Genomic DNA, 68465 nt, shown 5'->3' on the forward strand with positions numbered 1-68465 from the left:
GACATTTTTGGTGTTGGGGAGAGATTTTCATATTCATTGAGCCACTTTTTGTTGCAGAGGGTTTCAATTTTGGAACATAGGCTTACAAGGACTGAGAATAAACTACGAGAATGCCTGAATAACCAACAGAAAATAACTCTACAGATCAGGCCCAACGAGTAGTGCAATACAGCATCAGTATCTAGAGACCTAATCATTAGTCATGTTCAGAATTCTTTTAAGACTAGTCTTTGTATGGTAATATTGTAAACTGTAAAAAAAATTTTTAATTAAGTGTCAAAAGTAGTCATGAATATAGTCGTAGGCATTGATTTAGCTTGACTGTAGTCTGTCATTGGTTTAGAGAGCCTATGCCTCCCTCTTGACCAATCAGGTACGAGCCTTATCATGATCGAGTGTTGGAGTTGGGCCATTCGTATATTTTCAGCGCTTCAGGCTCTTTTCAGTTTTTTTTCTTTGAGTTATCTCGGGCATTTTGTCATATTTCTTCTGTTAGAGCAGTTTTCAACTAAGTATCTAAAGTGATGCTGGATTGCTTTGGTTTTGCTTTACTTTGTTGTGTGATTGGTCCAGAAAACTCACGTCACAATCTCAACCAATTAAATGTAAATCTAAACCTTTTGTTCTGATTGGTAGTTGTTACTACTTAGGTTTTGGTTTTTGGATACTCAATTTAAAAAAGCTTGATGATTGGCAGTAGTGATCACTTTGGATTTGGTTGTAGGACACTCAGCTGAAATGTACTTTTCAAGAATACAGAGGTTTATATCGCTATGTACAAATCATAAGTTACTAAGGCAACATCAGAACTACAATTAGATTAATAAACTATTTATACCGACCTTTACTGTATGTTTTGAATGAGAACTTGTTTTACATTTAGTTAAAGGTTGAAATAGCGTTTCTGTGAGCTGACCAATGTGCTAGTGTTTTCTGCATTTGATGTTTTTGTGTGTTTTAAAATTGCTTTTGGTTTAAATACGTATTCAGTAACCATAGATCTGGACTAAACAGAACATTATTTGTCCGTTGTTGAACACAAGTTTATAATATCTCATACGAGTGACAGATATTGTCGACACTTGAGGATAAATTGGTATTAACCCACGGCCAATTAGTGCCCTCTCAGGCTTGTCAAAAAGGTTTTGAGTAACTGGACTATGATACAAAGAAGGCAGCACTAAAAAGTTTTATTACCATCATTTTCATGCTTCCATGCTTGTTTCCGGCTTAATGTAACAAACCTGCCTTCTGTGTAGAGAGGGCTTATCTAGAATTGCTACGCATTAGGTTTTACTTCAAACTGTCAAAATGCCGAACAACGACAGCATTAGGGGACAATGTCTCCTATTTGGTGCATACACTGTAGGAATAGACTGGGTTCTGAAACGCAGAAGGATTCTGAATGAGGTGGGTTCCCTTAGGGAAGGAGCAAGCGATGGGAGCCTGAATCACCAAGTGAAGTACTGAAGTATGGGTACATGAGAGAGAGAGAGAGAGAGAGAGAGAGAGAGAGAGAGAGAGAGAGAGAGAGAGAGAGAGAGAGAGAGAGAGAGAGAGAGAGAGAGAGAGAGAGAGAAAGTTGTAGGGCCATCTTGTTTCTTGATAGTACCGGTAACTCAAGGGACCCCAAACCCTATTTTATAGTTAATATTTGAAGAATAGAGAAGCTGGTTCGGATACCCTAACTGATTCATTTTTAATTTTTTGCTGATAGTTTAATTGTGTTATTTTCAAAATTGTTTAAAGCCTATCTTGATTGTAAACAGAACTGCTTTACAGACCTTTTAAGTTACCAGGCCTTTCAAGAAAAAGGCCCCAACTTTTTATACTTCTTAAACTTGTCATTTAGACTAGCAAACCCATTTTGTAGTACTTATTCCTACAATCAAGTACCGAGCTGCAACAAACGAGACCAAGATTTTATGAAACTTCCAACTGAATACTTATAAACCTGTCAATCTTGTAATATTTTTTTAACTTTTAGTTCACCCAGAAGTGGTGGAGGTCGCGCAGGTCATGTTTTATTCCCCTCCTCCCCCCCCCTCCTCCCCCTCCCCCCCATCGATTAATAAATATCGCTCCCTTAGCCTAGCTAGATTGATTTTCCCTTTCCTTAAGTTAATCTCCCTGATTGCGCTGCTTGAGTATTACTTCCCGTTTAAGGAGGTAAAAGTGTACCTTTCAAGTAGCCTTCCTAAGTTTGTTATTGGAGCCTAGTTAAGTGGGCAACTCCTTCATCTCTAGTCCCTCTTTTTTCGCCCATTATTCCCCACCCTTCCCCCCGCACCCCCTTCTCACGCGCCGTTTATATTTGTTGAACCGGAAGGCTGATGTTTGAAAGCTGCATGGTCACAAGAATTAACTGAAAATAGTGTGACAGAGAAGAATTGCAGCTGAGCGGTTTTTTATTTCTTTTTGGGCGAATGTGCAAATCGAAAAAAAAACCAGAGTTGAACAAGAGAAAGAGATGTTAGCGCACCGCTCTGTGCTTTTGGAGTGAGCACTTACGTTAATTTTTTTTTTCACTGATATTTTTAGTATAGCTTTACCGACAATGAGGAACTGCCCGTAGTCTAGTGTTGTTTATTGCTAAATAAAATGCTGTAGTTTGGTTTGAAATGTTCATACAGGTTTGAACTAGTTCAAGTTCCCTAAACACAAATAACACGTTGACTGAACGCAAATCAACTTGATATTCGTTACGTTTCGTTAACCTTTTTCGTCACGAGACAAAATCATTTACCAGATTTTAGCTGTTTAGAATATCAATTAACGTATTCTAATAGCTCTGTCTTACTATCTTTTCCTTTTAAAATGGTTCAAATCGAAGATTCATGAAGCTATCAATATAGAACGGTCGGAGTTTGCTCAACAGACTAAATTGTATAATCTATTGTCACGCCAGCAAAATCATAAAAAGTTTGAAGTCATTACGAAGAAGGAAATTAGGAAGGAAAGTGCGAGATGCTTTTATATTTCTATGCTTTGGAACATCTTATTAGAAGAAGTAAGCCGGAGTCTTTAATGGTCTGGTCAAGACTTGAGACGTCGGAAATGAGACTTAAGAGTCGGCTATGTTCTGAAACTTCACGTTTTATCTTATAAACTCAACTTGATCTCCCTCTCTGTCACACTGTCACTAGTCTCACGCTCTGGTCCATCTTATTTTAAATATATAATATGATCCTATTGTTATACCATCTGTCACTTAACGCAAAACATCAACCGGAAATCAATTAACGCTGAATAATTTCTAATAATTTCACCTAAGAAAGAAAGAGTACTTTTGACCAATTTCAGAAAGCAGAAGGGCCTTCTGCAGCATTACTTATTGAGAGCTCTAAATTGTTTTTCAACGTTTTTCCATAAACCAACAAGGTTTTATTTACTTACTACAAAAGATAATAAAATGGGAAAAGTTTGAGGCGAAACTTTTTTCCGATGCAAAATGCCTTGGACCGCTCTCACAGAGATTGCCACCTATTGAAAATAGTGCTGCAGAGAAGAATTGCAGCCGAGCGTTTTCTTTTCCTCTTTAACTTTCAACTAAATTTACTTGACACAACTATGCACCTACCCGTCCCCTAACACAACATTAACCCTAAGTTGTTATTAGTTGACTGTTTTTGGGTTAAGGGAAGGGTAGGGTCGCAATTCCTTTGACATTGATCCTAGCCCACGAGCCGCACCAAATGCGATACGCAAACGAATCAAAATAGGTTACAACCTTTAGAGAGCTAGTTTCCCTTAACATAGGTAAACAGACTTTACCTTTTCGTTAGTCTGCTCTCGTGACAGCTCTTGAAAACCAGACATCCGTTAATTATTTCTCTCACGCTTCATTAGAAACAATGAAATCCAGAACTGATGCTATCAAATGCCGCTCTAGAGAACACACGATCTCTTCTGAAGAGATCCGATTCGCTGCTTTTAATAGAATACTGATTATTTCTCGTGTGGTGTCAAACAAGTTTCTCGGAATCCCAAACTCATTAAACGGCTGTAAATGTAGCGATGATAAAATCAGGTAGATGGTTTATTTCCAAACTTTCGTAGCATGTTGTTTTTCATGATACAGCAGGTAGAGCGACACATTCGGTCACGCTATGGAATCGATTTTAGTACGCTGTGATAGAGAAAGTAGACAGTATGTGAATAAAACTGAAATGTTAAACTGTCAATCTCTGCGCGAAGATCACGCGATCCTACAGAGATCTGATTCGCTGCTTTAAATAGTATGCTAATCCAAGTTCAGTTTCTCGGAATCTCAAACAAAACAAAGCTGTGTTTTTATCTGCAATTCGTGATGGAGTCGCTTCTAAAAAACCTCAAAGAGCATGTAACATGTTCGATTTGTTTCGATACTTACACTAAACCAAAGACCATCGCTTGTCTTCATACGTTCTGTTGTGAATGCCTGGAGAGAAATGCACTAACGAGCCAAAAACAAGGGTTTTATCCATGTCCCGAGTGTCAGGCACAAATTGGCATTCCCGAAGGAAATCGCTTTGATGATCTACCGAGCAGTTTTCTGCACAACAGTTTGTTGAGTCTTCTTGCTGTTCGACGCAGTGGCAAAGGAAAGGAGATCAGCTGTAGTACATGCCAGAAGAAGAGCGCTGAGATCAACTACTGCTTTGATTGCGAGAAGTTTATGTGCCCAGACTGTGTGAATGCACACGAAGTGTTTCGAGAAACTATGTTTGAGGGACACAAAGTCACACCAGTGCAACAGTTTCAAGCCGCAGACTACGAGGCCTTGTTGAAAAGGCAGTCATTTTGCTCAGAGAATTACCACAAAAAAGATGTGATTCGTTTTTTTTGCGTTGACTGTCAAAGGTGTGTATGTCAAGTTTGCATCGCCACAGATCACAAAAGCCACGATGTTGTTCCGCTTGAAAAGGCAGCTGACGATGAAAAAGTAAACATCATTGCCAGAGCGCAGCTGGTCAAAGGGAAGAAAGAGGCTTGCCGAGGTGTTATTCGTGAATTTGAGAAGATGGAACTTGAGTTAGAAACGAACATTACCACAGCTAAACGCCAAGTCTCTCAAGCAACCGAACAGATGATGGGAAAGCTTCGCCAACTGGAGCGCGAAGCCATTTCTGCCCTCGAGAAGACTCGCGTGTCAAGGATTGAGAAATTGACTTCTGTAAAAGCATCGGTTGTCTCTTTCGAAAAGCAAATTGACCAAGCATTTGAGTTCAGTACCAACCTGGTTCAAAGAAGCTCAAGTTCAGACATAATGCAAAACAGGAAAAATGTAGAAGAACGAATCGAAGACCTCATGAAGACCTCAATGCCAGCACTTCCCGTTAGCTCGTTTATAGAATTTGTGACGACATGTGAACTAGAGAGTTTGAGTCTGGGATTTACGAGATTCAGCGAAACTGATGTGCAAGGATCGGACGTGGAAGGTCTGGATCGGACGTGGAAGGTCTGGATCAGAATTTTCAAGCTGGTGTAGAGGCAGACCTACTAATTTGTCCCAAGACAAGCGAAGGAGAAATCAGAAACACTCAACACACAGATCGTGTTGAAATACACATGAACCCTGCGGATCAGGTGACGAGTTTGGCGACGAGTGAAAAAGAAGATGGAAATTTCCAAGCAAAATTTGTAGCAAAAGTACCAGGTACTTATAAAATGGAAGTAAAGATAAATGGACAGAAACTTGCCAAGAGTCCATTTTCTATTCCGGTAAAAGTACGAGAGTTCAATGTTGTAGGCAAGTTGGACGTTCAGGGAGAAATGCTGCAAGGTCCAGCCGGCATTGCAGTGAACAGTAAAGGCGATATTGCTGTGGCTGATTATGAAGGTCACTGTATACTGGTATTTGATGAGATAGGAAAGTTTGTGCGAAAACTTGGTTCTTATGGAGACAAGAATGGACAATTAAATAAACCAGACGACGTCACGTTCCTAAACGATGACGAGATTCTGGTGGCGGATCAATGTAATCATCGAATACAGCAGTTGAATGTACATACAGGAAACTTTGTGAAAAGCTTTGGAAAAAAGGGAAGTGGAGATGGAGAGTTTAAGAATCCTGGAAGTGTTTGTATCACAAGTGATAGACGTTTTATCGTTGTAACGGAGTATTCTAACAACAGAATTCAGGTGTTTACAATGGATGGTGAACCAGTGTTTAAGTTTGGAGACAGCGGCCCAGAAAGGCTGGATCATCCACTCAGTTGCGTTTGTTACGAGGAAAAGTTCATTGTAACTGACAAGGTTAATAACTGTGTGAAAGTGTTTGATGAGAGAGGACAGTTTTTGTACAGGTTTGGAGAAAAAGGAAACGGTGATGGACAGTTGAATGAGCCGTATGGCTTATGTGTTGACAAACATAACAATGTTTTCTTGTGTGAGAAGGGGAATAATCGCATTCAACAGTTTACACAGGAAGGAACTTTCACTGGAAAGACAAGTACTAATATCCAATTCCAAGGGTCCTGGAGTGTTACCAAAATGCTAGATGATCGGGTTTTGGTCACAGACTACAAAGGGAAAGAAGTTTACATTCTGAAATGAATGCCCAATTTTGAAAGTAACTATCAGTTCTTTGTAAGCAAACCTTTTGCGAATATCTATAAGTTTTATTGTTTTATTAATTTACGGAAAATTGTGACATGAAAGAGAAATCGAAAGAAAATGGGTGGAATCGGCAATTTGCTCTCTAATTTTTTTAGGAGAGTTCAAAGAATTGTCGATTCATCACTTCAATAATGTGATTGTTTGTGCTTTTAATTAATTATAGTAATAAGACTGAATGGAGTCCAATTTGGTCTGTAATCATATGAGTGATTGAGAAAATCAAATGACTGGGAAGTTGGAGTCCCATTTGTCAATCACCAGTTTAAGAAAGAAACTAGACATCGGTTATACGTTTTCATGAAAAGACAATGGTTCAGTTGCCGAAATGCGCGAGACAACAGCGCATGCATATAACACACACTATTCACTTACACAGGCATGACATGTCAACTGTTCTATTTAATTGTCCAGTTACAAGCACTGTCCAATTGGTCTAGTGATAACCAATCACATGCAAGAATTTTTTTAGAGTTTTGATTGACCACAAAATTAAGCTTTGTAACCACTTAAAGATGTAGGAGTGTTGTAAGGGCAAAAAATGCATTTCTGCAAAATAAATGTACAGTGGCATTGATTAATGTAAATTGTTGTTGCTAATGTTTACTTATCAGCTTTACATCTTTCAGCATGTTAAAGTAGACTTTTCTGTGAGCATATTTTGGCAGAGTTTTAGCTAAGTTAAATAATAGTAATTCTCTCATCAGATGGAGCACGCCTCTGTATCTAATTTTTTAATTATCACATTGACAGCAGCTTGCATGATTACATTGTAAACAATGTAAACAATTTTATAGTACTTTATTGCTTTTGGAGGTAAAGCCTTTATTTAAAGAGGGTGGCACTTAATAGCCAAAGGCTAATAAACTTGTGGCCCTCAAAGAGGAATGACATTTAAAATATTGTTATAGAAACTGTCTAAAGGCTGAGGAGTGTTTTGGATGCATCAAGTTTGCATATCTATTTAGGTATTTTGTACATGCAGGAGTTTTCATGAATTTTTGCGACGGGAAAAAGGTCATGAACGGTCTCATATGAGTTTTTTGTTGTACAGAGACGAGGCAAAGATTTCGTGCAACATGGAGAGGTATTAGCTTACGCTTAAACTTAATGATATTTGACTTTTTTACGACATTTTTTGGTGTTGGGGAGAGATTTTCATATTCATTGAGCCACTTTTTGTCGCAGACCGTATTAATTTTTGATCAAAGGCTGACGAGGACTGAGAATAAACTACGAGAATGCCTGGATAACCAACAGAAAATAACTCTACAGATCAGACCTAACGAGTAGTGCAATACAGCATCAGTATCTAGAGACTTAATCATTGGTCATGTTCAGAATTCTTTTAAGACTAGACTTTGTATGGTAATATTGTAAACTATATAAGAAATTTTCAACTAAGTGTCGAAAATAGTCATGGATATAGTCATGGGCATTGGTTTAGCTTGACTATAGTCTGTTATTGGTTTAGAAAGCCATTGTCGCCTTCTTGACCAATCAAGGGTCAAAAAGAAATCTTCGCCAAAGTTGTAGGGCCATCTTCATATATTAAACTCAGAGGCTTGTTTCTTAAAAGTACCGGTAACTTAGCGGGCCACAAACCCTATTTTATAGTTAATATTTAAAGAATAGAGAAGCTGGTTCGGATACCCTAACCAGTCCATTTTAAATATTTTATTGATAGTTTAACTGAATAATTTTCAAAATTTTTTAAAGCCTATTTTGATTGTAAACAGAACTGCTTTACAGGCCTCATAAGGTATCAGGCCTTTCAAGAGAAAGTCCCCCACTTATTACACTTCCTAAACTTGTTATTTAGACTAGCAAACCCATTTTGAAGTACTTGTTCCTACAATCAAGTACCGGACTACAACAAACGAGACCAAGACTTTATGAAACTTCCAACTGAATGCTAATAAACCTGTCAATCTTGTAATACTTTTTTTAACTTTTAGTTTATCCAGAAGTGGTGGAGGTCGCACAGGTCATGTTTTTATCCCCCCCCCCTTCTTTCCCCCATCGATTAATAAAGACCGCTCCCTAAGCTTAGTTAGATTGATTTTTCCTTTCCCAAAGTTAATCTCCCTGAATGCGCTGCTTGAATATTACTTCCCGTTTAAGGAGGTAAAAGTGTAGCGTTTACCAGTTCAATTAGCCTTCCTAAGTTTGGTATTGGAGCTTAGTTAAGTGGGCGACTCCTTCATCTCTAGTCCTTCTTTTTTTCACCCAGATTTTACCTTTTCGTGAGTCCGCTCTCGTGACAGCTCTTGAAAACCAGACATCCGTTAATTATTTCTCTCACGCTTCTTCAGAATCATTGAAATCCAGAACTGATGCTATCAAATGCCGCTCTAGAGAACACACGATCTCTTCTGAAGAGATCCGATTCGCTGCTTTTAATAGAATACTGATTATTTCTCGTGTGGTGTCAAACAAGTTTCTCGGAATCCCAAACTCATTTAACGGCTGTAAATGTAGCGATGATAAAATGAGGTAGATGGTTTATTTCCAAACTTTCGTAGCATGTTGTTTTTCATGATACAGCAGGTAGAGCGACACATTGGGTCACGCTATGGAATCGATTTTAGTACGCTGTGATAGAGAAAGTAGACAATATGTGAATAAAATTGCAATGTAAAACTATCAATCTCTACGCGAAGATCACGCGATCCTACAGAGATCTGATTCGCTGCTTTAAATAGTATGCTAATCCAAGTTCAGTTTCTCGGAATCTCAAACAAAACAAAGCTGTGTTTTTATCTGCAATTCGTGATGGAGTCGCTTCTAAAAAACCTCAAAGAGCATGTAACATGTTCGATTTGTTTCGATACTTACACCAAACCCAAGACCATTGCTTGTCTTCATACGTTCTGCTGTGAATGCCTGGAGAGACATGCACTAACGAGCCAAAAACAAGGGTTTTATCGATGCCCCGAGTGTCAGGCACAAATTGGCATCCCCGAAGGAAATCGCTTTGATGATCTGCCGAGCAGTTTTCTGCACAACAGTTTGTTGAGTCTTCTTGATGTTCGACGCAGCGGCGAAGGAAGTGAGATCAGCTGTAGTACATGCCAGAAGAAGAGCGCTGAGATCAACTACTGCTTTGATTGCGAGAAGTTTATGTGCCCCGACTGTGTGAAAGCACACGAAGTGTTTCGAGAAACTATGTTTGAGGGACACAAAGTCACACCAGTGCAACAGTTTCAAGCCGCAGACTACGAGGCCTTGTTGAAAAGGCAGTCATTTTGCTCAGAGAATTACCACAAAAAAGATGTGATTCGTTTTTTTTGCGTTGACTGTCAAAGGTGTGTATGTCAAGTTTGCATCGCCACAGATCACAAAAGCCACGATGTTGTTCCGCTTGAAAAGGCAGCTGACGATGAAAAAGTAAACATCATTGCCAGAGCGCAGCTGGTCAAAGAGAAGAAAGAGGCTTGCCGAGGTGTTATTCGTGAATTTGAGAAGACGGAACTTGAGTTAGAAACAAACATTACCACAGCTAAACGCCAAGTCTTTCAAGCAACCGAACAGATGATGGGAAAGCTTCGCCAACTGGAGCGCGAAGCCATTTCTGCCCTCGAGAAGACTCGCGTGTCAAGGATTGAGAAATTACATTCTGGAAAAGCATCGGTTGTGTCTTTTGAAAAGCAACTTGACCAAGCATTTGAGTTCAGTAACAACCTGGTTGAGAGAAGCTCAAGTTCAGACATAATGCAAAACAAGAAAAATGTAGAAGAACGAATCGAAGACCTCATCAAGACCACAATGCCAGCACTTCCGGCTAGCTCGTGTGTAGAATTTGTGACGACATGTAAACCAGAGAGTTTGAGTCTGGGATTTACGAAATTCAGCGAAACAGATGTGCAAGGATCGGCCGTAGAAGGACTGGATCAGAATTTCCAAGCTGGTGTAGAGGCAGAGTTACTAATTTGTCCCAAAACAAGGGAAGGAGAAATCAGAAACACTCAGCACACAGATCGTGTTGAAATACACATAGACCTTGCTGATCAGGTGAGGAGCTTGGTGACGAGTGAAAAAGAAGATGGAAATTTCCAAGCAAAATTTGTAGCGAAAGTACCAGGTATTTATAAAATAGAATTAAAGATAAATGGAGAGAAACTTGCCCGGAGTCCATTTTCTATTCTGGTCAAAGCACGAGAGTTAAATGTTATAGGCAAGTTGGACGTTCGGGGAGAAAAGCTGCAAGGTCCTGCCGGTATTGCAGTGAACAGTAAAGGTGTTATTGCTGTGGCTGATTATGAAAGACACTGTATCCTGCTATTTGATGAGAAAGGATTTTGGTATGAATTTGGTTCTTATGGAGACAAGAATGGACGATTAAAGAATCCAGCTGACGTCACATTCCTCAACGATGACGAGATTCTGGTGGCAGATGACTCTAATCACCGAATACAGCAGTTGAATGTACACACAGCGAACTTTGTGAAAAGCTTCGGAAAAAAGGGAAGTGGAGATGGAGAGTTTGAGAATCCTGTAAGTGTTTGTATTACAAGTGATGAACGTTTTATCGTTGCAGTGGATTTTAATAACAGCAGAATTCAGGTGTTTACAATGGATGGTGAACCTGTGTTTAAGTTTGGAGACAGCGGTCCAGAAAGGCTGGATCATCCCACCGACTGCGTTTGTTACGAGGAAAAGTTCTTTGTAGCTGACATGAATAATAACTGTGTGAAAGTGTTTAATGAGAGAGGACAGTTTTTGTACAAGTTTGGAGAAAAAGGAAACGGTGATGGACAGATGGATAAGCCGTATGGCTTATGTGTTGACAAACATAATAACCTTTTCTTATGTGATTGGGGAAATAATCGAGTTCAACAGTTTACATTGGAAGGAACTTTCACTGGAAAGACAAGTTCAAATATTCAGTTTGGATGGCCGTGGAGTGTCACCCCAATGCTAGATGATCGGATTGTGGTCGCAGACTTCGGAAAGAAAGAAGTTTACATTCTGAAATGAATGCCCATTTTTGAAAGTAACTATCAATTCTTCGTAAGCAAACCTTTTGCGAATATCTGTAAGTTTTATTGTTTTATTACTTTACGGAAAACTGTGACATGTCACGTGTCACAAGAGAACTTGAAGGAAAATGGCTAGAATCAGCAACTTGCCTTCTAATTTTTCAAGGACAGTTTCAAAGAATTGTTGATTCATCACTTCAGAAATGTGATTGTGTGAGCTTTTATTAAATTATAGTAATAGGACTGTGTGGAGTCCAATTCGGTCTATAATCATACAAGTGATTGACAAAATCGGACGACTACGAACGGGGAGTCCCATTTGTCAATCACTAGTTTAAAAAAGAAACTAGACATCGGTTATACGTTTTCACGAAAAGACAACGGTTCAGTCGCCGAAATGCGCGACAACAGCGCTTGCATATGACACGCATTGTCCATTTACACAGGCATGACATGTCAACTGTTCTATTCAATTGTGCAGTTACAAGCATGAGACCTGCACTGTTCAATTGGTGCTCAAATCGAGCTGGTGATAACCAATCACATGCCGGAATTTTGTTATAGTTTTGACAGACCACAAAATCGATTTCAAACGAGATTAAGCTTTGTAACCGCTCAAAGATTTAGGAGTATTATTAAGGCAAAAAAAAAAAACACATTTCTGCAAAATAAATGTACAGTGGCATTGATTAATGTAAATTGTTGATGATACATTTTACTTATCAACTTTGCATTTTTCCAGCATGTAGTGGACTTTTCCCTGAGCATATTTTGGTAGAGTTTTGGTTAAGTTAAAGAATAGTAATTCTCTCATCAAATGAAGCATGATTTGTATCAAATTTTTAAATTAACACATTGACAGCAGCTTGCATGATTAAGCTGTAAACAATTCAACAATTTCGTAGTGCTTCATTACTTTTGGAGGAATAACATTTAAATTGTTATTAGAAACCGTCTAAAGACTGAGGAGTGTTTTGAATGCATCAAGTTTGCATTTCTATTTAGGTATTTTATGCATGCTGAGTTTTCATTAATAAGTTCCTTTAAGTATTATAAAAGTGTCGATTGATTGAATGAATTACAGATATTACAGGATATTTTCCATTGTATTCATGAACTGTTCTAAAGTGCTTATCCTTTAAGTTTCTATAGCATTGACTATCGATAAAACAAATAACTTATTGACAGCATTGTGAATAAATGTACTTGTTTGATTTTCAAACGTGTGTTACTGTGCAACAAGAATGGCTGCATGAGTAATAGATTAGTTATCTTTTTGCTGTCCTAAAAACTCTTCTTTGGATGAAGAAGGGTATTTAGGATTATTTTTGACTTTGCCAGATTGCATCAGTTGAAAGCTAAGATGTAAAGTTCACAAGAACCCCTTCTGCCTTACTTGGTTCAGTTTAAGAGCCAAGTTAACCAAGATGTTGTATTGCACATTTTGATTGTTCAGAGACAGAGCAAATCAGATGAAGTAACAGGGAGGACTGGAGAGGCTGATGGTTTGGGAGGCATTCCAGCTACACAGCCTCCCCTCACCACACCCCTAGAAAGAAGACATATTCCTCTACAACTGAGCATGACACTGGAGTAAATTGTGGGCCAGCTGGGTGTGCTTATACAGTCTTTTGTTGTGGAAACATTTCTGAACAAGGAATTATTTCAGAAACCAAGAGCCCTGGGGTTGGGGACGGGGGATACACTCCTGTTAATGATCCCATCATGCTGTTATTCATCGGGGAGAATACTAGGGGTTGAAGGGGACCCATGTTAGGGAGAAAGGAGCGAAAGGGTGTGGCCTGATGAAAAGTTTACACCTATCAGCTATTAATCAATATCCATTTTAAAACACCATTCCTTTAGCCTGGATCAGGTGCCGGGGGTGGGGAGGTAGGGAAAAGATGGTGGGGAAGCACTCTAGTTGCTCTTTCTCTCTTCCCCCTCCCCCTAGAAAAAGGAATACCTGGTCGCGAGATGAGGTTCATTTCTGAAACAGCAATTAGCTATCAAGTCCATGGCTCCCGTCGGGAAAAAGGTCATGAACATTCTTATATGAGTTTTTTGTTGTACAGAGACGAGTGAAAGATTTCGTGCAACGTGGAGATTTATTAGCTTACGCCTAAACTCAATGATATTTGAGTTTTTTACGATATTTTTTGGTGTAGGGGAGAGATTGTCATATTCATTGAGCCACTTTTTTGTTTGGAACAAAGTCTGACTAGGACTGAGAATAAACTACGAGAGTGCCTGGATAACCAACAGAAAATAACTCTACAGATCAGACCTAACGAGTAGTGCAATACAGCATCAGTATCTAGAGACTCAATCATTAGTCATGTTCAGAATTATTTTAAGACTAATTTTTGTATGGTAATATTGTAAACTATAAAAGAAATTTTCAATTGAGTGTCGAAAGTAGTCATGGATATAGTCATGGGCATAAGTTTACCTTGACTGTAGTCTGTTATTGGTTTAGAGAGCCTATGCTGCCCTCTTGACCAATCAAGTACGTGCCTCATCATGATCGAGTGTTGGAATAGGGCCATTCGTATATTTCCAGCGCTTCAGGCTCTTTGCTAGTTTTTCTTTTGAGTTATCTCTGGCCTTTTGCTATATTTCCTTTTCTAGAGCAGTTTCCAACTGAGTATCGAAAGTGATGCTGTATTGCTTTGGTTCTGCTTTACTTCTTTGTGTGGTTGGTCCACAGAAACTCAGAAAGACTCGCGTCACAATCTTAACCAATCATATGTAAAACTAAGACCAAACACGACCTGATCACTCGCGTTTTCCCGCGCTTTAAGGGGGTTGGCTGTTTCTACTCTGAGTTCTCATTGGCTAATAATCATGGAAATCTTTTTCTGATTGGCAGTTGTGATTACCTTGGTTTTGGTTTTTCGATACTGAATTGAAAAGTGCTCGATGATTGGCAGTTGTGATCACTTTGGATTGGGTTGTAGGACACTCAGTTGAAATGCGCTTTTTTTAGAGTACAGTGTTTTATATCTATGTGTAAATATCACATAAAGTTACTAAGTCAATGGCAGAACTACAAGTAGATTAATGAAATATTTTTACCTACCTTTGCTGTATGTTTGGAATGAGAACTTGTTTTACATTTAGTCGGAGGTTGAAATAGCTTTTCTATTAGCTGATTTTATTTGCTGGTGTTCTCTGTATTCAATGTTCTTATGTGTTTTAAAATTGTTTTTCGTTTAATACGTATTCAGTAACTTTAGACCTAGACTAAACAGAACGTTATTTGTCCGCTGGTGGATACGAGTTTATAATATCTCTCACAAAAGAGAGATGTTGTCGACACTCGAGGATAAATTTGTATCAACCCACGGCCATGTATGCCTTCTCAGGGTTGTCAAAAAGATTTTGTGTAACAGCCGTCAATTCAGTGTCAATACCACGTTTTATTCGATCCGATCAACTACGATCTGCACACTGTTCGAATACAATGCTGTATGATAAATCCTTTCAAACAAGTAAGTGTCCTTTTCCGTAACCTTGAAAAGTGCTACAATATCCGTAATGGTTCCGTAATGTTCTTTTTCTTCGATGTAAGTCTAGTTAAACGATCCTCATCCGAAAAATAAAAGCGAAAATAACAAGCGATGAAAACACACGTGCGCTGAGATTTAACGTAGTGTCGAATGGCAAAATCTCGGCAGAGACTAGGCCTAGTGCTTAGGGAACCTACCATTTACATTTAGAGTAACTGAACTGTGATACAAAGAAGGCCGAATAAAAAAGTTTTATTTACACCACTGTCATGCTTCCATGCCTGCTACTGGATTAATGTAACAAATCTGCCCTCTATGTAGAAAGGGCTTATCTAGAAATGTTACATATTATCTTTTTCAACCTTTCAAATGCCGAACAACAACAGCATCAGGGGGCAAAATATCTTGTTTGGTGCATACACTGTCCGAACTGACTGGTTTCCGAAACGCAGAATGATTCCGAATGAATTGGGTTCCCTTGGGGAAGGAATAAGCGATGGGAGCCTTTATCACCGAGTGAAGTACTATGGTATGGGTACATGATAGAGAGGTAGGGGTAGTAAAGGTAAAGATAGGGCCACTTGACCCAGAAAAAGGGGTGCAGGGTACTAGACAGAGAGGTAAATACTCTGGGAAGATTTTTAAGGGGGTGGTGTGGGTTTATAAAATAGAAATATGCAGAAATAAACAACAACAACAACAACACCTGATGCCTCTTTCACCTCATTAGCAGATAATATTTTGTCTGTAACTCTGAAGTAGGATCAAGATCAAAGCCCGATCTTGTTTAACTGATTTTGCATGAAGATTATCATCCTTCTGCCAAGGGTCAAAAAGAAATTTTCGCCGTAGGGGTAAGGCCATCTTCATAGATTAAGTTCAGTGACCTGTTTCTTGAAAGTACCGGTAACCAGGAGCCCATAAGTAATGAGCTCCGAATACAGCAATTGAATGTACAGACAGGGAACTTTGTGAAAAGCTTTGGCAAAGAGGGAAGTGGAGATGGAGAGTTTGTGTCTCCTGTAGGTGTTTGTATTACAGGTGACGGACGTTTTATCGTTGTAACGGAGTTTGCTAACAGCATAATTCAGGTGTTTACAATGGATGGTGAACCTGTGTTTAAGTTTGGAGACAACGGCCCAGAAAGGCTGGATCATCCCACCAGCTGCGTTTGTTACAAGGAAAAGTTCTTTGTAACTGACAAGAATAATAACTGTGTGAAAGTGTTTGATGAGAGAGGACAATTTCTGTACAAATTTGGGACACGGTGATGGACAGATGGATACGCCGTATGGCTTATGTTTTGACAAACATAACAACGTTTTGGTATATGATGCGAGGAACATTCGCATTCAACAGTTTACTCTGGAAGGAGCTTTCACTGGAAAGACAAGTTCAAATATTCAATTTGGATTGTCCTGGAGTGTTACCTCAATGTTAGATGATCGGATTTTGGTCACAGGCTTCCGCGGAAAAGAAGTTTACATTCTGAAGTGAACGTCCATTTCTGAAAGCAACAATCAATTTTTCAAAAGCAAACCTTTAGCAAATATCTTTGAGTTTTATTACTTTATTAATTTACGGAAAATTGTGACATGTCATTTGTCGTAAGAGAATTGGAAAGAAAATGGCTAGAATCAGCAACCCGCCTTCTAATTTTCTTTGGAGAGTTCAAAGAACTGTTGATTCATCATTTCGGTAATGTGATTGTTTGTGTCGTATATTGATAATAGTAATAGGATTGAGTGGACTCCAATCTGATCTCTAATCGTACTAGTGATTGACAAAATCAGACGGCTGCAAAGTGAGAGTCAGATTTGTCAATCAATAGTTTAGAAAGCAACCACCCATTGGTTTTATGTTTTGTATTTCCGATCCCATTGGCCCGAGGGCACTTGCGATTACTTGTTTATCACATAAAGGGAAAATTTTTTGAGGGAATTGCATTTGCGCACAATGTCTACATGATTTAGCCCTTTCAATACTGCTACTAATGTCAAAACAGATCTAACTGACCAATAGATTCAATGAACATTTTATTCTGAAAGTACAGTTACCAACATCACACGGCTTCATTCAGTTAAATTGCAATCAATAACTGGTTGCCACCTACAGCAAAAAGACTCAATCAGCATCAAGTGATTTAAGAAAAAATGCATTCTGTCTTATCCAATCAGTATTCAGTAATTTTGCCCCACTTTTGATAATACAAAAAAATCAACAGAGCGTGCATATGATGAGAACTGTTTACTTACATCGGCATGACATGTCAACTGTTCTATTCAATTGTCCAATCGCAAGCATAATGCATACACAGTCCTATTGGTGTTCAAATTGGGCCGGTATTAACCAATCACGTGCAAGAATATAGTTTTGATAAAGCATGAAATCAATTTCAAACGAGAATAAGCTCTATAACCGCTTAAAGACATAGGAGTATTTTAAAGGCAAAATATACATTTCTGCAAAGTAACTGTACAGTGGTACTGAGTAGTGTTAATTGTTGCTGATAATTTTTACTTATTTACTTTATATATTTTCAGCAGGTTTAAGTAGACTCTTCCATGAGCATATTTTGGGAGACTGATAGTTGAGCTCGATAATATTAATTGACTTGTCAGATGGAGCATGCTTTTACATCCAATTCTTTAATGACCACTCATGGACAGTGGCTTGCATGATTAAGCTGTAAACAATTTGACAATTTCTTAGTACTTAGTTGCTTTTGGAGGAATTACGTCTAAAATGTGATTAGAAATCATCTTAAGACTGAGAAGTGTTTTGAATGCATGAAGGTAGCATTTCTATTTAGGTTTTTCATACATGGATGAATTTTTAAGAATAAGTTTCTTTAAGTATTATAAAAATGTAAATTGATCGAATGAATTACTGATATTATAGGATATTTTTCACCATATTCACTGTTCAACAGTTTTTTGTTGTACTTAAAACTCTCCATTGGATGAAGTAAGCTATTGAGAATTATTATTTGACTTTGCCAGATAGCATCAAATGAAAGCTAAGAGTTGAAGTTCACGAGAAATCCTTCCACCTCACTTGGTTTAGTTGAAGAGCAAAGTTAACCAAGATGTTGTCTTGCAAATTTTCATTCGTCAGAGACAGAGCAAATTAGATGAAGTAACAGGGAGGACTGGGGAAGCTGATGGTTTGGGAGGCATTCCAATTACACAGCCTCCCCTCACCACACCCCTGGAAAGAAGAGATATTCCTCCAAAACTGAGCATGACACTGGAGCTCATTGTGGGCTAGCTGGATGTGCTAACACGTTTGGTGTGCAAACATTTCTGAACAGGGAAGTATTTTAGAAAACCAAGCGCCTTGGGGGTGGAGTGGGATGCACTCCTGTTAATGACCCCATCATGCTAACACACATTGAGGAGAATACCAGGGGTTGAAGAGGGACCCATGTCAGGGGGAAAGAAGCAAAAGAGTTTGGTCCAATGAAAAGTTTACACATATCAACCACGGATCAATATCCATTTTAAAACATCCTCCCTCCAACAAGACACGAGTACGAGTCTTAGGCAGTGTTCACACTTGGTGCCCGGGCACTAGTACCCGGGCACCGGCACAAAATGGTGCTGTGTTCAGACACACGGTACCCAGTCTGAAGATATGTTCACATTCAATAAACAGAGCACACGCTCACTATTGAAATCTCGAGTGGGACAAGGAATTGTGGGTACGAAAACAAGTGGTTTGTGGGTAAAGTGCCAGGGCACCAACGAAAAATGTGTTCACACAAGGACTCAGTGCCCAGTTTAGTGCCCGAGTACAAGGTCTCGCACCGGCACCGTGCCCGAATTCTGGCGTGGGTACCAGGAAAAAAGGTGTGTTCACATTGGTGCCCGGCGTAGAATAGAACCCGGGCACGGTGCCCGGGCACCAAGTGTGAACACTGCCTTAGAAACGGGGGGCACGGCTTTTGGGTACCCATTTTAAGAATACACTGTTTTATATCTGTGTGTACATATCATATAAAGTTACTATGGCAATATAAGAACCGCAATCAGATTAATTAATTAATTAATTAACTATTATTACCGACCTTTGCTGTATATTCAAACTTTCACGATGCCACACAACGACAGCATCAAGGGGAAAAATTCCCTATTTTGTGCATACACTGTCCGAACAGACTGGGTTCGGAAACATCTAAATTCAATTAAAAGTACAAAACTTTGCATGCTGATCAACACAGTTCGCGCGTATCGAGCCTACGAGCGATGTGAGCATGACAGAGATCCGCGAGAAAACAAAACATCACTTTCACATTCATTCCTCATATCCGTTATCCTTTTCCCTATTCCTGATTTTGCTAACGAGAAGTTACACCCGAGCTTTTCCGATCTTGTCCGAACGATTTCCGAATATCGTGTCGTACTGTTAAAATGGCCGCTTGGAGAGTACTTCAAGAACACAGTCAAGAAGAATCTTGAAGTGGTATGAGAGGCTTTTGCACACTGAAACAGAGGAGAAAAATGCTCCGTCTGCAGAGGGTCGAAGGTAATTGCTATGATCCATCTCTACAACCAGAAAAAATTTTGCCGAAAACCGACTGTCACTCGTCTCGGACCCAGTGATGAATATTCAGATGTTGTTATTGACAGTGTGATATCTCCTTTAATGATCAGTCGTGTTCACGCTGAAATTCATTTCAGCAATGGAAAATTCAGAATTGATTGTAAAGGACTGAACGGGCTGCTAGTCAACAAAACAAAGCGTAGCTCTGCTGTCCTATGCGATGGTGATGTTGTTGTCTTTGGAGGTGCTGGCGTTAAAACGAAAGAAGGACAGAGTTTGTCAGCTTACGATTCGGAGCATGTGTATGTTTTTCATGAGGTTTGCCAGAATGATTCTGAAGAAGTGGGCTCCCTTGGGGAAGGAACAAGCGATGGAAGCGTGCGAAGGCGAAGCAAACGGAAAAAGCCCGCATCACCAAGTGAAGGAGTGAGGTAATTGGGTACATAACACTCAGAAGTAGGGGTAGTAATGATGGAGGTAGGGTCACTTGACCTAGAAAAGGAGTGTAGGGTACTAGACAGAGAAATAAATACTCTGGAAAAAAATTTCAAGGGGGTGGTGTGGGTTGAGATCATAGAAATTACAACAACCTCTTGCCTCTTTCGCTCCCTTAGCAGATACTATTTTGTCTGTAACTCTTAAGCGGGATCAAGATCATACCCCAGTTTTTTATTATTTTGTGATTTTGCATGAAGACTATCATCTCTCTTCCAAGGGTCAATTATACATTTTCCCCAAAGGTGTAGGGGCATCTTCATATCTTAAGTTGGGGGGCCTGTTTCTTGAATTACTGTCCCAGTAACTTAACAGGCCCCAAACCATATTTTAAAGTCAATATTTAAAGCCAATAGAGAAGCAGATTCTGACACCCTAACCAGTTCATTTTAAATATTTTGTTGATAGTTGTATTGTATAATTTTCACAACTTCTGAAACCCTCATCTTGAATGAAAACAGACGGCTGTACAGGCCTCTTAAGTTACCAGGATCATCCAGAAACAGGTTCCCACTTATTACACCTCCTTAACATAACCATTTTGTTGTATGTGTTCCTAAAATCAAGTTCCAGACTGTTACAAATAAGACCAAGTGTCAAGACCTAATCTGAACTTCCTTTTGAATGCTGATATGTTTGTCAAACTTCTAAATAAATATTTTTGTCATTTTCAGTTCTCCATGTGAAAAGAAGACTAAAGGCAGCATGGAAGATAAGCAGGTAGATAAACTTGGGCTTCTGATTTAATGATTATCAAGTGGCAAATTACTATTTTTTTATATCATTTTTAAAGAAAAGGCAAAGAGAAAACAAATTTACCTTATATCTTTACCACTGAAATTAAATTTATAGGGTTATAACCCTAAGGACAGGTTATTTTCAGAGATCTAACCCAAACCATGGCTTTACACATTCAGTGGATCCAAGGCTTTCTCTATAACAGGGTTGTTGATTTCATTAAATTGTCATCTCCATCTACTGTTAGCTTTTGGCCCTCTTGACAATGTTCACCAAAACAAATGTTCAGATGAAAGTTCTAGCTAAATTGAAGATTATTTAGGATGAGGTCTTGTGAAATAATGGCTAAACTTTGTTTAAATAATCAGATCAAGACAGTAACTTCTATGGATAAGTTTTAGTACCGTGTATTCGAATATTTACCAGATAGCATATGGACATTATAAATTTACAGACTATAATAATCACTTCTGGAAATCCAAGAGTTAAAAGAGATGAATTTTACATTTTATTAGGATTATCAATTTCTCAGGGTATCATTGAGTGAAGTACATTGTGTTCTGTGGCATGTATCAAAACCATGAATATTCTTTTCCAATCCCAGGTTTTTGAAGTTGATCAAAAAGCTGATCCAAAGGAAGAAGTAAACATCAGTGAAGGTACATTTAACTCCAAGAAGTGAATTAAACTGAACTTTATCTTATGTAATGTTACAAATGTAGGATGCAACTCTCCACTGAAGGCATCTGTCTATTGTTGAAGGGATGTGAAGAAAAAAGCCCTTAATGCCACTTTTGATAAAAAAGAGTAAATAAAGTCTGTTTGCAAGCAAAGTGACCCAACTAGTGGGAGATTATTCTGGCTTCCTTAGCATGAAGCAACTAGGAGTTTCACCACTCCCCCCCTAGATGGGATATCAGCTCATCACAAGGTTACCCCCCCAGCATTTCATCAGGCTTCCATGAAAATTTTTCTGGTACCCAGTTATACTTCTCTTACTTTCGATTTAATGCTACATGACTTTGTATATTCTCCATCAAAATTGCAAGTATTCCTCCAACAAAAGTCTGGGAGAAAATTATTATCAATTGCATTAATGGTTACATAGCCAGGGCTCATGTTAAATTTTTATTTCATATAGTAGATGACAGCAGATCAAAGAAGTGCCTGAAAGATTTAAATGAGGGGCTACTTTGTTGTATCTGTCGTGAACTGATAGTATTGGTGCACACTTTGCCTTGCTCACACACTTTCTGTTTTGGTTGTATCAGGGACTGGCTTTGGTGAGACATATCACAGAGCATTTTTTTAGTTCTAAAGTCATCTTAACCCGTAACCTTTTAACCCCTAAGGGTGATTAGCATCTAATTTCTCCTTACAATATCACCCTTAAATCACACATTAAAGTTGTGAGAATAAAAGAAACAATCAGCAACTTAAGAAGTCCTTGATTGTGAAACAAATTCTCCTTGTCAGCACCTTTGGGAATGTATAGAGAAAAGTATGGAGAATATACATACTGATGTTTGGGTGTAAAGGTTTAAGGTAAATCTGTTTGGTCATGTGAAATAATTTGACTGCACATTATTCAACCACACACAATAGTAGAATGTTTTGATTCAGAAATAACAAAATAGTCATAGGTCAAACAGAGTCATTATTTCATAAAAACTTGTGTAATCTTGAATTGCAAAGGCATAATGTGTGGACTCTATCCTATTGGTTCTTAAATCGAGCTTCTAACCAATAACATTTGAGAATTTTATTTCAGTTTGATTTACTAATGTGATTGTATTGATTGATTAATAATTGAAAGAGTGCTAAGAATAAAATGACATGTTAATGAAGCAAAAAGTATTAAAGTTATTTTTCTCATTTTCTACTTAGTCATTCAAAAGACTGTCCAAACTGTAGAGCAAAGGCTCAACTCAAGTCTGCTGTACCAGTGAAGGTGAGTGAATCCTTTACACCCTAACATCAGTATGCATATTCTCCATACTGTTTGCTCTACATTTCCTAAAGTGCTGACAAGGAGAAATTGTTGAACAATCAAGAGCTTCTTTAGTCAGTGATTATTTCCTGTATTTTCATGACCTTAATGTGTGATTCAGGGATGATATTGTAAGGAGAAATTAGATGCTTGTTACTCTTAGGGTTCTAAGGGTTATCAGTTGAAGGGGTGATTAGAAAAGAGCCTTAAGGTTATTTTTTATGGAACACCAACTTCTTTCTTTTTTGCAACGTAATACAGAACAATGTGGAAGGAGAATCTTGTAGTTCATCACAAGTCATTTAAGGCTTTTTTTTCTCTCCACTTCTTCAATTTTGCTTGTGCAGTTAGTGAAAGTTAAGGTGAATTGTATTCTATAAGACATTCTCATGTTATTTAAGGGTCATGTTTTGTCAGATTGTAGCATCGTAGAATAGGGGTGGATTTTAAACACTGTACTTGAGATGCATTTCCTTGTCTGTCGAGACCAGTCTCTGTCTGGTCTAGATGCATTCTCTGCAAGTTTAACATGCATATTTTGTGGCTCAGTTAATATCCACCAATATTTACCAACACTTTGGTGAATAATTGTTTTGATATATACCATACAGAAACCAAAAAAAATTAGTTCATTTCTGTCAATATGACGAAAAATGGTTGAAATTAATTTTGTCTCTTCACCTGCTTGGCAGTGAATAGTACTTGCTGATCTCTTCTGAACAAAGGAATCAGTGTACATGAAAAGCACTATTCACCTCTGTGATATTTTCTGACAAGTGATGTTTGCATGTGTAAGATTCTTTGTGAACTGCTGTGTACAAAAGATTAAAAAAGCAAAATCAGTATTGCTTTTTCATGTCATTTCACTTTTGTTTATAGAAAATTGCATGTAATATTTTTTTTGTCAATTCTCTGAAACATATCAGATATTTTTGTCTTCAAGATTGTTCTTGTTTGTTTGTTTTTAATTTTTAGCTGCTTAACCCTTTCACTCCCAAGATCTAATTAGTAATTCTCCTTACTATACGCCATACAATTCTTATGATGTTAGTTCAGAGAATTTGGTATTGGATCAACTAATAATCCCATGATTGACATTCTTCTCTATTCTTGTCACTTCCCTGCTTGATATTGTATTGATATTGTAAGGAGAAATTCTGTCTTGGTCACTTGTGGGAGTGAAAGGGTTAAGCCTCCTACATGTGACTGGTAGTGTGTTAAATAGCTTTTTGTGATGCTTTCAGTGCTACTGACTCCCACAGAAAAAGAGCAGCATCCCCATCTGTACCCACACCCCATACTCATGACCCCCTCTAAGGACTGCACCTGAAGAGGCTGCTCCCAAGGTAAGTCTGGACAAGCTGTGAATTCATCAAATAGGAAATTATAAGATTAAATAAGAAGATTAAATATGAGATGGCAGCTTAACCTGTTCTCTTAAGAGTGATTAGCATCTAATTTCTCCTTTCAATATCACCCCTGAATCAAACATTAAGGTCATGAGAAAGTAGGAAATGATCACAAACTAAAAAACCCTCTTGATTGTTAATCAAATTCTCCTTGTCAGCACCTAAGGAAATATGTAGAGAACAGTAGGGAGAATATGTATGCTAATGTCAGGGAGTGAGGGGTAAATGTCTAGAGCTCTGAGTTAAAGACTTGGACATGTTGCTGTGTTCTTGGGTGATACACTTTACTTTCACAGCACCCCTCTCCACCCAGGATTATAAATGGGTACTGCTGTCAAGGAAACCTGACAAAATGTGGGGGGGGGGGGGGGGGTTCCAATGGACTGACATCCAATCTGGGGAGGGGGGAGGTGTAAAACCAAAACCTAAAAATCTCCTGGACCAACCAGATGAAAAGAAAATAACATGAGCAGCTAATGAGAACTAACAGTGAAAACAAACAAACTGACTGAGGAGTGAGAAAACATGAGTTATCAGGCCACACCTGATTGGAGTTTTGAGTCTGATTGGTCCAGAAAGTGACGTAAATTTTCTTGACCAATCACAGAGTGAAGTGAATTAAAACCAAAACAATCTTGGATCACCTTTACATTCAATTCATTATTGCTTGAAAATGCTGAATATGTTTAAAAAGGTTCTTAATTAATTTGTTTGATTTTACAGGTCAGAGCTGCAGCAGAGCCCAGAAATCTTGCTATTATGAACCCAGAAGTGGTGGAAGTTGGGCCTGGCATGTTTTCAATTCCCTCAGGTACCCTTTTAACACTTGTTCCTCTGGGGCTGGTCATCATTTATTGTGGGGGGAGGGGTTGGGGGTGAGGGCAAAGGGAGGGATGGAGGATTTTGGTTGTGTTACCTGATCTCTCCATAAGGCTTTGCTATATTTTTTGATCCCTCTTCTCATAAGCAGTCAATTGTTCTATAGTCCCCTTAATCATCATCAGCAGTCCATTGCAGGCGATGTTGACTAAGAAACAGTTAAGTGCTGCAGGCACATTGATGCACTGCAAGTCCAGCGTGTGAGCAGCACAATCTACTGCAATGGTTGCATTTAAGACTATCAGTTGTTGGTGTGTGCCTCCTTTCGTGAGCTGCTTGATACTCCATTTGTGACAGCTGATTCCCCTCCACTATATCCAACCCCATCAATAAATAATGACTGTCACCTTGATAAGATTTTTCAATGATTTTTACTTTCCCAAACTTAATCTCACTGGATGCACTGCTTTTATTAGTTTCTGTTTAAGGAGATAATAGTATAGCACCTACCTAACTTAGTTGCTTTTGCAGGAATTGCATTTGAAATGTATTGAGAAACTGTCTTTAGACTGAGGGGTATTTTGAATGCATCAAGTTGGCATTGCTATTGAGGTATTTTATGCATGCAGGAGTTTTCATGAACAAGTTCCTTTAAGTATTATGAAAATGTAAATTGAAAGAATGAATTACTGATATTATAGGATACTTTTCACTGTACTCATGAACTGAGTACAGTTCTCCTTTAGGTTCAGATAGTGTTGACCATTGTTAAAGTGATATCTTGCTGAATGCATTGTGGATGGAGATGCATTAGCTTACGCTTAAACTCAATGATATTTGAATTTTTTCATGACATTTTTTATTGTTAGGGAGAGATTGTCATATTCATTGAGCCCCTTTTTCTTGCAGACAGTTTCAATTTTGGAACAAAGGCTGACGATGACTGAGAATAAACTACGAGAAAGCCTGGATAACCAACAGAAAATAACCCTACAGATCAGACCTGACGAGTGGCGCAATACTGTGTCAGTATAAAGCGACTTAATCATTAGTGAAGACTAGCCCCTGTATGGTAATATTGTAAAATATGAGAGAAATTTTCAACAAGTATCGAAAATAGTCATGGGCATTGGTTTAGCTTGACTATAGTCTGTTATTGGTTTAGAAAGCCTATGCCGCCCTCCCGACCAATCGGGCACGAGCCTAATCAAGATCGAGTGTAGAGTAGGGCCATTCGCATATTTCCAGCTCTTCAGTCTCTTTGCCAGTTTTTTTCTTTGAGTTATCTTTGGCATTTTGTTATATTTCCTTTGTTAGAGCAGTTTCCAATTGAGTATCAAAAGTGATGCTGGATTGCTTTGGTTTTGCTTTACTTTGTTGTGTGATTGGTCCAGAAAACTCGCGTCACAATCTTAACCAATCAAATGTAAAACTAAAACCAATGATTACATTGTCACTCGCGTTTTCCCGCGCTTTAAGGAGGTTGCCTGTTTCTACTCTGTGTTCTCATTGGCTAATAATCACGATAACCTTTTTTTCTGATTGGCAGTTGTCATCACTTTGGATTTGTTTTTTCGATACTCAATTGAAAAGAGCTCGATGATTGGCAGTTGTGATCACTTTGGATTGGGTTGTAGGACACTCAGTTGAAATGCGCTTTTTGAGAATACAGTGGTTTATATCTATGTGTAAATATCATAAAAAGTTACTAAAGCAATATCAGAACTACAAGGAGGTAAATAAACTATTTATACCAACCTTTGCTGTATGTTTGGAATGAAAACTTGTTTTACATTTAGTCAGAGGTTGAAGTAGCTTTTTTGTGAGCTGATTTTATGTGCTGGTGTTCTCTACATTCGATGTTCTTTTGTGTTTTAAATTGTTTTAAGTTCAAATACGTATTCAGTAACTATAGATCTAGACTAAACAGAACATTATATGTCCGCTGGTGGATGCAAGTCAATAATATTTCTCACGAGTGAGAGATATTGTCGACACTCGAGGATAAATTTGTATCAACCCGCGGCTAAATGATACAAAGCGACTGTGATACAAAGAAAGCAGCATTAAAAAGTTTTATTCCACCATTGTCATGCTTCCTTACCAGTTACTGGCTTAATGTAACAAACCTGCCCTCAGTGTAGAAAGGGCTTATCTAGAGTTGTGACGTATAGGTTTTACATCAAACTGAATGATTCTGCAAAGTAAATGATTCTGAATGAGGTGGGTTCCGTTAGGGAAGGAACAAGCGATGAAAGCTAGTATCACCAAGTGAAGTACTAAGGTATGGGTACATGACATAGAGATAAGGGTAGTAAAGATGGAGATAGTTCTATTGGACTCAGAAAAAGGAGTGCAGGGTGCTAGACAGTGAGGTCAGTACTCGGGAAAAATTTTTTAAGGGGGTCGTGTGGGTTTGGATCACATTCTTAGCGGATACTTATTTGGCTCTAAGTCCTAAGCAGGACCAGGGACAAACCCCAGTTTTTCATTACTGATTTTGCATCAAGACTATCATCTTTCTGCCAAGGGTCCAAAAGAAATCTTCGCCAAAGTTGTGGGGCCATCTTCATATATTAAATTCAGGTGCTTGTTTCTTAAAAGTACCGGTAACTTAACGGGCCACAAAACCTGTTTTATAGTTAATATTTAAAGGATAGAGAAGCGGGTTTGGATACCCTGACCAGTCCATTTTTAATATTTTGCTGATAGCCGGTTAAACTGTATAATTTTCAAACTTCTTTATAGCCCATCTTGATCAAGTACCAGACTGCAACAATCGAGACCAAGTGTCAAAGACTTTATTAAACTTCCTACTGAATGCTGATAGACCTGTCAATCTTGTGATATTTTTCAAATTTTTAGTTCACCCAGAAGTGGTGGAAGTTGCGTCAGTAATGTTTTTATGCCCCCCCCTCCCCATCGATTAATAACAACTGCTCCCTTAGTCAGATTGATTTCCCCTTTCCCAAACTTAACCTCTTTGAATGCGCTGCTTCTGTTACTTTCCGTTTAAGGAGGTAAAAGTGTAGCATTTACCTTTCAGCCTTCCTGACTGCCCGTAGTCTAGTGCTGTTATCGCCGGTTACACTAAATAAAATGCTGTAGTTTGGTGTGAAATTTTCATAAAGGTTTGAACTAGTTTAAGTTCTCTGAACTCAAATATAAAAGAACATAAACCAATGTTAAAAAAAAAAGTTAATCGTTAACACAGTGACCGAACACAAATCAACGTGATATTCGTTACGTTTTGTTTACCTTTTTCGTCACGAGACAAAATCATTTTCCAGATTTTAGCCATTTAAAATGTTTAGAGTATCAATCGATGTATTCTAAAAGCTCTGTCCTGCTATCTTTTCTTTTTAAAATGGTTCAAATCTAAGATTTATAAAGCAACCAGTATATAACGGTCGGCGTTTACTCGACAGATAATGTGCACAATTTACTGTCACGCTAGCAAAATCACCAAAAGTTTGAAGTCCCTACGGCGGAGGAAATTAGGAAGGAACATGCAAGATGTTTTTGTATTTCTAAGCTTTCGAACATCTTACTAATGGAATCAGCCGGAGTTTTTAATGGTCTGATCTGCACTTGAGAAATATCACCCAAGTAAGAAAGAGTACCTTTAACCAATTTCAGAAAGCTTTCTAACAGGTGCTTTAAATAAATTATGGCGAACCTCTGAATAAACACCTATCAAAATTGAAATCCTTTCCCAACCCTATAGATATCACACAATTAAGGAATACAAACGATTTCTTGCAGCATGCAGTGTGTTACGAGGAGCAAGCTTGTCACCTATTCAAATTTTCGATGTCGCAAGAGGTCAAAAGAGGAATTCTACAGCTTTGATTATTGAGATGTCTCAATTGTTTTTTAAGGTATTTCCAGAAACCAATGTGGTTTTATTTACTTACTTAAAAAGATAATAAATGATAGATAATAGAAAAAGATAATAAAAGTTTGAGGCAAAACTCTTTTCCGATGCAAAATGCCCTGGACCGCTGTTACAGAGACTGCCACTTATTGAAAATAGTGTGCCAGAGGAGAATCGCAACCGAGCGTTTTTTTTTCCCCTTTAACTTTCACCTAAACTTACTTGACACAATAACTGCAACAATTGGTTGTCTATGTGACCAACTGTGCACCTACCCCTCCCCTAACCCAACATTAACCCCAACTTGTTATTAGTTGAGTGTTTTTGGGTTAGGGGAGGGGTAAGGGCGCAATTCCTTCAACATTGATCTTGGTCCACGAGCCGCACCAAATGCAAACGAATCAAAATAGGTTACAACCTTTAGAGAGCTAGTTTCCCTTAATATAGGAAAGCAGATTTTACCTTTTCGTTAGTCTCTCGTCACAGCACATGAAAACCAAACATCCGTTAATTGTTTCTCTCACGCTTCCTTAGAAACATTGAAATCCAGAGCTGAAGCTATTAAATGCTGCTCTAGAGAACACAAGATCTCTTCTGAAGAGATCCGATTCGCTTCTTTTCATAGAATCCTGATTATTTCTCGTGTGGTGTCAAAGACGTTTCTCGGAATCCCGAACTCACTAAACGGTGGTAAATGTAGCGACGATAAAATGAGGTAAATGGTTTATTTCCAAACCTTCGTAGCATGTTGTTTTTCATGATACAGCGGGTAGAGCGACACATTCCGTCACGCTATGAAATCGATTTTACTACGCAGTGACAGAGAAAGCAGACGATAGGTGGATAAAATTCCAATGTAAAACTGTCAATCTCTGCGCGAAGATCACGCGATCCTACAGAGATCTGATTTGCTGCTTTAAATAGAATGCTAATACAAGTTCAGTTTCTCGGAATCTCAAACGAAACAGGGCTGTGTTTTTCTCAGCAATTCGTGATGGAGTCGCTTCTAAAAAACCTCAAAGAGCACGTAACATGTTCGATTTGTTTGGATACTTACACCAAACCCAAGACCATTGCTTGTCTTCATACGTTCTGCTGTGAATGCCTAGAGAGACATGCACTAGCGAGACAAAAACAGGGGTTTTATCCATGCCCCGAGTGTCAAGCACAAATTGGCATCCCTGAAGGAAAGCGTTTTGATAATATGCCGAGCAGTTTTCTGCACAACAGTTTGTTGAGTCTTCTTGCAGTTCGACGCAGCGGCGAAGGAAATGAGATCAGCTGTAGTACATGCCAGAAGAAGAGCGCTGAGATCAACTACTGCTTTGATTGCGAGAAGTTTATGTGCCCAGACTGTGTGAAAGCACACGAAGTGTTTCGAGAAACTATGTTTGAGGGACACAAAGTCACACCAGTGCAACAGTTTCAAGCCTCAGAATACGAGGCCTTGTTGAAAAGGCAGTCATTTTGCTCAGAGAATTACCACAAAAAAGATGTGATTCGTTTTTTTTGCGTTGACTGTCAAAGGTGTGTATGTCAAGTTTGCATCGCCACTGATCACAAAAGCCACGATGTTGTTCCGCTTGAAAAGGCAGCGGACGATGAAAAAGCAAACATCATTGCCCGAGCTGAGCTCGTAAAAGAGAAGAAAGAGGTCTGCCGAGATGTTATTCGTGAATTTGAGAACACGGAACATGAGTTGGAAACAAATATTACCACAGCTAAACGCCAAGTCTCTCAAGCAACCGAACAGATGATGGGAAAGCTTCGCCAACTGGAGCGTGAAGCCATTACTGTCCTCGAGAAGACTCGCGTGTCAAGGATTGAGAAATTACATTCTGGAAAAGCATCGGTTGTGTCTTTTGAAAAGCAACTTGACCAAGCATTTGAGTTCAGTAACAACCTGGTTGAGAGAAGCTCAAGTTCAGACATAATGCAAAACAAGAAAAATGTAGAAGAACGAATCGAAGACCTCATCAAGACCACAATGCCAGCACTTCCGGTTAGCTCGTATGTAGAATTTGTGACGACATGTGAACCAGAGAGTTTGAGTCTGGGATTTACGAAATTCAGCGAAACTGATGTGCAAGGATCGGTCATGAAAGGACTGGATCAAAATTTTCAAACTGGTATAGAGGCAGAGCTACTAATTTGTCCCAAAACAAGCGAAGGAGAAATCAGAAACACTCAGCACACAGATCGTGTTGAAATACACATGGACCCTGCGGATCAGGTGAGGAGTTTGGCGACGAGTGAAAAAGAGGATGGAAATTTCCAAGGAAAATTTGTAGTGAAAGTACCAGGTACTTATAAAATAGAAGTAAAGATAAATGGACAGAAACTTGCCAAGAGTCCATTTTCTATTCTGGTTAAAGCACGAGAGTTAAATGTTGTAGGCAAGTTAGACTTTCAGGGAGAAACGCTCCAAGCTCCAGCCGGCATTGCAGTGAATAGCAAAGGTGTTATTGCTGTGGCTGATCATAGAGGTCACAGTGTCCTGGTATTTGATGAGACAGGAAAGTTTGTGCGAAAACTTGGTTCCTATGGAGACAAGGATGGACAATTAAACAAACCAGACGATCTCACGTTCATAAACGATGACGAGATTCTGGTGGCGGATCAATTGAATCACCGAATACAGCAGTTGAATGTACAGACAGGGAACTTTGTAAAAAGCTTTGGAAAAAAGGGAAGTGGAGATGGAGAGTTTACGAATCCCGTAAGTGTTTGTACTACAAGTGATGGATGTTTTATCGTTGTAACAGAGTATGTTAACAGCAGAATTCAGGTGTTTACGATGGATAGTGAACCTGTGTTTAAGTTTGGAGACAGCGGCCCAGAAAAACTGGATCGTCCAGTCAGCTGCGTTTATTGCAAGGAAAAGTTCTTTGTAACTGATCTCAGAAATAACTGTGTGAAAGTGTTTGATGGGAAAGGGCAGTTTTTGTACAAGTTTGGAGAAAAAGGAAACGGTGATGGACAGATTTATTCCCCTTATGGCTTATGTGTTGACAAAGATAACAACATTTTCTTATGTGAGAAGGGAAATAATCGCGTTGAACAGTTTACATTGGAAGGAACTTTCATTGGAAAGACAAGTACTAATATTCAATTTGGATGGCCCTGGAGTGTTACCCCAATGCTAGATGGTCGGATTTTAGTCACAGACTTCAAAGAGAAAGAAGTTTACGTTCTGAAATGAGTACCCAATTTTTGAAAGGAACAATCAATTCTTCGTAAGCAAACCTTTTGCGAATATCTTTAGGTTTTTATTACTTTCAATTATTAATTTACGGAAAATTGTGACCTTTCATGTGTCGCAAGAGAATTCGAAAGAAAATGGCTAGAATTAGCAAATTACCTTCTAATTTTTCTTAGAGAGTTCAAAGAATTGTCGATGCGTCACTTCATTAATGTAATTTTTTGTGTTGTGAGTTGATTATAGCGGAAGGACTGAGTGGAGTCCAATTGTTGGAAACTGTACGATACGTTAATTATTCCTATTTGATTGACATTGATGAGTGATTTCGTTTATCTACACATAACCAAACAATATGTATGTGGCACGAGTTTTATCGCCCCATATATGGCACTGTTCTACGTGTTTACAACGGGACGTTGAGTGTGTGTTTCCTTCGAATAAGTCGAGAGTTGTGAGTGGGAGTTAACCGAAGCATTTTAGTAAAATCTTCAAATCAAGTGAATAACTCGTGAGTTAATAAGGAAGCATGGTACAGCTTTTTCACGTTTTCGACACAATTCGGTCTCTAATCATTCTGGTGAGTGACAAAATCGGACAACTGCAAAGCGGGAATCCGATTTGTCAATCACGAGTTAGAAAGCAAGCAGACATCAGTTATACGTTTAGTATCTGTAATCACATAGGCTCGAGGGCACTTATGATTACTTTTTTATCACATTAAGTGCTAAATTTTTGAGGGAATTGCATTCACGCACGATTTCCGTGGAATGAAGCCCTTTCAATACCGCTACAAATGTCAAAACACTGATCAATAGACTCGATGAACATTTTATTCTCAAAATATAGTTAACAACGGCTTCACTCAGTTAAGCCAATCAATACCTAGTTGCCGCTAACAGCAAAGAGGTTCAATCAGCAGCAAGTGACTAAGAAAAGATTCCCTTTTCCTCAGCCAATCAGCATTCAGTAATTTTGCCCCGCACGTGATACGTAAAACATAAAAAAAAAAAAACAGTTAACTCGCCGAAATGCGCGACGACAGCGAGTGCATATGATGTGCCCTGTCCACTTACACAGGCATGATATGTCAACTGTTCTATTCAATTGTCCAATTACAAGCATGACACCTACGCTGTTCATACATTATAAATTAATTGAATAAATTACTGATATTGTAGGCTATTTTCCACTGTATTCATGAACTGTTCTTCAGTGCTTACCCATTAGGTTTGTATAGTGTTGGCCATTGTTGAAACAAATATCTTACTGAATCCATTGTTAATAAATTTACTCGTTTGATTGGCAAAAGTGTGTTACTGTGCAAAAAGAATGGCTACCTGAGCAATAGATAAATTTTCTTGTTTTTTTGCACTAAAATCTCTTCTTGGATGAAGTAGCCTATTTAGGATTTTATTTTGACTTTGCCAGATTGCATTAGTTGAAAGCTAAGATGTGATGTTCAAGACTACCCCTTCCGCCTGACTTGGTTCGGTTTAAGAGCAAAGTTAACCAAGATGTTTTGTTGCAAATTTTCATTGTTCAGAGACAGAGCAAATTAGATGAAGTAACAGGGAGGACTGGGGAGGCTGATGGTTTGGGAGGCATTCCAGCTTCACAGCCTCCCCTCACCACACCCCTGGAAAGACGTAATATTCCTCCACAACTGAGCATGACACTGGAGCACATTATGGGACAGCTGGATGTGCTAACACAGGTTGGTCGTGAAAACATATCGGAACAGGGAATTATTTGTAGAAACCAAGAGCCTTGGGTGTGGGGTGGGGATGCACTTCTGGTAATAACCCCATCACACTGCCATGCATTGGGGAGAATACCAGAGGTTGAAGGGGGACCATGTCAGGGGAAAACGGGCAAAAGGGTGTGGCCCGATGAAAAGCTGACACATATCAATTACTAATCAATATCCATTTTAAAACATCCTTAAACAAGACAAGAGACTTTGAAACGGGGGGCGTGGCTTCCATACTGTATTCAATTTTTGTTAGTTCCTTTTACCAGCCTTTGAGAAGCATGGTCTCTTTTATCCTGAATCAGGAATTTTTTAAGGGGGGGGGGGGGGTGGGTGGTGGGAAAGCACTACAATCGTTCTCTCTCTACCCTCCCCCTTGAAAAAGGACTTCCTGATTGCAAGATTTACTCTACCCTTTCCTTGAAAAAGGACTACCTGATAGCAATATTAAGCTCATTTCTCCAACAGCAATTGGCTGTTAAGTCCATAACCGTCTTTGGGGAAAAAGGTCATGAACAGTCTCGTTCTGGCTAAATTGAAGATTATTTAGGATGAGGTCTTGTGAAATAATGGCTAAACTTTGTTTAAATAATCAGATCAAGAAAGCAACTTCTATGGATAAGTTTTAGTACCGTGTATTCGAATATTTACTAGATAGCATATGGACATTATAAATTTACAGACTATAATAATCACTTCTGGAAATCCAAGAGTTAAAAGGGTATCATTCAGTGTAGTACATTGTGTTCTGTGGTATGTATCAAAACCATTAATATTCTTTTCCAATCCCAGGTTTTTGAAGTTGGTCAAAAAGCTGATCCACAAGAAGAAGTAAACATCAGTGAAGGTACATTTAACTCCAAGAAGTGAATTAAACTGAACTTTATCTTATGTAATGTTACAAATGTAGGATGCAACTCTCCACTGAAGGCATCTGTCTATTGTTGAAGGGATGTGAAGAAAAAAGCCCTTAATGCCACTTTCAATAAAAAAGAGTAAATAAAGTCTGTTTGTAAGCAAAGTGACCCAACTAGTGGGAGATTATTCTGGCTTCCTTAGCATGAAGCAACTAGGAGTTTCACCACTCCCCCCCTAGATGGGATATCAGCTCATCACAAGGTTACCCCCCCCCCCCCAGCATTTCATCAGGCTTCCCTGAAAATTATTCGGTACCCAGTTATACTCCTCTTACTTTCGATTTAATGGTACATGACTTTGTATATTCTCCATCACAATTGCAAGTTTTCCTCTAGCAAAAGTCTGGGAGAAAATTATTATCAATTGCATCAGAGGTTACATAGCCAGGGCTCATGTTAAATTTTTATTTCATATAGTAGATGACAGCAGATCAAAGAGATGCTTAAAAGATTTAAATGAGGAGCTACTTTGCTGTATCTGTCGTGAACTGATGGTATTGGCACACACTTTGCCTTGCTCACACACTTTCTGTTTTGGTTGTATCAGGGACTGGCTTTGGTGAGACATATCATGGAGCATTTTTTTAGTTCTAAATTCATCTTAACCTGTAACCTTTTTAACCCCTAAGGGTGATAAGCATCTAATTTCTCCTTACAATATCACCCTTAAATCACACATTAAAGTAGCAAGAATAAAGGAAACAATCCCCATTATTATTTTTCTTGTTTCTACTTAGTCATTCAAAAGACTGTCGAGCAAAGGCTCAACTCAAGTCTGCTGTACCAGTGAAGGTGAGTGAATCCTTTACACCCTAACATCAGTATGCATATTCTCCATACTGTTTGCTCTACATTTCCTAAAGTGCTGACAAGGAGAAATTGTTGAACAATCAAGGGCTTCTTTAGTCAGTGATTATTTCCTGTATTTTCATGACCTTAATGTGTGATTCAGGGGTGATATTGTAAGGAGAAATTAGATGCTTGTTACTCTTAGGGTTCTAAGGGTTATCAGTTGGAGGGGTGATTAGAAAAGAGCCCTAAGGTTATTTTTTATGGAACACCAACTTCTTCTTTCTTTTTTGTGAGGTAATACAAAACAATGTGGAAGGAGAATCTTGTAGTTCATCACAAGTCATTTAAGGCTTTTTTTTTCTCTCCACTTCAATTTTGCTTGCTCAGTTAGTGAAAGTTAAGGTGAATTGTATTCTATAAGACATTCTCATGTTATTTAAGCGTACTGTTTTGTCAGATTGTGACATCCTAGAATAGGGGTGGATTTTAAACACTGTACTTGAGATGTATTTGCTTGTCTGTCAAGACCAGTCTGTGTCAGGTCTAGATGCATTCTCTACAAGTTTAACATGCATATTTTTGTGCTCTTATCAGTGAACTGCGCTATAAACTTACTCAATGACTCAATTCTTATTCACATGTAAACAATTTTTTTTTTCATTTCTGTGACATGTCCTGTATTTTGCATATCAGAGACAAGGATTTAATTGTAATGATAATGAGTAAGTGCTAAGCTTTCTGTTTGACCTTCCAGGTGCTAGACAATACAATAAACAAAGTAGCAGAAGAAGTTCTTTCTCCAGAGGGACTTGAAGAAAGGCAGCTGAAAATTCAGGTGAGCAGTGATTTGAAAAAAACCTTCCACTTTTGTTGTTGCAGTTAAGTTTTGTATTTGATCTTTTAATAAACAAATTCTTATGAACTGAACATATCATTCCTATAGCATTTTTCTTGTCTTTCTAACATAATTAAAACAAATAATTAACAATTGTATTTCACCTCAGTGGAGGTGAACAATGGTGGATATTTACCTTGCCATTTTGTGGCTCAGCTAATATCCGCCAATATTCACTAACACTTTGGTGAATAATTGTTTTGATATATACCATACAGAAACCAAAAAAAATTAGTTCATTTCTGTCAATATAACAAAAAATGGTTGAAATTAATTTTTTCTCTTCACCTGCTTGGCAGTGAATAGTACTTGCTGATCTCTTCTGAACAAAGGAATCAGTACACATGAAAAGCACTATTCACCTGTGTGATATTTTCTGACAAGTGATGTTTGCATGTGTAAGATTCTTTGTGAACTGCTGTGTACAAAAGATTAAAAAAGCAAAATCAAATTTACCAGTATTGCTTTTTCATGTCATTTCACTTTTGTTTATAGAAAATTGCATGTAATATTTTTTTCGTCAATTCTCTGAAACATATCAGATATTTTTGTCTTCAAGATTGTTCTTGTTTGTTTGTTTTTAATTTTTTAGCTGCTTAACCCTTTCACTCCCAAGATCTAATTAGTAATTCTCCTTACTATATGCCATACAATTCTTATGATGTTAGTTCAGAGAATTTGGTATTGGATCAACTAATAATCCCATGATTGACATTCTTCTCTATTCTTGTCACTTCCCTGCTTGATATTGTATTGATATTGTAAGGAGAAATTCTGTCTTGGTCACTTGTGGGAGTGAAAGGGTTAAGCCTCCTACATGTAACTGGTAGTGTGTTAAATAGCTTTTTGTGATGCTTTCAGTGCTACTGACTCCCACAGAAAAAGAGCAGCATCCCCATCTGTACCAACACCCCATACTCATGACCCCCTCCAAGGACTGCACCTGAAGAGGCTGCTGCCCAAGGTAAGTCTGGACAAGTTGTGAATTCATCAAATAGGAAATTATAAGATTAAATAAGAAGATTAAATATGAGATGGCAGCTTAACCTGTTCTCTTAAGAGTGACTAGCATCTAAATTCTCCTTTCAATATCACCCCTGAATCAAACATTAAGGTCATGAGAAAGTAGGAAATGATCACAAACTAACAAACCCTCTTGATTGTTAATCAAATTCTCCTTGTCAGCACCGAAGGAAATATTTAGAGAGCAGTAGGGAGAATATGTATACTAATGTTAGGGAGTGAGGGGTAAATGTCTAGAGCTCTGAGTTCAAGACTTGGACATGTTGCTGTGTTGTGTTCTTGGGTGAGACACTTTACTTTCACAGGGTTCTCTCCACCCAGGATTATATATGGATACTGCTGTCAAGGAAACCTGATGAAATGCTGGGGGGTAACCTGCAATGGACTGACATCCCATCTGGGAGGGGGGGGGATGTAAAACCAAAACCTAAAAAATCTCATAGACCAACCAGATGAAAAGAAAATAACACGAGCAGGTGATAAGAACTGACAGTGAAAACAAACAAACTGGCTGAGCCCAGGTAAAAATATAAGGTGGGATCCCGCCAATCCCACCTGGGATCCCAGGTGTGTCCCGGGTGGGATCCCGCCTTTTTCAGGTGGGATCCCGGGTGGGATTATGGAACATCCCGCATGGGATCCCACCTGGGATTATGGAACATCCCGCATGGGATCCCACCTGGGATTATGGAACATCCCGCATGGGATCCCACCTGGGATTATGGAACATCCCGCATGGGATCCCACCTGGGATTATGGAACATCCCGCATGGGATCCCACCTGGGATTATGGAACATCCCGCATGGGATCCCACATGGGATTATGGAACATCCTGCATGGGATCCCACCTGGGATTATGGAACATCCTGCATGGGATCCCACATGGGATCCCGCCTTAAATTCCTAATAGCATCCCACCTGGGAAAGCACATCCCGGGCAGGATTAAACCTAGAATCCCACCAATCCCTCTTGGGATCCTGCCTCAAATTTCAGATAGTTTCCCACCTGGGAAATCATATCCAAGGCGGGATTGCATCTGGGATCCTGCCAATCCCAGTTTAGACCCTGCATAAAATTACAGATGGCCTCCCACTTTCAGAAAAATCCTTTGAGGGATCCTGTTTATCACTGGAGACCACAGATTTATAAAATGTACCAGATAGGATATCTTATCAATTCCTTTTGTAACCTAATCCGTAAAATTAAGAGGATAAATATTTTCTAGGTGAGCTATAGACCCCATCAATCCACTGAGGGTCCAAAACTTTCCAACTAGGTATAGAACATACTGACACCTCCAATGGGATCCCATTGTCTTACCAAGCTGTTGATCATAAATGATTCAAACAGTACATGAATTCACAGACTACATGTGATAAAGATCTCATAATTTATTTGCAATGAACCAGCATGTGTTTGATATGTTTCATTAACAAATTTCTTAACCGAACATTGTTAAATAATAACAGCACAACTCAGCATATAACTTTTTCTTCATCATTTAAGCAGACCATCTACAGTGTAATAAGGCTCCACGTTTAAAAAAATTGGCTGATGTGTATCAAAGAATAGAAGAAAGACAAAACCTCAATAATTCATGTTATCAAAATTTTGACAAAGGTACTGATTGAAAGTCTGCTCTCTCTTCAGTCGAATTGTTCAAAGCAAAGCAAGGTCAGAATGTTCCCAAATGTGACTAAAGTAATCTTGAAACCTTACTCATAGATTTATTTCATTGTAAAGTGTAAGCTTAGGAAACTGCAGCATGCAAGTGACCAATTCGATTCTCAGAATTATTTGAGTTTCAGTTGCGCTGAGCGTTAGGTAAGCTTAATCCAAGCCGTTATTTCTATTCTTTGATAAGATTTTGATCACGTAACGAATATGGCAATTTGTACTCACCACAAACTTCTAAAAATCCTAGCTTTAAATGGCCACTCGATCGTTGTTTGAACCAGTCGATATGTCAACTGTTAATTGTCCCTTCTTTTAATTCCACGGCGCCAACGACTTTCTTTTCATTTAAAACTCTCACGCTGTTCTCGTTTTCCCATTGAACCACAATAAAACTCATCTTTAGAAGTGTTATATTACGCAAAACAATTGAGAAAAGAAACAACTTCAAGCAAGAGCGGTTAACCGACGAAAAGTACATTCAAAGATGAGCGCCAAATGGAGTTTTCTTTGTTTCCGATCACGGGCATGATCACGTGGACCTTTTAGCAAAGAGAATCCGCTGGCTTGACCCATTGTAGTCTCAAGAGAAACGCGCAACATTATTCTGTCTCTTCTGATCGGTTCTCCTCTCATGTTTTGATGATGACATAAATAATGATGTGAATTCACTCTATGTAGAAATAATCGACAAGAATCAAACAAGAATGCACGATTTGTGGCCGAACGTTTTCGAGGAAAGAAAGACTCGAAACCCACTTGAGTTATGTTCACGGCGAAGGTGAGAAACAACACAAGCCAATCACATTAGGAAGTATAAGAGATACCTAGATGATCCCAGTGTACCAGTACCCAAATCAACAAGGCTTGACCACAACAAGCGTTCAGCAACACGTTCCAACACAGCTAGCCATCTCGATTCCTCAGTCGGTCTTTCCACTGAACTAGCAGTGGTGCCAACAGAGTCGAGTGCGTCTCATAACGGAGAAAACATTTGCACGAGAGACAGAAGCAACTACATGCGATTACAGAGGTGCATTGGAATTCTCGTCTGCAAATGGTTTTGCACAGTCCGAAGTGTTCCCGAGCTTGGAAAGGGGTGGAGAGGACGAAGATACAAGGTTGTCATTTTATACTACAAGTAAAATTTTATACCAGACCTACAAGGTATAGAAAAATTTTGTTGATCGCTGACTCAGAGAAGAACAACAAGTAAACTTTAGAGCTGTTATTATTGAACTGTGACTTGTACTTTTCATTTGTATGTAAAGAAGGAATTGTATTTTGCACCAAAAATATAAAGAAGTAATATTTTTTAGGAGGTCCAGTGATTGGGACATTTAAGAAATTAAGTAATGAAAAGAAACTCGGTTTGTACTTCTCACTACTAACAAGGCTTGTTTTAAAAATATTTTCAGATCAGAGTTTCAATTAAAGCAAATTGAAGAAGTCATTTAAAAGGTGTATTTTCTCGAAGGGAACAGTGACCACCTCTGTCTTGTCCGCATGCCAAATATTTGCGGAGTGTGTGGATGATCCATAAGTATTGGAACTCTCACAAAAATGTTTTGTAAGAATAAAAACAGAAAAACAATATTTTCGTGGGTGGGATAAAGAATCCCAGGTGGGATATGTAAATCCCGACCAGGATCCCAGGTAGAATGCATAAGTCCCACCTAAGATCCCGGGTGGGATGCAGGAATCCCGCATTAAATGCGGGATCCCAGGTGGGATCAAATTTTCATCCCAGGTGGGAAAGGTGGGATCCCACCACCTAGGGCGGGATCCCACCATTCCCACCTGGGATCCTGGGTGGGATTGCCGGGATCCCGCCTATATCCCGCCTGACATTTTACCTGGGAGGGGCAAGAAAATGAGAGTGATCAAGATGAGATCATTAGCAGTCAATTTACTATAGTCCACTTTAATCATCATCGGCAGTCCATTGCAGGTGATGTTGACTGAGAAACAGTTAAGTGCTTTAGGGGCATTGATGCACTGCAAGTTCAGCATGTGAGCAGCACAGTCTACTGTAATGGTTGCATTTAAGACTGTCAGTTGTTGGTGTGCCTCCTTTTGTGAGCTGCTTGAAACTCTTCTTTTTTAGTAAGATTTTTCAGTGATTTTTTACTTTCCCAAACTTCAATTTCCCTTAATGCATCGCTTTTATTAGTTTCCGTTTAAGGAGATAAAAGCATAGCATCTACCTACCTTATTTGCTTTTGCAGGAATTGCATTTGAGATGTATTTAGAAACCGTCTATAGACTGAGGAGTGTTTTGATTGCATCAAGTTGCAATTGTTATTTAGGTATTCCATGCATGCAGGAGTTTTCATGAACAAGTTCCTTTAAATAGTATGAAATATCAATTGATTGAATGAATTACTGATATTATAGGATACTTTTCACTATGCTCATGAACTGAGTACAGTTCTCCTTTAGGTTCAAATAGTGTTGACCATTGTTGAAGTGATATCTTACTGAATGCATTTTGAATAAATTTATTTGTTTGATTTGCAAAAGTGTGTTACTGTGCAACAAGAATGGCTGCATGAGTAATGGTAAGTTATCTCTTTTGTTGTATTAAAATCTCATCTTTGGATGAAGTAGGCTATTTAGGATTATTTTTTTGACTTTGCCAGATTGCATCAGTTGATAGCTAGGATGTGAAGTTCATGAGAACCCCTTCCACCTTACTTGGTTCAGTTTAAGAGCCAAGTTAACCAAGATGTTGTCTTGCAAATTCTCACTCTTCAGAGACAGAGCAAATTAGATGAAGTAGCAGGGAGGATTCAGGGGAGGCTGATGGTTTGGGAGGCATTCCAGCTACACAGCCTCTGCCAGGGCCCTCACCACACCCCTGGAAAGGAGAGATATTCCTCCACAGTTGAGCATAACTCTGGAGCCCATTGTTGGCCAGCTGGATGTGCTCACACAGGTTAGTTGTGGAAAAAAATTTGTGAACAGGGAATTGCTTTGGAAACCAAGAGCCTTGGGGGGTGGGGACGGGGGATGCACTCCTGTTAGTGACCCCATCACGCTGCCATTCATAGGGGAGAATACCAGGGGTTGAAGAGGGACCCGTGCTAGGGGGAAAGGAGCAAAAGGTGTGGCCCAATGAAAAGCTTACACATATCACCTATCGATCAATATCCATTTTAAAACACCCTTCCTTTAACAAGACACAAGACTTAGAAACGGGGGACACAGCTCTCGTGTACTCAATTTTTGCTAGTTCCTTTTACCAGTCTTTGAGAACCATAGATTCATTAAGCCTGAATCAGGCGGTCTTCTTCTCTTTTTTGGGGGGGGGGAGGGAGGGGGATGGTATGGAAGCACCACAGTTGCTCTTTCTCTTTTCCCCCTCCCCCTTGAAAAAGGAATACCTGATCGCAAGATGGAGCTCATTTCTGAAACAGCAACTGGTGACCAAGTCCGTGGCCCTCGTCGGGAAAAAGGTCACGAATAGTCTAATATGAGGTTTTTATTGTACAGAGACGAGGCAAAGATTTGATGCAACAAGGAGATGTATTAGCTTATGCTGAAGCGAAAATATTTTTTAGAGTAAGGGAGATACTCTGATATTTATTGCGCCGCCTTTTGTTGCAGACAGTTTCAGTTTTGGAACAAATGCTGACGATGACTGGGAATAAATTACGAAAATGCCTGGGTAATCAACAGAAAATAACTCTACAGATCAGACCTAATGAGTAGCGCGATGCGGCGTCAGTATAAAGAGACTTAATCGAGGGTCTCAATGGGGTGATGGCTTTTACGGCTAACGGTTAAAATTTTGGCCAATTTACGGCTAACGGTTAACACCTTTCCATTGTTTCCCCCAGACATATTGTTTGCGGTAAACTTTTTTTACGACTAACGGTTAAAATTTGTCAATTTTTACGCCTAACGGCTAAATTTTTTGGCCGTTCTACGGCTAACGGTTATCCCCATTAAGACCCTCTTAATCACTAGACATTTTCAGAATTCTTTTAAGACTAATATTTGTATGGTAATATTGTAAACTATGAAAGAAATTTTCAATTGAGTGTCGAAAGTAGTCATGGATATAGTCATGGGTATTAGTTTACCTTGACTGTAGTCTGTTATTGGTTTAGAAAGCCTATGCCGCCCTCTTGACCAATCAGGTACGAGCCTTATCAAGATCGAGTGTGGAGTAGGGCCATTCGTATATTTCCAACGCGTCAGGCTCTTTGCCAGTTTTTTTCTTTGAGTTATCTTTGGCATTTTATTATATTTCCTTTATTAGAGCAGTTTCCAAATGAGTATCAAAAGTGATGCTGGATTGCTTTGGTTTTGCTTCACTTCGTTGTGTGATTGGTCCAGAAAACTCGTGTCACAATCTCAACCAATCAAATGTAAAACTAAAACCAAACACGACTTGGTCACTCGCGTTTTCCCGCGCTTTAAGGAGGTTGCCTGTTTCTACTCTGTGTTCTCATTGGCTAATAATCATGGTAACCTTTTTTCTGATTGGCAGTTGTCATCACAACTGGATTTGGTTTTTCGATGCTCAATTGAAAAGTGCTCGACGATTGGCAGTTGTGATCAATTTGGATTTGGTGATCCAGTTGTGATCAATTTAGATTTGGACACTCGATTGAAATTCGCTTTTTGAGAATACAGTGTTGTATATCTGTGTGCATGTACATATCATATAAAGTTACTAAGGCAATACCAGAACTACAAGTAGATTAATAAACTATTTATACCTACCTTTGCTGTATGTTTGGAATGAGAACTTGGTTTACATTTAGTCGGAGGTTGAAGTAGCTCTTGTGAGCTGATTTTATTTTCTGGTGTTCTCTGTATTCAATGTTTTTATATGTTTTAAAATTGTTTTTGGTTTAAATACGTAGTCAGTAACTATAGATCCACGGCCAAGTAATGGCTTCTCATGGTTGTCAAAAAGATTTTGTGTAACAGCCGTCAATTCAGTGTCAATTCCACGTTTTATTCGATCCGAACAAATACGCTCAGCACACTGTTTGAATACAATACTGTATGACAAATCCTTTCAAAGAAGCAAGTGTCCTTTTCCGTAACCTTGAAAGGTGCTACAATATCCGTAATGATTTCGTAATGTTCTATTTCTTCGATGTGAGTCTAGTTAAACGATCCTCATCCGAAAAATAAAGGCGAGAATAACAAGCGATGAAAACATACGTGCGCCGAGGTTTAACGTAGTGTCGAATGGCAAAACCTCGGCAGAGACTGGCCCGAGTCCTCAGGGAAGATACCGCTGACATTTAGAGTAACTGGACTGTGATACAAAGAAGGCCGCACTAAAAAGTTTTATTTCCACCATTGTCATGCTTCTATGCCTGTTACCGGCTTATTGTAACAAACCTGCCTTCTATGTAGAAAGGGCTTATCTAGATTGTTATGTATTATCTTTTTCAAACTTTTAAATGCCGATTAACAACAGCATTAGGCGTCAAAATCTCCTATTTGATGCATACACTGTATTCAAACAGCCTTGGACCGAAGGTGAGACCACATCAGCTTCACCCTCTGTTTGGCTGTCACCGAGCGCTTGAAAAGAGAAGAACTTAGCTAAGAAGCTGATTCCTCCATCTACTTTCAACCGAGTCTCTTTTTTTCCCCTCATCATCCCACCCTCCCTTCCCCCGTTCTTTTCGCATGTGTTGAACCGGAAGACTGATGTTTGAAAGTTGCACAAGTTTCTTGGAATCTCAACTCACTATACGGCGATAAATATAGCCATGATAAAATGAGGTGGATGGTATAATTTCAAACGTTTGCAGCGTGTTCTTTTCGTGATACAATGGCTAGAGCGACACATTCGGTCACGCTATCAGGGAATCGATATAGTTACGCAGTGATGGAGAAAGTAGACAGTAGGTGAATAAAATTGAAATGCAAAACTGTCAATCTCTGTGCAAAGATCACATGATTCTCAAGGGATCTAATTCGCTTCTTTAAATATAATTCAGTTTCTCGGAATCTCAGACAAAAGAAGGTGTGTTTCTCTCAGCAATTCGTAATGGAGTCGCTTCCAAAAAACCTCTCTAATAATTTTCGTGTGGAATCAAAAAAAGTTTCTCGGAATCCCAAACTCACTAAACGGCGGTAAATGTAGCGATGATAAAATGAGCTAGATGGTACATGAACAAACGTTCCCAGCGTGGTGTATCTCGTGATACAGTTGCTACAGCGACACATTCGGTCGCGCTATGAAATCGATTTTACTGCGCAGTGATAGAGAAAGTAAACAATAGGTGAATAAAATTGTAATTCAAAACTGTCAATCACGCGATCCCTACAGAGATCTGCTTCGCTGCTTTAAATAGAATGCTAATCCAAGTTCAGTTTCTCGGAATCTCAAACAAAATAGGGCTGTGTTTCACTCAGCAATTCGTGATGGAGTCACTTCTAAAAGACCTCAAGAAACATGTAACATGCTCGATTTGTTTGGATACTTACACCAAACCGAAGACCATTGCTTGCCTTCATACGTTCTGCTGTGAATGCCTGGAGAGACATGCACTAACGAGCCAAAAACAAGGGTTTTATCGATGCCCCGAGTGTCAGGCACAAATTGGCATCCCTGAAGGAAAGCGTTTTGATAAACTTCCGAGCAGTTTTCTGCACAACAGTTTGTTGAGTCTTCTCGCCGTTCGACGCAGCGGCGAGGGAAATGAAATCAGCTGTAGCACATGCCAGAAGAAGAGCGCTGAGATCAATTACTGCTTTGATTGCGAGAAGTTTATGTGCCCAGAGTGTGTGAAAGCACACGAAGTATTTCGAGAAACTTTGTTTCAAGGACACAAAGTCACACCAGTGCGACAGTTTCAAGCTACAGACTACGAGGCGTTGTTGAAACGGCAGTCATTTTGCACCGTTAAGTATCACGAGAAAGAAGTAACAAAGTTTTTCTGTGTGGGCTGTCAAAGCTGCGTGTGTCAGGTTTGCATCGCCACTGATCACAAGAGCCACGATGTTGTTCCGCTTGAAAAGGCAGCGGACGATGAAAAAGCAAACATCATTGCCAGAGCAAAGCTGGTCAAAGAGAGGAAGGAGGTCTGCCGAGGTGTTATTCGTGAATTTGAAAACACGGAAAATGAGTTGGAAACGAACATTACCACAGCTAAACGCCAAGTTTCCCAAGCAACCGAACAGATGATGGGAAAGCTTCGCCAACTAGAACGTGAAGCCATTACTGCCCTAGAGAAGACTCGCGTGTCAAGGATTGAGAAATTACATTCTGGAAAAGCATCGGTTGTCTCTTTGGAAAAGCAACTTGACCAAGCATTTGAGTTCAGTAACAACCTGGTTGAGAGAAGCTCAAGTTCAGACATAATGCAAAACAAGAAAAATGTAGAAGAACGAATCAAAGACCTCATCGAGACCACAATGCCTGCACTTCCGGTTAGCTCGTGTGTGGAGTTTGTGTCGACATGTGAACCAGAGAGTTTGAATCTGGGATTTACGAAGTTCAGCAAGACAGATGTGCAAGGATCGACCGTGGAAGGACTGGATCAGAATTTCCAAGCTGGTGTAGAGGCAGAGCTACTAATTTGTCCCAAATCAAGCGAAGGAGAAATCAGAAACACTCAGCACACAGATCGTGTTGAAATACACGTAAACCCTGCGGATCAGGTGAGGAGCTTGGTGACGAGTGAAAAAGAAGATGGAAATTTCCAAGCAAAATTTGTAGCGAAAGTACCTGGTCCTTATAAAATAGAATTAAAGATAAATGGACAGAAACTTGCCCGGAGTCCATTTTCTTTTCTGGTCAAAGCACGAGAGTTAAATGTTATAGGCAAGTTGGACGTTCAGGGAGAAATGCTGCAATGTCCTGCCGGCATTGCAGTGAACAGTAAAGGTGTTATTGCAGTGGCTGATCTGAATCGTCATTGTATCCTGGTATTTGATGAGACAGGAAAGTTTGTGCGAAAAATTGGTTCTTATGGAGATGAGAATGGACAATTAAAGAATCCAGCTGAGGTCACGTTCCTCAACGATGACGAGATTCTTGTGGCAGATGAATATAATCACCGAATACAGCAGTTTAATGTACAGACAGGAAACTTTGCGAAAAGCTTTGGAAAAAAGGGAAGTGGAGATGGAGAGTTTGAGAATCCTGTAAGTGTTTGTATTACAAGTGATGGACGTTTTATCGTTGTAGCGGATTTTAATAACAGCAGAATTCAGGTGTTTACAATGGATGGTGAACCTGTGTTTAAGTTTGGAGACAGCGGTCCAGAAAGGCTGGATCATCCCATCGACTGCGTTTGTTACGAGGAAAAGTTCTTTGTAGCTGACATGAATAATAACTGTGTGAAAGTGTTTGATGAGAGAGGACAGTTTTTGTACAAGTTTGGAGAAATAGGAAATGGTGATGGACAGTTGAATCAGCCGCATGGCTTATGTGTTGACAAACATAATAACGTTTTCTTATGTGATTGGGGAAATAATCGAGTTCAACAGTTTACATTGGAAGGAGCTTTCACTGGAAAGACAAGTTCAAATATTCAGTTTGGACGGCCGTGGAGTGTCACCCCAATGCTAGATGATCGGATTGTGGTCACAGACTTCAGAAAGAAAGAAGTTTACATTCTGAAATGAATGCCCATTTTTGAAAGTAACTATCAATTCTTCGTAAGCAAACCTTTTGCGAATATCTGTAAGTTTTATTGTTTTATTAATTTACGGAAAACTGTGACATGTCACGTGTCACAAGAGAACTTGAAAGAAAATGGCTAGAATCAGCAACTTGCCTTCTAATTTTTCAAGGACAGTTTCAAAGAATTGTTGATTCATCACTTCAGAAATGTGATTGTGTGAGCTTTTATTAAATTATAGTAATAGGACTGAGTGGAGTCCAATTCGGTCTATAATCATACGAGTGATTGACAAAATCGGACGACTACGAACGGGGAGTCCCATTTGTCAATCACCAGTTTAAAAAAGAAACTAGACATCGGTTATACGTTTTCACGAAAAGACAACGGTTCAGTCGCCGAAATGCGCGACAACAGCGCTTGCATATGACACGCATTGTCCATTTACACAGGCATGACATGTCAACTGTTCTATTCAATTGTCCAGTTACAAGGATGACATCTGCACTGTCCAATTGGTGCTCAAATCGAGCTGGTGATAACCAATCACATGCCGGAATTTTGTTATAGTTTTGACAGACCACAAAATCGATTTCAAACGAGATTAAGCTTTGTAACCGCTCAAAGATTTAGGAGTATTATTGAGGCAAAAAAAAAACACATTTCTGCAAAATAAATGTACAGTGGCATTGATTAATGTAAATTGTTGATGATACATTTTACTTATCAACTTTGCATTTTTCCAGCATCTAGTAGACTTTTCCGTGAGCATATTTTGATAGAGTTTTGGTTAAGTTAAATAATAGTAATTCTCTCATCAAATGAAGCATACCTTTGTATCAAATTTTTAAATTAACACATTGACAGCAGCTTGCATGATTAAGCTGTAAACAATTCAACAATTTCGTAGTGCTTCGTTACTTTTGGAGGAATAACATTTAAATTGTTATTAGAAACCGTCTAAAGACTGAGGAGTGTTTTGAATGCATCAAGTTTGCATTTCTATTTAGGTATTTTATGCATGCAGGAGTTTTCATGAATAAGTTCCTTTAAGTATTATGAAAGTGTCGATTGATTGAATGAATTACAGATATTACAGGATATTTTCCACTGTATTCATGAACTGTTCTAAAGTGCTTATCCTTTAAGTTTCTATAGCATTGACCATCGATAAAACAAATATCTTATTGACAGCACTGTGAATAAATTTACTTGTTTGATTTTCAAACGTGTGTTACTGTGCAACAAGAATGGCTGCATGAGTAATAGATTAATTATCTTTTTGCTGTCCTAAAAACTCTTCTTTGGATGAAGAAGGGTATTTAGGATTATTTTTGACTCGGGCAGATTGCATCAGTTGAAAGCTAAGATGTAAAGTTCACAAGAACCCCTTCTGCCTTACTTGGTTCAGTTTAAGAGCCAAGTTAACCAAGATGTTGTATTGCACATTTTGATTGTTCAGAGACAGAGAAAATCAGATGAAGTAACAGGGAGGACTGGAGAGGCTGATGGTTTGGGAGGCATTCCAGCTACACAGCCTCCCCTCACCACACCCCTAGAAAGAAGACATATTCCTCTACAACTGAGCATGACACTGGAGTAAATTGTGGGCCAGCTGGGTGTGCTTATACAGTCTTTTGTTGTGGAAACATTTATGAACAAGGAATTATTTTAGAAACCAAGAGCCCTGGGGTTGGGGACGGGGGATACACTCCTGTTAATGACCCCATCACGCTGTTATTCATCGGGGAGAATTCTAGGGGTTGAAGGGGACCCATGTTAGGGAGAAAGGAGCGAAAGGGTGTGGCCTGATGAAAAGTTTACACCTATCAGCTATTAATCAATATCCATTTTAAAACACCCTTCCTCTAGCCTGGATCAGGTGCCGGGGGTGGGGGGGGGGGGGAGGGAGAGAAAAGATGGTGGGGAAGCACTATAGTTGCTCTTTCTCTCTTTTTCCCCCCCCCCCTAGGAAAAGGAATACCTGGTCGCGAGATGAGGTTCATTTCTGAAACAGCAATTAGCTATCAAGTCCATGGCTCCTGTCAGGAAAAAGGTCATGAACAGTCTTATATGAGTTTTTCGTTGTACAGAGACGAGTCAAAGATTTCGTGCAACGTGGAGATTTATTGGCTTACGCCTAAAGTCAATGATGTTTGAGTTTTTTACGATATTTTTTGGTGTAGGGGAGAGATTGTCATATTCATTGAGCCACTTTTTTGTTTGGAACAAAGTCTGACTAGGACTGAGAATAAACTACGAGAGTGCCTGGATAACCAACAGAAAATAACTCTACAGATCAGACCTAACGAGTAGTGCAATACAGCATCAGTATCTAGAGACTTAATCATTAGTCATGTTCAGAATTATTTTAAGACTAATTTTTGTATGGTAATATTGTAAACTATAAAAGAAATTTTCAATTGAATGTCGAAAGTAGTCATGGATATAGTCACGGGTATTAGTTTACCTTGACTGACGAAAAATTAAAAGCAAAAATAACAAGCGATGAAAACACACGTGCGCTGAGATTTAACGTAGTGTCGAATGGCAAAACTTCGGTAAAGACTGGGCCTAGTGCTTAGGGAACCTACCATTTACATTTAGAGTAACTGAACTGTGATCCAAAGAAGGCTGCATAAAAAAGTTTTATTTACACCATTGTCATGCTTCCATGCCTGTTACCGGATTAATGTAACAAACCTGCCCTCTATGTAGAAAGGGCTTATCTAGAAATGTTACATATTATCTTTTTCAAACTTTCAAATGCCGAACAACAACAGCATTAGGGGCAAAATGTCTTGTTTGGTGCATACACTGTCCGAACTGACTGGTTTCCGAAACGCAGAATGATTCCGAATGAATTGGGTTCCCTTGGAAGGAACAAGCGATCGGAGCCTGTATCACCGAGTGAAGTACTATGGTATGGGTACATGAGAGAGAGGTAGGGATGGTGAAGATGGAGATAAGGCCACTTGACTTAGAAAAAGGGGTGCAGGGTATTATACAGAGAGGTAAATACTCTGGGAAAATTTTTTAAGGGGGCGGTGTGGGTTTAGATCAAAGAAATATGCACAAATAAACAACAACAACATCAACACCTGATGCCTCTTTCGCCTACTTAGCAGATGACATTTTGTCTGTAACTCTTAAGCAGGATCAAGATCAAAGCCCAGTCTTGCATAACTGATTTTGCATGAAGACTATTATCTCGCTAACAAGGGTCAAAAAGAAATTTTCGCCGTAGGAGTAGGGCCATCTTCATAGATTAAGTTCAGGGACCTGTTTCTTGAAAGTACCGGTAACCAGGAGCCCATCAGTAATGGCTCCCGCGGTAACTTAGCGGGCCCAAAACGATATTTTAAAGTTATTATTTAAAGAATAGAGAAGCAGGTTCAGATACTCTAACCAGTCCATTTTCTATCTTTTGCTGATTTTTCAAACTTTTGAGAAGCCCATCAAAATTGCTTAACAGGTCTCTTAAGTTACCAGGACATTTGAGAAAAAGTCCCCCACTCCTTACACTTCTTAAACTTGTCAATAAGACAAACAACCCATTTTGTAATACTTGCTCCTACAATCAAGTTAGTACCAGACTGCGACAAAAAAGACCAAGTGTCAAGACTTTATCTGAACTCCCTACTGAATGCTGATAGACCTGTCAATCTTGTAATATTTCTTTAATTGTTAGTTCACCCAGAAGTGGTGAAAGTTGGGCTGGCGATGTTTTTAATTCCTCAGGTACCCTTTTAATAGTTATTCCCCTGAGGCCAGTCGTTTATTTTAGCAGGGGGGAGAGGACTGCCAATTTCCAAAGTCCCCCTTAATACTCTGTTGGCGAGAGCTAATTCCCACCACTATATCCCCCCCCCCCCCACCGTCGATTAATAACAACCACACCCTAAGTTAGATTTTTCATCGATTTTCCCTTTCCCAAAGTTAATTTCCCAGAATGTGCTGCTTCTATTACTTTCCGTTTAAGGAGGTAAAAGTATAGCCTCTACCTTTCAATTAACCTTCCTAAGTTTGCTATGGGAGGAGATGGTAAGGGGAATAAATTGCGCATGGGTGGTTTGTGTTGCACAAAAACGGTGCAAGCTGCAAGGAAAAAGCAAAGTGCCCATAGAAATAATGGGCTTTTAGATTCTATGCCATTCACAGACTTTGCATTTTATCCTTAAGCACCGTTCAGAGCGTTAGAAAAGGAAAGAGCCGCAGGGTATTTAGAGAACATGAACTCTATTCAAACAGCTATGAACAGAGGGCGAGACCACACCAGCTTCACCCTCTGTTAGGCTGTCACCGTCACTCTTGAAAAGAGAAAAGCTTAGTTAAGAAGGTGACTCCTTCATCTCCTTTCAATTGAGTCCCTTTTTTTCAGCCATTATCCCTTCCCCCCATTCTCCCACTCCGTTCACATTTGTTGAACCGGAAGGCAGATGTTTGACAGTTGCATGGTCACAAGAATGAAGTGAAAATAGTGTGGCTGAGGAGAATTGCAGCCGAGCGTTTTTTTTTTCCTTTTGGGCGAAGTCCGTCGCGCAAGTCTAAAAAAAACTAGGAGAGCTACCAAAAAAAAGGAAAGATAAAGATGTTCACGCGCCGCTCTGAGCCCTCGGAGTGAGCACTAACATTAATTTTTTCTTCACTGATGTTTTTCGACTCGCGCAACGGATTTTACCGAAAAGTGGGGACTGCCCGTAATCTAGTGCTGTATCGCCGGTTACGCTAAATAAAATCCTGTAGTTTGGTTTAAAATGTTCATACAGGTTTGAACTAGTTTGAACTCCGTTTACTCAAATATAAAAGAGCAGAGACCAATTTTTAAAAAAGAGTTAATTATTCACACGTTGACCGAACGCTAACAATGTGATATTCGTTACGTTTTGTTCACCTTTTTCGTCACGAGACAGAATCATTTGCTAGATTTTAGCAGTTTAAACTGTTTATAGTATCAATCTGTGTATTCTAAAAGTTCTGTCCGACTATCTTTTCTTTTCAAATGGTTCAAATCTAAGATTTTTGACGCTACTAACTGAGAACAGTTGGGGTCAGTCAAGGTCGGACTTTGCTCAACAGACTAATTTGCATAATCTGCTGTCACGCTAGGAAAACAAAAATTTGAAGTCACTACGGCGAAGGAAATTAGGAAGGAAAGTGCAGGATGTTTTGATATTTCTATGCTTTCGGAAATCTTATCAGAGGAAATCAGCCAAAGTTTTTATTGGTCTAGTCTGGAATTGAGAAATATCACCTAAGAAAGAAAGAGTACTTTTGACCAATTTCAGAAAGCTTTCTAAAGGCCCGTTTAAACGATTTCAACATTTGACAAACATTCATTCAACAAAAGGGCCTTCTGCAGCTTTGAATATTGAGAGCTCTCAATAATCCTCAGTCCTCAATCCTTAATCCTCGAGAACTAGGTATCGAGGTATCGAGGGCCTCAGTTTTAGTGTTTACTTATGCTAATAAGAAAAATCAGCCTCGAAACTGCTGTGTTCAGAGTGTACAGAGAAGGTTTACGAAGAGAGTGGATTGAAAATACCTTTCCACAAGTTCCCAGAAGACAGAGATCTGTTCACAAAGTGGATAGTCGCGATACGGAGAGATGTTGGATGAGATGGAAATATCTGCTTCCACGCAGTCCTTCACTCTGAGAGAGAACAAACCCCATGAGCTGCAAGGCCATGACAATCATTGTTTTCAAACCATAAATCCGAAAGATTTCTTACCGTTTGCAAAGTTACGCTTTTGTGGAGGATCCTTTGCAGTTATCATCTCGACATTGCAGCCAAAACTTCAACTCTGAATTTTTTAATTGACTGGGATCTTAGTTTTTAAGTGAAGACGATATTCTCGGAAGTTCTATAAGTGGAAGAGATTCCAGCAGTTCTGAGGGATGATTTTCTTATTAGCATAACTAAAAACTAAAATCGTGGCCCTCAATGCCTACGCTACCCTCCCTAATCCACGATCCACACCAAATGCGACACACAAACGAATTAAAATAGGTTATAACCATTAAGCTAGGTTCCGTTCTCAGAAGAAAGCAGATTTTACCTTTCTGTGACAGCACATGATAACCAGACATTTGTTTATTGTTACTTTCTCACGCTTTCTTAGAAACATTGAAATCCAAAACTGAAGCTATCAAATGGCGCTCTGGAGAACACGAGATCTCTTCTGAAGAGATCCGATTCGCTGCTTTTAATAGATTACTGCCTATTACTCGTGTGGTGTCAACAAGTTTCTCGGAATCCCAAACTCACTAAACGCCGGTAAATGTAGGGACGATAAAATGAGGTTGATGGTTTATTTCCAAACCATCGTAGCATGTTGTTTTTCGTGATACAGTGGCTACTGCGACACATTCGGTCACGCTATGAAATCGATTTTACTACGCAGTCACAGAGAAAGTTCACAATAGGTGGATAAAATTGCAATGTAAAACTGTCAAACTCCGCCCGAAGATCACGCGATCCTACAGAGATCTGATTCGCTGATAGAATGCTAAGCCAAGTTCAGTTTCTCAGAATCTCAAACAAAACAGAGCTGTGTTACTCTCAACAATTCGTGATGGAGTCGCTTCTAAAAAACCTCAAAGAGCATGTAACATGTTCGATTTGTTTGGATACTTACACTAAACCGAAGACCATCGCTTGCCTTCATACGTTCTGCTGTGAATGCCTGGAGAGACATGCATTGACGAGACAAAAACAAGGGTTGTATCCATGCCCCGAGTGTCAGGCACAAGTTCGCATCCCTGAAGGAAATCGCTTTGATAATCTGCCGAGCAGTTTTCTGCACAACAGTTTGTTGAGTCTTCTTGCTGTTCGACACAGTGGCGAAGGAAGCGAGATTAGCTGTAGTACATGCCAGAAGAGGAGCGCTGAGATCAACTACTGCTTTGACTGCGAGAAGTTTATGTGCCCAGACTGTGTGAAAGCACACGAAGTCTTTCGAGAAAGTATGTTTGAGGGACACAAAGTCACACCAGTGCAACAGTTTCAAGCCGCAGACTACGAGGCCTTGTTGAAAAGGCAGTCATTTTGCTCAGAGAATTACCACAAAAAAGATGTGATTCGTTTTTTTTGCGTGAACTGTCAAAGTTGTGTATGTCAAGTTTGCATCGCCACAGATCACAAAAGCCACGATATTGTTCTGCTTGAAAAGGCAGCCGACGATGAAAAAGTAAACATCATTGCCAGAGCGCAGCTGGTCAAAGGGAAGAAAGAGGCTTGCCGAGGTGTTATTCGTGAATTTGAGAAGACGGAACTTGAGTTAGAAACGAACATTACCACAGCTAAACGCCAAGTCTCTCAAGCAACCGAACAGATGATGGGAAAGCTTCGCCAACTGGAGCGCGAAGCCATTTCTGCCCTCGAGAAGACTCGCGTGTCAAGGATTGAGAAATTACATTCTGGAAAAGCATCGGTTGTGTCTTTTGAAAAGCAACTTGACCAAGCATTTGAGTTCAGTAACAACCTGGTTAACAGAAGCTCAAGTTCAGACATAATGCAAAACAAGAAAAATGTAGAAGAACGAATCGAAGACCTCATCAAGACCACAATGCCAGCACTTCCGGCTAGCTCGTGTGTAGGATTTGTGACGACATGTAAACCAGAGAGTTTGAGTCTGGGATTTACGAAATTCAGCGAAACAGATGTGCAAGGATCGGCCGTAGAAGGACTGGATCAGAATTTCCAAGCTGGTATAGAGGCAGAGCTACTAATTTGTCCCAAAACAAGCGAAGGAGAAATCAGAAACACTCAGCACACAGATCGTGTTGAAATACACATAGACCCTGCGGATCAGGTGAGGAGCTTGGTGACGAGTGAAAAAGAAGATGGAAATTTCCAAGCAAAATTTGTAGCGAAAATACCAGGTACTTATAAAATAGAAGTAAAGATAAATGGACAGAAACTTGCCCGGAGTTCATTTTCTATTCTGGTCAAAGTTCGAGAATTAAATATTGTAGGCAAGTTGGATATACATGGAGAAATGCTCCAAGGTCCAACCGGCATTGCAGTGAACAGCAAAGGTGTTATTGCTGTGGCTGATTCTGAAGGTCACTGTATCCTGGTATTTGATGAGACAGGAAAGCTTGTGCGAAAAATTGGTTCTTATGGAGACAAGGATGGACAATTAAAGGATCCAGTCGACGTCACATTCCTAAAGGATGACGAGATTCTGGTGGCTGATCAATGTAATCACCGAATACAGCAGTTGAATGTACAGACAGGGAACTTTGTGAAAAGCTTTGGAAAACTGGGAAGTGGAGATGGAGAGTTTAAGAATCCTGTAAGTGTTTGTATTACAAGTGATGGACGTTTTATCGTTGTAGCGGATTTTAATAACAGCAGAATTCAGGTGTTTACAATGGATGGTGAACCTGTGTTTAAGTTTGGAGACAGCGGTCCAGAAAGGCTGGATTATCCCGCCGGCTGCGTTTGTTACGAGGAAAAAATCTTTGTAACTGACAAGAATAATAACTATGTGAAAGTGTTTAATGAGAGAGGACAGTTTTTGTATAAGTTTGGAGAAAAAGGAAACGGTGATGGACAGATGAATAAGCTTGATGGCTTATGTGTTGACAAACATAATAACGTTTTCTTATGTGATGGGGGAAATAATCGAGTTCAACAGTTTACATTGGAAGGAACTTTCACTGGAAAGACAAGTTCAAATATTCAGTTTGGATGGCCGGGGAGTGTCATCCCAATGCTAGATGATCAGATTGTGGTCACAGACTACATAAAGAAAGAAGTTTACATTCTGAAATGAATGCCCATTTTTGAAAGTAACTATCAATTCTTCGTAAGCAAACCTTTTGCGAATATCTGTAAGTTTTATTGTTTTATTAATTTACGGAAAACTGTGACATGTCACGTGTCACAAGAGAACTTGAAAGAAAATGGCTAGAATCAGCAACTTGCCTTCTAATTTTTCAAGGACAGTTTCAAAGAATTGTTGATTCATCACTTCAGAAATGTGATTGTGTGAGCTTTTATTAAATTATAGTAATAGGACTGAGTGGAGTCCAATTCGGTCTATAATCATACGAGTGATTGACAAAATCGGACGACTACGAACGGGGAGTCCCATTTGTCAATCACCAGTTTAAAAAAGAAACTAGACATCGGTTATACGTTTTCATGAAAAGACAACGGTTCAGTCGCCGAAATGCGCGACAACAGCGCTTGCATATGACACGCATTGTCCATTTACACAGGCATGACATGTCAACTGTTCTATTCAATTGTCCAGTTACAAGCATGACATCTGCACTGTCCAATTGGTGCTCAAATCGAGCTAGTGATTTTGTTGTAGTTTTGACAGACCACAAAATCGATTTCAAACGAGATTAAGCTTTGTAACCGCTCAAAGATTTAGGAGTATTATTAAGGCAAAAAAAAAACACATTTCTTCAAAATAAATGTACAGTGGCACTGATTTATGTAAATTGTTGATGATACATTTTACTTATCAACTTTAAATTTTTCCAGCATGTAGTAGACTTTACCGTTAGCATATTTTGGTAGAGTTTTAAAGTTAAATAATAGTAATTCTCTCATCAAATGAAGCATACCTTTGTATCAAATTTTTAAATTAACACATTGACAGCAGCTTGCATGATTAAGCTGTAAACAATTCAACAATTTCGCAGTGCTTCGATACTTTTGGAGGAATAACATTTAAATTGTTATTAGAAACCGTCTAAAGACTGAGGAGTGTTTTGAATGCATCAAGTTTGCATTTCTATTTAGGTATTTTATGCATGCAGGAGTTTTCATGAATAAGTTCCTTTAAGTATTATGAAAGTGTAGATTGATTGAATGAATTACAGATATTACAGGATATTTTCCACTGTATTCATGAACTGTTCTAAAGTGCTTATCCTTTAAGTTTCTATAGCATTGACCATCGATAAAACAAATATCTTATTGACAGCATTGTGAATAAATTTACTTGTTTGATTTTCAAACGTGTGTTACTGTGCAACAAGAATGGCTGCATGAGTAATAGATTTATTATCTTTTTGCTGTCCTAAAAACTCTTCTTTAGATGAAGAAGGGCATTTAGGATTATTTTTGACTTTGGCAGATTGCATCAGTTGAAAGCTAAGATGTAAAGTTCACAAGAACCCCTTCTGCCTTACTAGGTTCAGTTTAAGAGCCAAGTTAACCAAGATGTTGTATTGCACATTTTGATTGTTCAGAGACAGAGCAAATCAGATGAAGTAACAGGGAGGACTGGAGAGGCTGATGGTTTGGGAGGCATTCCAGCTACACAGCCTCCCCTCACCACACCCCTAGAAAGAAGACATATTCCTCTACAACTGAGCATGACACTGGAGTAAATTGTGGGCCAGCTGGGTGTGCTTATACAGTCTTTTGTTGTGGAAACATTTCTGAACAAGGTATTATTTTAGAAACCAAGAGCCTGGGGTTGGGGACGGGGGAAACACTCCTGTTAATGACCCCATCACGCTGTTATTCATCGGGGAGAATACTAGGGGTTGAAGGGGACCCATGTTAGGGAGAAAGGAGCGAAAGGGTGTGGCCTGATGAAAAGTTTACACCTATCAGCTATTAATCAAGCACTATAGTTGCTCTTTCTCTCTTCCCCCTCCCCCTAGAAAAAGGAATACCTGGTCGCGAGATGAGGCTCATTTCTGAAACAGCAATTAGCTATCAAGTCCATGGCTCCCGTCGGGAAAAAGGTCATGAACAGTCTTATATGAGTTTTTTGTTTTACAGAGGTGAGTCAAAGATTTCGTGCAACGTGGAGATTTATTAGCTTACGCCTAAACTCAATGATATTTGAGTTTTTTTACGATATTTTTTGGTGTAGGGGAGAGATTGTCATATTCATTGAGCCACTTTTTTGTTTGGAACAAAGTCTGACTAGGACTGAGAATAAACTACGAGAATGCCTGGATAACCAACAGAAAATAACTCTACAGATCAGACCTAACGAGTAGTGCAATACAGCATCAGTATCTAGAGACTTAATCATTAGTCATGTTCAGAATTATTTCAAGACTAATTTTTGTATGGTAATATTGTAAACTATAAAAGAAATTTTCAATTGAGTGTCGAAAGTAGTCATGAATATAGTCATGGGTATTAGTTTACCTTGACTGTAGTCTGTTATTGGTTTAGAGAGCCTATGCTGCCCTCTTGACCAATCAAGTACGTGCCTCATCATGATCGAGTGTTGGAATAGGGCCATTCGTATATTTCCAGCGCTTCAGGCTCTTTGCTAGTTTTTCTTTTGAGTTATCTCTGGCCTTTTGTTATATTTCCTTTTCTAGAGCAGTTTCCAACTGAGTATCGAAAGTGATGCTGTATTGCTTTGGTTCTGCTTTACTTCTTTGTGTGGTTGGTCCACAGAAACTCAGAAAGACTCGCGTCATAATCTTAACCAATCATATGTAAAACTAAGACCAAATACGACCTGATCACTCGCGTTTTCCCGCGCTTTAAGGGGGTTGGCTGTTTCTACTCTGAGTTCTCATTGGCTAATAATCATGGAAACCTTTTTTCTGATTGGCAGTTGTGATTACCTTGGTTTTGGTTTTTCGATACTGAATTAAAAAGTGCTCGATGATTGGCAGTTGTGATCACTTTGGATTGGGTTGTAGGACACTCAGTTGAAATGCGCTTTTTGAGAGTACAGTGTTTTATATCTGTGAGTAAATATCACATAAAGTTACTAAGTCAATGGCAGAACTACAAGTAGATTAATAAAATATTTTTACCTACCTTTGCTGCATGTTTGGAATGAGAACTTGTTTTACATTTAGTCGGAGGTTGAAGTAGCTTTTCTATTAGCTGATTTTATTTGCTGGTGTTCTCTGTATTCAATGTTCGTATGTGTTTTAAAATTGTTTTTCGTTTAAATACGTATTCAGTAACTATAGATCTAGACTTAACAGAACGTTATTTGTCCGCTGGTGGATACGAGTTTGTAATATCTCACAAAAGAGATGTTGTCGACACTCGAGGATAAATTTGTATCAACCCATGGCCAAGTAATGCCTCCTCAGGGTTGTTAAAAAGATTTTGTGTAACAGCCGTCAATTCAGTGTCAATACCACGTTTTATTCGATCCGATCAACTACGCTCTGCACACTGTTCGAATACAATGCTGTATGATAAATCCTTTCAAACAAGTAAGTGTCCATTTCCGTAACCTTGAAAAGTGCTAAAATATCCGTAATGGTTCCGTAATGTTCTTTTTCTTCGATGTAAGTCTAGTCAAACGATCCTCATCCCAAAAATAAAAGCGAAAATAACAAGCGATGAAAACACACGTGCGCTGAGATTTAACGTAGTGTCGAATGGCAAAATCTTGGCAGAGACTGGGCCTAGTGCTCAGGGAACCTACCATTTACATTTAGAGTAACTGAACTGTGATACAAAGAGGGCCGCATAAAAAAGTTTTATTTACACCATTGTCACGCTTCCACGCCTGTTACCGGCTTAATGTAACAAACCTGCCCTCTATGTAGAAAGGGCTTATCTAGAAATGTTACATATTATCTTTTTAAAACTTTCAAATGCCGAACAACAACAGCATTAGGGGGCAAAATCTCTTGTTTGGTGTATACACTGCCCGAACTGACTGGTTTCCGAAACGCAGAATGATTCCGAATGAATTGGGTTCCCTTGGGGAAGGAACAAGCGATGGGAGCCTGTATCAGCGAGTGAAGTACTATGGTATGGGTACATGATAGAGAGGTAGGGGTAATAAAGATGAAGATAGGGTCACTTGACCCAGAAAAAGGGGTGCAGGGTATTAGACAGAGAGGTCAATGCTCTAGGAAAAATTTTTAAGGGGGCAGTGTGGGTTTAGATCATAGAAATATGCAGAAATAAACAACAACAACAACAACAACACCTGATGCCTCTTTCGCCTCCTTAGCTAATATTTTGTCTGTAACTCTTCAGCAGGATCAAGATCAAAGCCCAGTCTGGTATGACTGATTTTGCATGAAGACTATTATCTTGCTAACAAGGGTCAAAAAGAAATTTTCGCCGTAGGAGTAGGGCCATCTTCATAGATTATGTTCAGGGACCTGTTTCTTGAAAGTACCGGTAACCAGGAGCCCATAAGAAATGAGCTCCCGTGGTAACTTAGCGGGCCCAAAACGATATTTTAAAGTTATTATTTAAAGAATAGAGAAGCAGGTTCAGATACTCTAATCAGTCCATTTTCTATCTTTTGCTGATAGTTTTAGTTTATATTTTTCAAACTTTTGTGAAGCCCATCAAAATTGCTTAACAGGTCTCTTAAGTTACCAGGACATTTGAGAAGAAGTCCCCCACTCCTTACACTTCTTAAACTTGTCAATAAGACAAGCAAACCCATTTTGTAATACTTGTTCCTACAATCAAGTTAGTACCAGACTGCGACAAAAAAGACCAAGTGTCAAGACTTTATCTGAACTCCCTACTGAATGCTGATAGACCTGTCAATCTTGTAATATTTCATTAATTGTTAGTTCACCCAGAAGTGGTGAAAGTTGGGCTGGCGATGTTTTTAATTCCTCAGGTACCCTTTTAATAGTTATTCCCCTGAGGCCAGTCGTTATTTAACAGGGGGAGAGGACAGTCAATTTTCCAAAGTCCCCCTTAATACTCTGTCGGCGAGAGCTGGTTCCCACCACTATATTCCCCCCACCATCGATTAATAACGACCACACCCTAAGTTAGATTTTTAATTGATTTCCCTTTCCCAAAGTCAATTTCCCAGAATGCGCTGCTTCTATTACTTTCCATTTAAGGAGGAAAACGTATAGCGTCTACCTTTCAATTAGCCTTCCTAAGTTTGCTATGGAAGGAGATGGTAAGGGGAATAAATTGCGCATGGGTGGTTTGTGTTGCACAAAAACGGTGTAGGCTGCAAGGAAAAAATAAAATTACCCGTAGAAATAATGGGATTTCAGATTCTATGCCATTCACAGACTTTGCATTTTATCCTTAAGCACCGTTCAGAGCGTTAGAAAAGGAAAGACCCGCGGGGTATTTAGACAACATGAACTCCATTCAAACAGCTATGAACAGAGGGCGAGACCACACCAGCTTCACCCTCTGTTAGGCTGTCACCGTCACTCTGGAAAAGAGAAAAGCTTAGTTAAGAAGGTGACTCCTTCATCTCCTTTCAATTGAGTCCCTTTTTTTCAGCCATTATCCCCTCCCCCCATTCTCGCACTCCGTTCACATTTGTTGAACCGGAAGGCAGATGTTTGACAGTTGCATGGTCACAAGAATGAAAGTGAAAATAGTGTGGCTGAGGAGAATTGCAACGGAGCGTTTTTTTCCTTTTGGACGAAGTCCGTCGCAGAAGTCGAAAAAAAAAGATAAAGATGTTCACGCGCCGCTCTGAGCCCTTGGAGTGAGCACTAACATTACTTTTTTTCTTCACTGATTTTTTCAAATCGCGCGACGGATTTTGCCGTACAGCCCGTAATCTAATACTGTATCGCCGGTTACGCTAAGTAAAATCCTGTAGTTTGGTTTAAAATGTTCATACAGGTCTGAACTAGTTTAAGCTCTGTTAACTCGAATATAAAAGAGCAGAAACCAATTTTTAAAAAAGAGTTAATTATTCACACGTTGACCGAACGCTAACAATGTGATATTCGTTACGTTTTGTTCACCTTTTTCGTCACGAGACAGAATCATTTGCTAGATTTTAGCAGTTTAAACTGTTTAGAGTATCAATCTGTGTATTCTAAAAGTTCTGTCCGACTATCTTTTCTTTTCAAATGGTTAAAATCTAAGATTTTTGACGCTACTAACTGAGAACAGTTGGGGTCAGTCAAGGTCGGAGTTTGCTCAACAGACTAATTTGCATAATCTGCTGTCACGCTAGGAAAACAAAAATTTGAAGTCACTACGGCGAAGGAAATTAGGAAGGAAAGTGCAGGATGTTTTTATATTTCTATGCTTTCGGACATCTTATCAGAGGAAATCAGCCAAAGTTTTTATTGGTCTAGTCTGGAATTGAGAAATATCACCTAAGAAAGAAAGAGTACTTTTGACCAATTTCAGAAAGCTTTCTAAAGGCCCGTTTAAACGGTTTCAACATTTGACAAACATTCGTTCAACAAAAGGGCCTTCTGCAGCTTTGAATATTGAGAGCTCTCAATAATCCTCAGTCCTCAATCCTCAATCCTCGAGAACGAGGTATCGAGGGCCTCAGTTTTAGTGTTTACTTATGCTGATCAGAAAATCAGCCTCGAAACTGCTGTGTTCAGAGTGTACAGAGAAGGTTTACGAAGAGAGTGGATTGAAAATACCTTTCCACAAGTTCCCAGAAGACAGAGATCTGTTCACAAAATGGATAGTCGCGATACGGAAAGATGTTGGATGAGATGGGAAATATCTGCTTCCACGCAGTCCTTCACTCTGAGAGAGAACAAACCCCATGAGCTGCAAGGCCATGACAACCATTGTTTTCAAACCATAAATCCGAAAGATTTCTTACCGTTTGCAAAGTTGCGCTTTTGTGGAGGATCCTTTGCAGTTATCACCTCGACATTGCAGCAAAAACTTCAATTCTGAATTTTTCAATCGACTGGGATCTTAGTTTTTAAGTGAAGACGATATTCCTGGAAGTTGCATAAATGGAAGAGATTCCAGCAGTTTTCAGGCATAATTTTCTTATTAGCATAACTAAAAACTAAAATCGTGGCCCTTAATGCCTACCTTACCCTCCCTAATCCACGATCCACACCAAATGCGACACACAAACGAATTAAAATAGGTTATAACCTTTAGGCTAGTTTCCGTTCTCAGAAGAAAGTAGATTTTACCTTTCCGTTTATCTCTCGTGACAGCACATGAAAACCAGACATCTGTTTATTGTTACTTTCTCACGCTTCCCTAGAAACATTGAAATCCAAAACTGAAGCTATCAAATGGCGCTCTGGAGAACACGAGATCTCTTCTGAAGAGAGCCGATTCGCTGCTTTTAACAGAATACTGCCTATTACTTGTGTGGTGTCAAACAAGTTTCTCGGAATCCCAAACTCACTAAACACCGGTAAATGTAGGGACGATAAAATGAGGTTGATGGTTTATTTCCAAACCATCGTAGCATGTTGTTTTTTGTGATACAGTGGCTACTGCGACATATTCGGTCACGCTATGAAATCGATTTTACTACGCAGTCACAGAGAAAGTTCACAATAGGTGGATAAAATTGCAATCCAAAACTGTCAATCTCTGCGCAAAGATCACGCGATCCTACAGAGATCTGATTCGCTGCTTTAAATAAAATACTAATCCAAGTTCAGTTTCTCGGAATCTCAAACAAAACAGGGCTGTATTTTTCTCAGCAATTCGTGATGGAGTCGCTTCTAAAAAACCTCAAAGAGCATGTAACATGTTCGATTTGTTTGGATACTTACACTAAACCGAAGACCATTGCTTGTCTTCATACGTTCTGCTGTGAATGCCTGGAGAGACATGCACTAACGAGCCAAAAACAAGGGTTTTATCGATGCCCCGAGTGTCAGGCACAAATTGGCATCCCTGAAGGAAAGCGTTTTGATAATCTACCAAGCAGTTTTCTGCACAACAGTTTGTTGAGTCTTCTCGCCGTTCGACGCAGCGGCGAGGGAGATGAAATCAGCTGTAGTACATGCCAGAAGAAGAGCGCTGAGATCAACTACTGCTTTGATTGCGAGAAGTTTATGTGCCCAGACTGTGTGAAAGCACACGAAGTGTTTCGAGAAACTTTGTTTCAAGGACACAAAGTCACACCAGTGCGACAGTTTCAAGCTACAGACTACGAGGCGTTGTTGAAACGGCAGTCGTTTTGCTCCGTTAAGTATCACGAGAAAGAAGTGACAAAGTTTTTCTGTGTGGGCTGTCAAAGCTGCGTGTGTCAGGTTTGCATCGCCATTGATCACAAGAGCCACGATGTTGTTCCGCTTGAAAAGGCAGCGGACGATGAAAAAGCAAACATCATTGCCAGAGCAAAGCTGGTCAAAGAGATGAAGGAGGTCTGCCGAGGCGTTATTCGTGAATTTGAGAACACGGAACATGAGTTGGAAACGAAGATTACCACAGCTAAACGCCAAGTTTCCCAAGCAACCGAACAGATGATGGGAAAGCTTCGCCAACTACAACGTGAAGCCATTACTGCCCTAGAGAAGACTCGCGTGTCAAGGATTGAGAAATTACATTCTGGAAAAGCATCGGTTGTCTCTTTGGAAAAGCAACTTGACCAAGCATTTGAGTTCAGTAACAACCTGATTGAAAGAAGCTCAAGTTCAGACATAATGCAAAACAAGAAAAATGTAGAAGAACGAATCAAAGACCTCATCGAGACCACAATGCCTGCACTTCCGGTTAGCTCGTGTGTGGAGTTTGTGTCGACATGTGAACCAGAGAGTTTGAGTCTGGGATTTACGAAGTTCAGCAAGACAGATGTGCAAGGATCGACCGTGGAAGGACTGGATCAGAATTTCCAAGCTGGTGTAGAGGCAGAGCTACTAATTTGTCCCAAAACAAGTGAAGGAGAAATCAGAAACACTCAGCACACAGATCGTGTTGAAATACACATAGACCCTGCGGATCAGGTGAGGAGTTTGGTGAAGAGTGAAAAAGAAGATGGAAATTTCCAAGCAAAATTTGTAGCGAAAGTACCAGGTACTTATAAAATAAAAGTAAAGATAAATGGAGAGAAACTTGCCAAGAGTCCATTTTCTATTCTGGTCAAAGCACGAGAGTTAAATATTGTAGGCAAGTTGGATATACATGGAGAAATGCTCCGAGGTCCAACCGGCATTGCAGTGAACAGTAAAGGTGTTATTGCAGTGGCTGATTATCACTGTATCCTGGTATTTGATGAGACAGGAAAGTTTGTGCGAAAAATTGGTTCTTATGGAGATGAGAATGGACAATTAAAGAATCCAGTCGACGTCACATTCCTAAACGATGACGAGATTCTGGTGGCCGATCAATTTAATCACCGAATACAGCAGCTGAATGTACAGACAGGAAACTTTGTGAAAAGCTTTGGAAAAAAGGGAAGTGGAGATGGAGAGTTTAAGTTTCCTGTAAGTGTTTGTATTACAAGTGATGGACGTTTTATCGTTGTAGCGGATTCTTATAATAGCAGAATTCAGGTGTTTACAATGGATGGTGAACCTGCGTTTAAGTTTGGAAACAGTGGCCCACAAAGGCTGGATCATCCATTCAGCTGCGTTTGTTACGAGGAAAAGTTCATCGTAACTGACAAGGATAATAACTGTGTGAAAGTGTTTGATGGGAAAGGACAGTTTCTGTACAAGTTTGGAGAAAAAGGAAACGGTGATGGACAGTTGAATCAGCCACATGGCTTATGTGTTGACAAGCATAACAACGTTCTCATATGTGATGAGGAAAATAATCGAGTGCAACAGTTTACATTGGAAGGAACTTTCACTGGAAAGATAAGTACTAATTTTCAATTAGGATATCCCTGGAGTGTTACCCCGATGCTAGATAATCGGATTTTGGTCACAGACTTCGGAGTGAAAGAAGTTTACATTCTGAAATGAATGCCCAATTTTTGAAAGTAACTATCAATTCTTCGTAAGCCACAGGCGGCCCAAGCTCCAGCTGTGAGATGATCATCTTGCGCAATAACAGTCATGGCGGAATTATAAGAGTTTGTATGGGCATATTTACGACCGCTCTAAGGTATAAAATAATACGTCAAATTCTCAAAAAAAATACCTCACCTTACTTTCACAGCGTATCGCTTGTTATATGACCGCTTACTTTGATGAAAAGAACGCATTTTAGCGAGTTGTCCATTTCGAGGTTTTCAACGTTCATAAGAAAAGCCCTTTTCTTATGTACGTTGAAAACCTCGAAATAAACAACTCGCTTAAATGGGCTCTTTTCATCAAAGTAAGCGGTCAGATAACAAGCGACACACTGTGAGGTATTTTTTTTTTGAGAATTTGACGTATTTTTTATTCCTTAGAGCGGTCGTAAATATGCCCATACAAACTCTTATAATTCCGCCATGACTGTTATTGCGCAAGATGATCATCTCACAGCTGGAGCTTGGGCCGCCTGTGCGTAAGCAAACCTTTTGCAAATATCTTTAAGTCTGATTATTTTATTAATTACAGAAAATTGCGATATGTCATGCGTCGCGAGAGAATTTGAAAGAAAATGGCTAGAATCAACAACTAATGCATTTTAATTTTTCAAGGAGAGTTCAAAGAATTGTTGATTCGTCACTTCAGAAATGTGATTGTTTGTGTTTTTAATTAATTATAGTTATAGGACTGCGTGGAGTCCAATTCAGTCTGTAATTAAATGAGTGATTGACAAAATCGGACGACCGCGAAGGGGGAGTCCCATTTGTCAATCACAAGTTTAAGAAAGAAACTAGACATCGGTTATATGTTTTCATGAAAAGACAATGGTTCAGTCACCAAAATGCATGACAACAGCGAGTGCTCATGACACGCACTGCCCACTTATGCAGGCATAACATGTCAACTGTTCTATTCAATTGTCCAGTTACAAGCATAACATCTGCACTGTCCAATTGGTGCTCAAATCGAGCTGCTGGTAACCAATCACATGCATGAATTTTGTCATAATTTTGACAGACCACAAAATCAATTTCAAACGAGATTAAGCTTTTTAACTGCTCAAAGATATAGGAGTATTATAAAGGCAAAAAAAAAGCACATTTCTGCAAAATAAATGTACAGTGGCATTGATTAATGTAAATTGTTGATGATAATTTTTACTTACCAACTTTACATTTTTTCAGCATGTAGTAGACTTTTCCGTGAGCATATTTTGGTAGAGGTTTGGTTAAGTTAAATAATGGTAATTCTCTCATCAGATGGAGCATGCCTTTGTACCAAATTTTTAAATTAACACATTGACAGCAGCTTGTATGATTAAGATGTAAACAATTCAGCAATTTCGTAGTACTTTGTTGCTTTTGGAGGAATAACATTTAAAATGTCATTAGAAACCATCTAAAGACTGAGGAGTATTTTGAATGCATTAAGTTAGCATTTCTATTTAGGTTTTTATGCATGCAGGAGTTTTCATGAATAAGTTCTTTTAAGTATTATGAAAATGTAGACTGATTGAATGAATTACTGATATTATAGGATATTTTCCAGGTTATTCATTAACTGTTCTACAGTGCTTATCCTCTAGGTTCAAATGGTGTTGACCATTGTTAAAACAAATATCTTACTGAATGCATTATGAATAAATTTACTTGTTTGAATTGCAAACGTGTGTTATTGTGCAACAAGAATGTTGCATGAGTAATAGATGAATTATCTTTTTTGTTGTACTAAAATCTCTTCTTTGGATGAAGTAGGCTATTTAGGATTATTTTTGACTTTGCCAGATTGCATCAGTTGAAAGCTAAGATGTAAAGCTCACAAGAACCCCTTCTGCCTTACTAGGTTCAGTTGAAGAGCCAAGTTAACCAAGATGTTGTATAGCACATTTTGATTGTTCAGAGACAGAGAAAATCAGATGAAGTAACAGGGAGGACTGGGGAGGCTGATAGTTTGGGAGGCATTCCAGCTACACAGCCTCCCCTCACCACACCCCTATAAAGTAGAGATATTCCTTTACTACTGAG

General features: G+C 39.2%; 7 protein-coding genes, 1 long non-coding RNA gene and 1 pseudogene across 14 annotated transcripts; all 9 read left to right on the forward strand.

Moving 5' to 3' along the window:
* The first annotated feature begins 4309 nt into the window (after positions 1-4309).
* On the forward strand, positions 4310-6655 carry LOC131794508 (E3 ubiquitin-protein ligase TRIM71-like; annotated as a pseudogene).
* A 2758-nt stretch (positions 6656-9413) lies between these two features.
* LOC136284409 (E3 ubiquitin-protein ligase TRIM71-like) lies at positions 9414-12528 on the forward strand. Its single transcript, XM_066174741.1, has one exon. It carries the CDS (start codon positions 9721-9723, stop codon positions 11575-11577), a length of 1857 nt encoding a protein of 618 aa, XP_066030838.1. The 5' UTR covers positions 9414-9720; the 3' UTR covers positions 11578-12528.
* A 6967-nt stretch (positions 12529-19495) lies between these two features.
* Positions 19496-27803, forward strand: LOC136277059 (E3 ubiquitin-protein ligase rnf8-A-like). Of its 6 annotated transcripts, XR_010715762.1 has the most exons (9): positions 19496-20067; positions 20806-20851; positions 21474-21528; positions 22011-22152; positions 22757-22820; positions 24104-24205; positions 24992-25079; positions 25619-25699; positions 25997-27803. XR_010715762.1 is itself a non-coding variant. In XM_066158704.1 (6 exons), exons 1-6 carry the CDS (start codon positions 19628-19630, stop codon positions 24110-24112), a joined length of 756 nt encoding a protein of 251 aa, XP_066014801.1. In that variant the 5' UTR covers positions 19496-19627; the 3' UTR covers positions 24113-24304. The 6 variants fall into 6 exon arrangements, 1 of the variants encoding a protein (XP_066014801.1); XR_010715761.1 differs by having other exon boundaries at positions 25619-27803; XR_010715763.1 differs by lacking the exon at positions 25619-25699.
* A 2041-nt stretch (positions 27804-29844) lies between these two features.
* LOC131796950 (E3 ubiquitin-protein ligase TRIM71-like) lies at positions 29845-33207 on the forward strand. The gene has a single exon (XM_059114572.2). It carries the CDS (start codon positions 29890-29892, stop codon positions 32164-32166), a length of 2277 nt encoding a protein of 758 aa, XP_058970555.2. The 5' UTR covers positions 29845-29889; the 3' UTR covers positions 32167-33207.
* Positions 33208-33343: 136 nt separating this feature from the next.
* LOC131785283 (E3 ubiquitin-protein ligase RNF8-like) lies at positions 33344-38015 on the forward strand. Of its 2 annotated transcripts, XR_010715766.1 has the most exons (5): positions 33344-33880; positions 34709-34763; positions 35251-35392; positions 36380-36460; positions 37382-38015. XR_010715766.1 is itself a non-coding variant. In XM_066158705.1 (4 exons), the coding sequence occupies exons 1-4, from the start codon at positions 33836-33838 to the stop codon at positions 35647-35649; spliced, it is 321 nt and encodes a 106-aa protein (XP_066014802.1). In that variant the 5' UTR covers positions 33344-33835; the 3' UTR covers positions 35650-35693. The 2 variants fall into 2 exon arrangements, 1 of the variants encoding a protein (XP_066014802.1); XM_066158705.1 differs by lacking the exons at positions 36380-36460; positions 37382-38015 and adding an exon at positions 35571-35693.
* Positions 38016-41643: 3628 nt separating this feature from the next.
* On the forward strand, positions 41644-43905 carry LOC136276956 (uncharacterized). The gene is made up of 3 exons (XR_010715700.1): positions 41644-41780; positions 41977-42157; positions 42829-43905. It is a non-coding gene; the product is annotated as an uncharacterized lncRNA (long non-coding RNA).
* A 1654-nt stretch (positions 43906-45559) lies between these two features.
* LOC131784041 (E3 ubiquitin-protein ligase TRIM71) lies at positions 45560-48967 on the forward strand. Its single transcript, XM_059100822.2, has one exon. It carries the CDS (start codon positions 45622-45624, stop codon positions 47827-47829), a length of 2208 nt encoding a protein of 735 aa, XP_058956805.2. The 5' UTR covers positions 45560-45621; the 3' UTR covers positions 47830-48967.
* Positions 48968-54367: 5400 nt separating this feature from the next.
* On the forward strand, positions 54368-57424 carry LOC136277070 (E3 ubiquitin-protein ligase TRIM71-like). Its single transcript, XM_066158718.1, has one exon. It carries the CDS (start codon positions 54402-54404, stop codon positions 56607-56609), a length of 2208 nt encoding a protein of 735 aa, XP_066014815.1. The 5' UTR covers positions 54368-54401; the 3' UTR covers positions 56610-57424.
* A 6721-nt stretch (positions 57425-64145) lies between these two features.
* LOC131785286 (E3 ubiquitin-protein ligase TRIM71-like) lies at positions 64146-66481 on the forward strand. Its single transcript, XM_059102141.2, has one exon. It carries the CDS (start codon positions 64186-64188, stop codon positions 66385-66387), a length of 2202 nt encoding a protein of 733 aa, XP_058958124.2. The 5' UTR covers positions 64146-64185; the 3' UTR covers positions 66388-66481.
* The last annotated feature ends 1984 nt before the right edge of the window (positions 66482-68465 follow it).

This window comes from Pocillopora verrucosa, chromosome 11 (assembly GCF_036669915.1).
Source record: "Pocillopora verrucosa isolate sample1 chromosome 11, ASM3666991v2, whole genome shotgun sequence".
In the NCBI taxonomy this organism is placed as follows: Eukaryota; Metazoa; Cnidaria; class Anthozoa; order Scleractinia; family Pocilloporidae; genus Pocillopora; species Pocillopora verrucosa.

Coding starts and splice junctions, on each gene's coding strand:
- LOC131785286 (XM_059102141.2), top strand. CDS start 64,186: ATGGAGTCGCTTCTAAAAAACCTCAAAGAGCATGTAACATGTTCGATT.
- LOC131784041 (XM_059100822.2), top strand. CDS start 45,622: ATGGAGTCACTTCTAAAAGACCTCAAGAAACATGTAACATGCTCGATT.
- LOC136284409 (XM_066174741.1), top strand. CDS start 9,721: ATGTGCCCCGACTGTGTGAAAGCACACGAAGTGTTTCGAGAAACTATG.
- LOC131785283 (XM_066158705.1), top strand. CDS start 33,836: ATGACACTGGAGCACATTATGGGACAGCTGGATGTGCTAACACAG. Junction 33,881..34,708: donor AGCTGGATGTGCTAACACAG/GTTGGTCGTGAA, acceptor TTCCAATCCCAG/GTTTTTGAAGTTGGTCAAAA. Junction 35,393..35,570: donor TGTATCAGGGACTGGCTTTG/GTGAGACATATC, acceptor GTTTCTACTTAG/TCATTCAAAAGACTGTCGAG.
- LOC131796950 (XM_059114572.2), top strand. CDS start 29,890: ATGCTAATACAAGTTCAGTTTCTCGGAATCTCAAACGAAACAGGGCTG.
- LOC136277059 (XM_066158704.1), top strand. CDS start 19,628: ATGATCCATCTCTACAACCAGAAAAAATTTTGCCGAAAACCGACTGTC. Junction 20,068..20,805: donor TCACCAAGTGAAGGAGTGAG/GTAATTGGGTAC, acceptor TGTCATTTTCAG/TTCTCCATGTGAAAAGAAGA. Junction 22,153..22,756: donor TGTATCAGGGACTGGCTTTG/GTGAGACATATC, acceptor TTTTCTACTTAG/TCATTCAAAAGACTGTCCAA.
- LOC136277070 (XM_066158718.1), top strand. CDS start 54,402: ATGGAGTCGCTTCTAAAAAACCTCAAAGAGCATGTAACATGTTCGATT.